Raw genomic sequence first — 60948 nt, forward strand, 5'->3', positions numbered from 1 at the left:
CTCAGGGGCAATATAAACCACGCAAAAATAAATTCTTTGAAAATTACTCGCTCTTTACGGAGGGCACCTAAGATGTCTCAAGCGGTGAGTGTGTAAATGAAAGGGTGTTTGTAGAGTGTGTAAAAGCCTGACAGTATCTGCGATGGTTTACAGGAGGCTTACTGTGCCTTTAATGTATTTTAATGGTACATTGCAATAAAGCACACATTCAGAGATTCTTTAGTTTGGCACATAAACACGCATGCAAATACGGCAACATAAGAATGCATTATTACACTAGCACTTTATTATGTAAGGACGGAGACACAGTAGTCAATAGTACAATAAAGATAAGAGATTGCATGTTGCATGAAAGTAAAATAAGTTATCTCACTAGAAATTGATGGCACACAAATCACAACTCGAAGCCCTACGATCCACACTGTTCTACAACACATTCCCCACTTGCAGTGTTCACAAACAATATGCACTGCCACGCAGAAATAAGACATACTGAAACAAACATGTAACCCGACAAGATGAATCAATAAAATGTACAGAAAGAAAATTGTAACCTGACAAGATGAATCAACAAAATGTATTATCTCAATATATTAATGTCATAACTGTTACCATTAACTGTGCTATTAAATCTATTAGTTTAATATCATCAACAAAAAAGTGGATTGTTAACTAACTGACAAAAGTAAATCAGGCTTATAGTGCACTGATAATATCTGCATATAAGTTGACCGGAGAGCTAAAAAAATCTCTCTACCCTTAACCCACCAGGCATGACTGGGATTCAAAACCCGGACCTTCCACATGAAAAAACAACGTCTTAACCACTAGGCTACTGCTTTCCCCGTATCATAAAACTGGCCTGCACAGTTAGAATGAACAGTACACTGCTCTGTAAACAGAAAGAATTAATCGCAAATTGCATGGAGTACAAATTCTAGAAGAGCTACTGATAATTTAGTTTCTACATTGAAGTGCCATTGACTTATGACATTCCATACAACTACTGAATACTGATGATTAACTAATTGTATCTTTGGGGTTTAAGCTGATGAAATTTCTTTCTTTCTTTCTTTATTTGGTGTTTAACGTCGTTTTCAACCATTCAAGGTTATATCGCGACGGGGGAAAGGGGGGAGATGGGATAGAGCCACTTGTTAATTGTTTCTTGTTCACAAAAGCACTAATCAAAAAATTGCTCCAGGGGCTTGCAACGTAGTACAATATATGACCTTACTGGGAGAATGCAAGTTTCCAGTACAAAGGACTTAACATTTCTTACATACTGCTTGACTAAAATCTTTACAAACATTGACTATATTCTATACAAGAAACATTTAACAAGGGTAAAAGGAGAAACAGAACCGTTAGTCGCCTCTTACGACATGCTGGGTAGCATCGGGTAAATTCTTTCTCGTCCCAACCAATATGGGGCTCCCCCTAACCCGCGGGCGGGGGGTTTAAGCTGATGAAATGACCATGCAACAGAACAAAGGGACATTCAAAACAATGACTATTCTGAAGATCACTGGTACTGAACTTACAAAATTTACAACTATACAATGAAAGGGAAAGCATAAACAATAAATCTGATTCAACAACATAAATTAAAAAAAGATAAATACAGCATCTCAATGACACATAAGTTGCAAAATAAAAATAAAAATTCAACCGAAGTCTAAAAGCAAGTGTTTCCAGTGGAAAGAAAGATCAGTTATTGTCACAACAGCATGCTCTTAAAGGCTAGATGTAAGCAATGAGAAGTGAACAAGTAATGAACTTTGGTTTTGACTGGTATACATGAAACTGTTTTTGGTCAATTGTGATCTCAAAAGCAATAATGCTGGTGTTTGCTACTGTAGGATCTCTGAGCATAAATTCGTTCCTTTCTTCTACACCTGTATGTAAGGAAAGAAAAGGCACAAAATCAAGACTCCTCAGTGATGGCAATTTTTCAACGGCATAGCGCTATCATGAGTCAGTTTCGCAAGGCTTGTGGCAGTGTAAGAACAAAAAAAACAAAATAAGTTTCACTTTCACGGGTAGACAATATCAGTTTAAAATCAATTGAACTGTAGAGGATCTGGGCATCATACTAAAATTCACCATGCCTTACAAACAGAACTAAAAGGATGCCAGACGAGCCATGCAGAGGTATTCTTATGTTGGTAAGCAACTGCACACTACATGTTTTAAGTTGAAATGTATGTACAAAACACAACAATGTGATTTTATGAAAATGTGTGTGAATGTGGGAGAGAGGGAGCTGGAGCATACATATCCAAGAAAATGCATACCTGGCACTGAAAGTGAGAGTAAAAAATGTTAATAGTAAACGCACATTTTCAAAAACAGAATCTTCCTTTGAGGGATCACAACTAAAATTCAAGCAAGAAAACTTAAATATTATAACAATTAAGTGTTTCCAATCATTGAAACAAAATAAAAAACAACAACAACAACATGAACATATTAAAATGTTTGTAAACATAAGGATATTTCTCAGATTGAATGAAACAACATTATACACTCTCAGATGGTACAATAAAAACACACATTAGAGATTCTTTCAGTCAGCAACATGTTATAGAAAATGACACAATCGTCATCAAAAGAAACATTTAACATTGAGAGCAACAAATACATATTCTTATGTGTCACTTGAGTACAGTTTCTATATTCACAAATCAAACTGTATTCATGTACCAAATGGATTATTATTGAACTGGAAATTTAACTCACTCGCTGCAGATTGACGATTTTTGTGCTTCAGTACAAATGGAAGACAAAAATGATGAAAACTAAAGGGCAACGTTTAAAAGAAGGATGCTCTTGTCAAAATTAGGCAGATGTCTCTCAGTCTGCTTGTGCAAATACATGTAAAAACATTTTTTTTTAAAAGCACTTGAAAAAATATGACCAAACCTTTTATACGAGCAGCAAATGACTCTTCAAATTTGGAATAATAGATCTCACAAGCTTCCAACAGCAAACATCACATACAAACAAAGGAGAGTTAGGATCTAAGAAAATCATTACTCCTAAAAGCAACATACAACCCATTACATTTTGCTTTAGCTTCCATACATCAAATAAGAATCATTCTCTCCTTTCTACATGTACACATTTTCCATTAACAGTCAAATCACTTAAATCAGATCTAGCATTTCCTACAATCAATTTGGCAAGATGTGTATATAAATGTGAAAACCAAAAAAATAGCACACATTTATATCCGTATTATTCCATGTAAGTTTCAGTACACACACACACACGTTCTCTCACAGCAACTACTGCCATCCTCTGTCTTGTGCAGGACTGTTACAGTGTTTACTGAAAGAGATGTTAAGCAATATATCTGCATGCTTTGATTAATTTTAGCATCAATTAACAATACTTCAAAATAATACAATCTGTCACAACTACCATTTTAAAATAAACTGGCAAACTGTCACACAGAAATTGGAATAGTCCCTGGCTTACAATCCAATATTAACAAAAACGTTTGTTAACACCACTAAGTAGTGTATGGAGCATATGGCTACAACAAAATCTCAACAACAAACAGTAGAGCATAGTAAGTTCTTCGCCTTGTCATTTGAATTAAAGGTATGAGAAAATGAGTCACTCACAGAAAAACATTGAGCTTATTGCTGCTTTAGCAGAAGCAGAATGCAGGAAGGCATTTTGCATAAAATCAGACTGACTATTTTTGAAAGATGCTTTCTTGACAGCTTTCATTTTCAAATCTCACCTCCGCTATCATCAGATCTAAAGACTTTTTCCCCTGAATCACAAACTACGTCATGTGACTGTGAACAAGGAATACTGAAATTGTGAAGAAAGAGCGGCCAGTTTTCTGACTAGAAATAAAACCCAGTGCTTGCTGGGGCAACACAAAACAGACGTATATTAATCTCAAGCACTAAAATGTAAAATCTTGTTTTCAACAAATGTGTAACCTTTTTATAATACACAGAACACACATTAAAAGAACAACATGTACACTACAACAGTAACCATATATACAACACCCATGCATCTATACACACAGAGAGAAAACCGAGCAAGAAATATAAAATATAAGTTTAAAATGTTACACAGATCTATATCAACTATCAAACAACCTTTCTCATGGTTTGTAAAAAATTCACATCTGCTGGCAGGTAATTTGCCTCTTTCAGATCTAGACAGGTCCATAAACGATCTTGATGTTCGTTCCATCAGATTCAACAATATCGGTCGCCATGGCAACAGCCTCCCCCTCCTGGGGAGACCCTGGGCTGACCTTTAGCGTGCGGTTAATGATGTCAGCATGGGTACGCATGTGAAGGTTGAGCTTGGCCTTGTTGATGGTCTCAAAGCCGCACTGACAGCACCTAAACCTGACCCAGCAGACAGGTTTCGAACCCCCTGCCCTGCTCATCTGACCTTCGATGATTTTGCGTTCCGCTGACAGCACTTTTTCCAGAAGCTCAGGCTCGTGCGGCTCCATTTTCACCACTTTCATGGGGGCCTGCTGCACTGGAGGGGGGTCGGTGTTGGTGTCGTAGTCAATGGCGGCATTGATGACATCATTGGTGAAATGGTAGCTATAGTTCTGGTCGCTGGCATGGCGCCACATGTGTGACTTGAGGGAAGGCAGGTGGTGACAGACGTAGCCGCACAGCGAACACTTGTACTGCTCCAGCGGCTGCTGAACATAGCGCTGGTCGTTGGCGTGACGCTTCATGTGCGACTTGAGGCTGCGTGACGAGACCGCTGTGAAGTCACACAGGGCGCAGCGCAGAGGTCCTTCCACCCCTATCCCCATCTCCACTCCTACCACAGCATGGCTGGCCTGGTGGTCTTCCATCCTTGAGGCATCTGTGGTGGTGAACTGGCACTGGGAACACATCAGCTTCTTGCTCTCTCGGCGGAAGCCAGTGAACCCTCTCTCTCCTTCAGCATGACCGCCTTTGCCGATGGAGGCCACTGGGCAGACGGCGGCTAGGTGGAGATGCAGGTCTCCGCGAGAAGCCAGCAGTGCCGGGCAGTGAGGACAGCGCAGTAAGCTACTGCCTGCGTGTTTCTGTTGACAGCAAAATCAGATACTTATGGTCGAGCCTTCATTCAAGCCTGATCGTTTGTGAGGACAGAACAAAACAGACAGCAACAAAAATGCCCTTAAGTTATAGTATGCTCCCCCAATTGCTTCTCAAATTCCAACACACTTAAATCTATAAAGCTACATACATTTCTAATTTAAAATTGGCCATTTATTTTGTGTTTTTTCATTTTGTAAATTACAAAACAAAAACAAATGAGTTCATAAAAAAAGAACTACTGTGAGCGGCACTTCATCTTGGCCTGTTCATCCTTCCCTTTCGTCACTTTCCATACAAAACTTGAAAATCATACAGGTCTTTGCCAACACCAATGATTAATTAACAATTACTTGTAATAGTGGGGCTCGTATGTTGCAGACGCACTCATAAATCATTCACATCTTGCAACAAACATCATACTTTGTGGTATTGTTCCTTATAATTATTTAAGGGATTTCAGATACAGAGCCACTTCAGAAATCGTTTTTTTTGTCTTTGATAGGGAATAAAAGGCTGCATTTACAGCAGACGAAATTCGTACCAAAAGCGCTCAGCAGTAAATATTCCCAACTCAGCAAATGTAAAATTCAATGGTTTACCATGCACCAGAAGTTGTCTGCTGATAACACATGCATGACATAAATACTCTTATGGGTATTTTTGTGTTCTGGTATTTAATTTGATCGTTTTTAGAATTTTATATATCCGCAGCATGAAAATTCAAGATGGCGGCCTCCGCAACATTGCGTGTTTTGATTTGAGGTAAGTTTTCAAGAATACGCATCCATTCACCAATGTCACATCATTTTAATGTTTAATTCTCCCCTGGGGTCTGTTATTCATCGGGTGAAGCGCTGAAATGCAGAGTAATCTTGCAATAGCTCATCAAGCTGGATTGTGATGCTGATAGATCTAGATCTATCTGTTGATTACAAGTAAGGAAATCATGATCGCCACGCTGGTGATTTAAAACAGATTAAACGAACTTTGAATAAAAGGCGAGGAGAAAGAGATTGTTCATGGTATGATAAATGATTAGTCCTGCCTACGTTAAGGACTTCCATAAGGTGGGGAGGGGTAGAGTCAAAAACTGAGTGAGGGTAGGCCAGATAGTAGGATGACCAGCTGGATATAAAAACACTCCACTCCCCATGTCTTTACAGTGTTGTGATCAAACTTTCAAAGACGGTAGGTAACAGACAAAAGCATACAGTGTATGCTAATCAAATGAGATAAGTGGTTTTGAAAAATGAAGAGGTACCGCTCTTTGAGTTTTACAATTTTGGTTTGTTGCTTGTTTCTCATCCTTTTGCTTATTTTAAGTTGACCGTGCATTGGTGTGAATTTTATTTTTACAGGATATATACAAGAGTTACACCACATGCCGGTTCCTGGGAACAAGCGTTCTGCATTTATTCCGATGCCACAGAAGGGAGCCGATTTCACTAGTACTACTGCATCAAGGTTTGTTACCTAATACATCTTAACAGTAAGATTTTTTTATTTGTATTAATTGGAACATGTTTGCACATCATTTGTAAGCGACCTCTGTGAATTTGATGGGTTTAACGTACGAACCCTCACTATGGTCAACATTCTGTTAGCGACTGTTTGAAGCGAATAAATGTAGCGGTCAGAAAGATTCCAGAATCAGTTGGGTCACTGGAAACTGTGTTTGTTTGTTTTTTAACCTGAAACAGTAAGAATTATACGAATTCATGAAATACAATTTTCTTTCATTTTGGTCTGTTGTGTGAAGACTTGCTAACCCGGCTTTGACCGACTCTCTGAGATAGTAAACATTATTCAAATACATTCAAATAAAAATGTCACTTTTCATCTTTTGTGTGAAGGGTACCACAGGCTGATTTCCTGCACCATGGATGTAGAGGAGGCCAGACAGTCTGCTTCTCATTCCAGCTGTGTTGCGTTTTTTTCTGCTCGTGAAGTGTATCGCCACATTGCCAAAGCCATTGGCCAAGAGAAGTCACCCTGTCTGCCCATTTTGCATAGCCTTACAGGCTGTGACACTATGTCGTTCTTCAATGGTATTGGGGAATCAGAAGGCTTGGGAAGTATGGCAAGCATTTGAAGACGTCACTCAAACTTTCTTCAGGTTGTCTGCTCCTCTTTGTAAGCTGAGTACCACTGACAGGACAGCACAAGAGCTTTTTGGTGTACATTTGTAGGACAAAACCAGCAACGTACTGGGTGTAAACAGTGCTAGACGGTACCTCTTCAGTAAAAAGAGCTGCCAAATTGACCATAATCCCCTTACAAGTGAGGTGCTGCTGCAGGACATGAGATTGCGAAGAGCCATCTACCTATTAGACTTCCAAACTCTGTGGGCTGGCAGTTCAAGGCTGGAAAGTGGGAGTCATTCTGGACGAACTTTCAAGAGGTATCCAGCGTGTGCCGAGAACTCATGAGGTGTGCCTGCAAGAAGAGCTGTACAACAAAACGCTGCAAATGCTGCTAAGAAGGACTGCAGAGCACAGCTCTCTGCAAATGTGCTTGCATGCCTGTGAAAACTGTCAGCATCTAAACTGTGCAAAAATATTATTGCACCCATTTTCATACCCCAACTCAAACTTTTATTCCTGTGTCATTTTATTCAAACTGTCTATGCCATTAAAGGCTCGCATCTTCGCTATCTGGCACATTTTTTTTTAACATCATCATTTACGCGTCAAAATAAGGATATCCTTGACGTGACAAAGAGATGTGACAAAAACTTCGGGTACCTTTTAAAAAGCCGACGACAATTCCTGAGGCACAACTGGGTCACTGTTGTATACGAAGAGAAAGTCAACTTGATTATCCATCCAGAACAGGTTGTTTTATTTCGCCATCTTGCATATTTCTAGTGTTGTGCCATTGTACCTACTGATGTATGTGTCGATCTCACGGATGAGATGTTTATGTGTCAAATTTGAGGGATACCCAAGTCAACTAAAATCCATGTATTTTAGCAATGACCAAGTGGGTTGCGTTGAAACTTTCAGGAATGTGTGTCTACGCACGAGGCGTAGTTCAACCGTTTGAGTACACTTTCAAATCTTCACGAAATAATATTTTAAAAACTGCCACAGGTTTGTTGACTTACATCCCACATATTTTTGACTTCGCATGTATGTATGACAGATGGTTGTTTCAAGTACTGCCAAAGTTTCTTTTGAGTATAGACACTTGCCGGAATGTGCTAGTTGTGTAAACACATGAGAACAAACAACGTTTTCGAAATACAGCGATTATGAATTTTAGTCGACTTTTGAGTTGATACATTACATTTTTATCAGTTTTATTTTGGGGGTACCCTTATTTGGGCGGCGGTCAAATAACCCATGTAAAGGCCACCTTTTATCTTAAAAGTGTTCCAGTTAGCCAAGTTGAGTGCCCTCAATAGCATACATTGAATATAACAGCACAGGAATGAATGTTTTCGTTTTGGTATGAAAATTGGTGCAATATATTTATTTTTGCACAGTTTAGGTAATCCACAAATTCTTCAACCCTGCCACCCACACCGTCCAATCATTCTCTGCACCAACAATACATGTACTGTTTTGTTTAAAAATGTGTTTGTGTTAGTTTCTATTGCAAGAGAATGTCTTGTAGCATCAAAAATGCCTAAATACCCTTTTATTGGCGGCCATTTTGAAAATTGTAAAAAAACTACTGATTTCTTAATTTTTTCACGGTGGCTCTGTATCAGGTTTTGTTAAGCAAAAGCAAATGTCCATTTACGCCAAATTTGCTGTTAATCACATGAAGTGAAATATGCCTAACATACCCAACCGTTTACACTGGCGGCCATTTTGAAAAATTGTTTAAAAACTACCCATTTTTTATTTTTCGCGATGGCTCTGTATCAGGTTTTGTTAAGCACATAAAACTCTTCATATTTGCTTAATTTGGTGTTTGTTGCATGATTTGAATGATTTTGCAACATAGGAGCCCCACTATAAGTTGTTTTAGTCACACCTTTTGAGATTTGTGCTCTTCCAAAACTTTTACTCTTTGAACCCCAAAGAATCATAAAATGTCATGCAGAATATGACACTGAGCATATTCAAAATCCCTCAAATTTCAAGCAAGTTTCTCTTCAAATGGGCAGAACATGTCCCACCTGCATGTGAGCACGGTACTCCAGTGGACTGGATGATTCAAATTCACACAGGTCACACAGGAATGGATCAGTGTCGTTGTGAGCACGCATGTGCGCTCGCAGCGTGGACTTGTGGTTAAAGGACTGGGGGCAGAACTTGCAGGCGTAGGTTCGAACCTTGCAGTGCTGTATCATGTGTTCTTGAAGCATCTCACTGGACTCTGCCTTCATGGGGCACAGCGAACACTCAAATGGATCCTGCACACACAAAACATAAATGATGCACTCAAAAGGAACCTGAGCCGAAAGAAGCAAAGATTATAAGATAACCTGGACAACAACAAAAAACACACAATACTCAAGGATCTTGCATCTAAAAAAAGAACCAAAACGGATCCCTACCAGCCTTACCTATTGATTTACCAGATGAGAGTGAGCATGACTCTCTCACGAGACTTTCGTATATTTTTGCAGTTTCAGGCCTTTCAATCTTAACACAAAAAAATTAAAAGGAAAAAAGCCATTAGTTATCAAAACAATGGCGACACTTCTGGCAGTACATCCCATTTGTCTGTTACTGATCTTATTGAAACTGAAAGGCTTTCATTATGCACAAACTGCTGACAAAAAAAAGTGCATCGCAGTGGCTACTTGTCAACTGTCTGCAAATGATTCACATCAATGCCACATTAGGAACACTTCTTCCACATAACCACAATGAGAACGGGCATCAGTCATACCTTCTGTCGATGCGTACGCATGTGAAGACGAATAAGAGGCACTCGAGAGCTGGTGTAGTGACACAGTTTGCAGCGGTAGCTGACGCCATCCCCTCCGTCCAATCGCTCGATGTTCTCACCATCACCTAGCTCAAGATCATCATCCTGAGATTCTTGTTGTCCTCGGCGACGACTGGCGCGTCTCTTTGCAGGTGGCTGTGACGACCTGTCTTCAGGATCACTCTCTGAGCGAGACCTGCAAAATGCACTCTTTGATAGAAATTTGAGTTTCTGCTCAGTAATTAACCTTATCAAATTACTGTCAGTGTCAGGTACATGTTTATGATAGGTGCTTGTGATAACCCATTTTGAAGGCAACTAAATAAGCCAGACTGCAAAATACTTGCTGTGATACTGACGGCCACCAGTGCCATTCAATCATCATTTCTGTGAATGAGACGGCAACATTTAAAGCAATTTGTGTATGAGATTGTGCTACATGTATTTAAAAAAAAAGCATTCGCTAAAACGAACTTAATACTACTAGAACAAAAACAACAACAACAAGAAACAAACCAGTCAACAATCTGAATCAGAGTATTTCTTCAAGCCAAGCGCTATGCCAGGAAAATTACCAAGATAATCTCACCTTTCTCGCAGCTGCTCAATGACTGCAAGCAAAGTGGAACAGATGCCACCACCTCCTCCCCCAGTTTTCCCAGATGATCCAGATTCCATCTCTGACGTCATCTCTTTGGACAAGGAGTCTACAGACGTTTCTTTGGTAACTGACTCGGTTTCTGAAGATGAAGTGGGTGACCTGTCAGGAGACTGATCAGCTGACCCCTGTTCCTGATCAGCATCAGTCACGTTGAAGTGACTAGGCTGAGGGGGGCAGGCAGGGTTAAAATTAGGACCTCTCTTCAACAGAGAAAGCAAGGTAATGGCCGAGTCACTGTCCTGTGAACTCTGAGTGGTTAAAGCGTTGATCTCCTTCATACTGTTGCAGGGGGACATTTTCTGTGGGGCTCTGCTTTCACCATCCGTGGAAACTTCATCATCCTCACTGCTTTCCTCCATTTTTTCCACTCTGGCTGTGCTTTTGATTTCTCTCCTGCCTCCGCTGCTTTCGGGTTGAGGGGACACAGCAATGTGATGGCTGTCGGATGGGGAAGGGCTGGAGGCCAAGCTTCTGGCAACCCGTGGGCTGTTCTGCTGACTGCGAAGCCCTGTCAGAGCGCTGTGAGTGCCTAAGGTGTCCACTGTCTCCACTAAAACATTGGGTTCTGTTGTTGTTATGGACTGCCTGCGGGTCTGAGTTCTCAAAGCCATACCATGCTGCTGAGCGCATTCAGTGGAACTTCTCCGTCTTCCTCCTTTGCCCCTATCTGTTACTTCAGCTTCGCTTGTGAAGTCATCTACAGTTTTGTTCCTAGGGCTTGCGACCAAGTCCTGACTTCTGCTAGATGTCTGACTATCAGACAGTTGTTCACCTCTGCCCTGAAGTAATCCTGTGTCTTCAGTAGAATCTGCAACAGCTGATGCAGGAGCACTGTTTCTTCTGGTACCAGAGTGTTGTGCTTGAACTTCCAATACGTTAGGCTCTGTTGTGTTATGTGATGACTGCACAGCCACTGCAATGCTTCTCTGGCATGCGTTAGCAGACGGTGCACAGGCAGGCAAGGTATGTTTGGCTGAGGCAATCTGTGGACCCAGCGGTGAGCAAACAGCTGAACTTACACTGGCTTCAGGAACGCTAACCCCACTGCTGTCTTTCTGAGCAGGTGATTTGCCAAGGGACAACTGACGGTGTGTAGATTCTGTCATGGCGCTGTCTGCATTGTTGCTCCTGTCCCCATCAACCCCGGCAAGGGCACTGGATTGTGATCTTAATGCTGTTTTCGTAACAGAGTCACCAGCAGACAAGGTGTCAGCATCTCCATCAGTTGTGGGATTCAGACTTCTCATGCCTTGTTTGTTCGTCTCCTGAGGCAGGCTCTTCATTGCCACAGGGGCATCATTCTCCTTCACAGAGGTCTGATGCCTGTCTTTTTCTTCAGGAAAGCTCTCAACTACTGCAGCCGGTTCATCCAGTTTCATGCTGAACTCACTTTTGCTGTGTTGCTCGTCTTCTCCCTGAGGCTTGTTTTTTGCTGGAGCAACAGGGCCGTCTTGTTTCCCCAACATCACAGTACCTCCAGTCTTTCCCCCTTGCCCCGACTCCGTGCACTGAGCATGCACAACCAGCGGTTTGCTGGCTGTGTCAGTTGATACTGCAACGTCCTCAGTTTCAGCGGGTTGCACAGGGACCAGTTTCAACTTGCCAGGAGGTAGGGGGCCCGACGAGTGCAGAACCTGTGACCCTGACACAGTGATGAACTTGACGCTGAGTGGAGCAGCCCCTGAAGACGACGCAGCCTGGGTGACAGGATGTACAGAGACTGGCGGCGGCTTTGTGGAGGAACTGCTCTCATGGCAAGGACGGCCAGGGTGAGAGGGCACAGTGACGACCACGTCGATGGTAGATGTCGCAGTACTGGACTGGTTGTACAAACCTCGTACCCCAGCTGGAATTGGATGGCTGGTTGGGTATGGGTCTTCGTACATACTAAGTGGACCATTCTGCACACACACACATCATAAAAATGCCATATCATTTTCAGAATAAGTATTCATATGGAAATTTCTCTCTCTGTTTCTCTGCCATGCACACAGGTACCTGTCAGTTTGTAAATGAATGCATCACTGCTGGAAAAATATTTTTATTTTTTTTTAAATTCTCTCTTTTGATTTCTTTATCCCTATTACCCACTTGCATTTAAAGACACATAACACAGACATGCACGACAATGACTTTGCTGTTTTATATTCAGCACGACCAGAGTGCCCTGTCAGCCACTGACCTGAAAGATCGGATAGTCGACGTGTCTGTTACCGGAGTGTTTCCAGATGTGGGCTTTGATGGTACGCTGGTACTCACAGGTGTAGCCACAAAGCGTGCAGCGAAACCGCCCTGTTGCCGCATCATGCACAAAGGGAGAGGACTCTGTGTTCTGACAGGTGTTCTCAGTAGTAACAGGTTTGACCCTGTATGAAGTGCCAGATCTGGCAGCTGGGGTGGCATTCCCAGGGTTGGAAGACACACTAGCACCGTCATCTGAAAGTCTCCTATCCTGTCCCTGTAACGTGGATTGTAACATTTTACACCCGAAGTCGAGCAAGCAAAAAACACTGGACTAGAGTTTAAAACAAGAAGAGCAAACGCTCGATCGAGTCACTTTCGCAGTTCTGAATATTATATGAGGCATCAGATGGACAGGAAGAAATTGCTATTCACAACACAATGAGTCACGTTCACATAAAATTTGAGCCCGGTCACTTTTATAGTTTCCGAGAAAAGCCCAACGTTAATTTAAGTTGTGTGTTGCCGAACAGAAAAGGCTAGTTATCTCCCTTGTTTTTCTGATAACGTTCGTAAAAGGCTACAGATGTAAATACTTTGATGTAAAGAATAATCCTACAAAGTTTCAATCACATCCGATGAACTTTGTCAAAGATATAAAATGTCTAATTTTTCCTTTGACGCTGACCTGTGACCTTGAAAAAGGTCAAAGGTCAACGAAACCATCGTTAAAGTGTAGAGGTCATTGGAGGTCACGACTAAACAAAATATGAGCCCGATCGCTTTGATAGTTTCCGAGAAAAGTCCAACGTTAAGGTGGTGTCTACGGACGGCCGGCCGGACAGACTAACACTGACCGATTACATAGAGTCACTTTTTCTCAAGTGACTCAAAAAAGAAAGTCGTACATGTTCCATGAAAAGCAAGCAGCCAGCTAAATTGACAAATACAGTGGAGTCCGGGTACAACGAATCTCAAGGAAGATACATTTTAGTTCGTTATATCAGTAATTCGCTGTAGAGTTTTCAACCCTAAATGGCCTCAAGACAAGTTTTCCCACTCACCTTCAAATGATCGTCCCATCGATCTTTCCTTGGAGAGTACAATCTCTGCATGCTTCATAATATAATCCATAGAGAGGCATAGTTCAAATGTTCACTTTACTGTAATTTTAGAAGTAAAATTTAAAAAGTCGTGTAAAAGCATGTACGGTATTTTCCGGGTCATAAGGCGGGACTTTTTTTCCTCGAGTGTATCAAAATAGAAAAAAATCAAAGAGACCGCCTGAGTACCAGTCAAACAACTTGTGATAATGCATGTTTCAGCTGAGACATCAAAGAGACCGCCCCATAGATTAAACTGTCACTGACCCCGGTGCAGGAAGTGTTTCCTCTCTCATATGACAGGGGAACCACCTCTCATAGCTAAAACTGGGTCATTGACCCCTGGGAAGAAGGTCAGTGTCTATAAAAAACGCTCGCGCTGGACCCGAGTTCTCTTCAGACATTCACACACACACACACACACACACACACACACACACACACACACACACACACACACACACACACATACTCTCTCTCTCTCCTCTCTCTCTCTTTCTTTCTTACACACACACAAACACACACACACACCACACACACACGAGTACAGACTCATGCACGCGCACACACACACACACACAAACACACACACACACAAACAGTAACACTAACACATGTGCACAAAATGAACACACACACACACACCGCGCGAGAGAAAAAGACTACAGGGAGGCATTGACATCAAAGACTTTCGACCGTGACGTAATTACGTCACTATTCTTGGTTTACGGTACCATTCCGCGGCTTTGCTACGAGTATGCCATAGTCTTGGTTGGCCGAGACCTTGCACCGTCCGTTGTAGCCTTGTGACTTTTAGAGACAAAACTGCTCTGGGGGGGATGAAAACGTGTTTGTTATAAGAGGGGTTCGTTATGCAAATGAGTTCAAAATGTTCGTTGTAGCCCGAAAGTAACAAGTAAGAAATAGAAGGCTGTCTGCCGGGAAATCAATGGCAGTTCGTTAAAAGCGGGATTTCGTTATACCCAGGTTTGTTATAGCTGGACTCCACTGTAAACATTTATGAACGCAGGCTGTTGTTACAAAACTTTAGCAGGGTGCTAGTTTGTAATTGTATAGTCAAACCTGTCTACAATGACTGTAATACACTTTTTTCTTACCAAAATACTAACCTAAATCTTGTCTTACCTGACATTTGGGCGCCTGGTTGTGCTGGGTTTTGTGGACCAGCATGTGCTTGACAAACTGTGAGGCGTCGCGACTGACGTAGCTGCACTCTGTGCACTTGAAAGCAGCATTCTCAGGCAATGGATTCAGCCCTGCTGTGGTTGCCTTACTTGTAGTTGTGATGGCTGCAGAGCTACCTGATGCTTTTTGCTGCACGGACTCTTGGCTGGGACCTTTGTCTTTTGGCTGCAAGCAAGTAAATACTATTTTAGCAAAAAGTCTTTACGTATAACGAACAGGGATGAAACCTGAGAGTCGTAAAGTTCAGCAAAAATGTGTCAGGTATTCAGATGTCCCAAATATGCTAAAATTTTTTCTCCCTGCCAATTCCCCTGCTTGGAGGCTTTGAAAATGTGTGAAGTTATATAAACCAGGAAATAAGTGTTCCAATGTGGAATTTCTGACAGAAAGTTTCATTCATGAACAAAAGAAATCACCAACAAAACAACACCTGCTGCTATTCACTATTTTCACACAGATTTAGTTCAGTACTTATTAAAAAATTGCCATATGTCAGCTTACACAACACACATTTTGCAACTACTGTCATGGAGACAGGAGTTTACATGAAGTAAATTGAAGTAACTTTACCTTCAAAATCAGTATTTGGGCAGTAGCTAGCCAAGCAGTCTGCACATATTATTTTCTTCATGATCTAATTTTTGTGACTGATATCTAAATCATTTTCATGAGATATGCTGTTGACAAATGTCAAAAAGACCAAATGAAACGATACCTCTGTTTCAGAACTACTGATGTGCGTCCACATATGAGACCGTATCAGTTCTGCGTTGTCTGCCACATGACCACACTCTGTGCAGATCACTTTGGATGTCTGGAAGGTAAAATGTAAAACTTACGTTAAACATTCAAATAAACAAAGATATAAAACCAGCTTTCGGAAACATATTCCATTAGGACCATGGTAATTGCACCAAATGCGTTTAAACAATAAATAACTCACCACTCAGTCAAAAAAATGCGCAGAATGTCCCAAGAACCAACTTTTTAACTTATCAGACGCAACTGAATATTTTTGTGCCTCCATCTATAGCACACCTAAACTTTTGATGGCCTTTACATGCAATGTAAAGATTCACCTAAACACACTGAGATTCAACTGGAATTCTTACTTCAATCGTTGCTCTGCCACAGCGACGTTATATTTACAGCAGCCAAGTGTCCCGTCAAAAAAGCTAGCGTACCATTACCAGCCCCTTACCTGTGCATGTTGCTGCAAGCCTTTGCTGGCCTGTGAAGATGCTTTCTCTTTGCTAGTTCCTTCGCTGGCTGTATGAGAAGCAGCATGGGCAACCAGCGTGGCCATGAGAGGGGTAGTGAAGCCACACTGCGTGCACCCATACAATGGAGTGGGGGCGTTAGCGGTGGAAGCAGAGGGGGTTGTGCCGGAACCCGATGGAAGTGGAACAAGCTGGGTGATTGGAGGGGTGGGGGCAGGAGCGATGTGGGTGGATAGGTGCAACATGATGGCTTCCTTCTTGGCCGTCACGTAGTCACAGCTCTCGCAGCCATACAGGCGATCTGTGCTGTGCACCGTCTTGAGATGTTCCTGAGACAAAGTGTGCATCAAATTTAAAATCTAACTTTAGCATCATTACTTTTGCTCCAACATGTTAATCCTTCTTCTTCTCTCAGGGGTCTCTGACACAAGAACATATTGTTTTCTTCCTTTAGTGTCTGTGCAATCTTCAGAATTTAGAAATTAGTGTGTAATTAATTTAATATAAATAAGCTATGAAAGATCTTTGTAAGTGAAAAGTATTTTGCAAGATCTTCACAAAATGATCCATTCTTTCTTTATTTGGTGTTTAACGTCGTTTTCAACCACGAAGGTTATATCGCGACGGGGAAAGGGGGGAGATGGGATAGAGCCACTTGTCAATTGTTTCTTGTTCACAAAAGCACTAATCAAAAATTTGCTCCAGGGCCTTGCAACGTAGTACAAAATGATCCATTAAAATTTAAATTAATTCAACAGAGAGTGAAGTTAACACAGAAGCTTACCTGAAAAGAAGCAGCAACCCCCATGTCCTTGCAACAAAGAGCACACCAAAACTGACCCATTTTGGGCAGGTTTGGGGCACTGCCGACTTGTCTCTTGAGAACAGGGCCAGTTGCCACGGTAGCCATGTTTCCTGTTCCAGTGGGAAGTCCCTTCACAGCAATAGTGGATGGGACCGCAGACCCACTCAGAGGGATTTTAATCAGCTGTGTGGCATTGCCGGGCAACACAGTGCTGGTCTCTGCAGCAAGCCCTTGCGGAAGCGGCACAGCAACCAAAGTGCCACTGCTGCTGCCAGAGGACGTGGCTGCATGGAGCTTGGTGTGGTTGGTCAGGTGTCCCTTCTTGCGAAACGTGGCGTTGCAGTGCGGGCAGCTGTAGGGGCGCTGGGCCGAGTGGACGACCAGGTGTTCGCGCAGAGCGTGTCCGCGCTTGCCGGCATAGTCGCAAAAAGGACACTTGAAGGGCCTGGCGGTGTTGTGGACGAGGTCCACGTGCTGCTTGTAGTAGTGCTTGTTGGAGCTGGCGTAGTCGCACTCAGTACACCTGTACACCATTCCAGAGCCTGCGTTCACCTTAACGTCTGCTACTTGAGTGTCCTTACCTAAAGGAATTGGCTCTTTGTTGCTTTCCTTCTCAGAACTGTCTGCACTATCATCATTTGAAACCAACTCCACGTTAGCCCCTGGTGAGCTGATTTTGATTGGTGAGAGTTCATTGTTGCCTCCAATAGATGAAACAGTATGATGAATGGACGTTGTAGGTGTTGCTTTGACTGAGAGAAGGTCTGTTGCCACGGTGACATGCTGATGTACAGGAACGTGCCTTTCTAGTTCTAACTTAGAGCTGGAGCCTCGAGTACTGACTTCTGCAGATGATAGTGTGGAAGAGGATGAAGAAGATGAGGCAAAAATAGTGATAACAGGAGAGTACTCTTTTCTGCCTCCTTGTGTGACCTTTGCTTCAGAGCACTCTTCCAAAGATGCACATCCCCTTGAAAAACTCCCAGCAACAACTAACTTTTTGCCTGATTCTGAATTTACAACTGCTTTTGTCCCCGTCTCACTCTGAACATGATCACACGAGACTCCCTGCTGTTCACCATAAACATCATTGTGCTGCTCAACGTGATCTGTGGACAATTTGATCTGCTTGGGTTGATCGGCTGAATCGATCTGCTTCCTCTTCTGAGTTCCAAGAATACATTTTGATTCTGTATGTGAATGCTTAACTCCCTCTGTTTCCATGACAATGACTCTTTGGTTTTCTGCTTCCATGCAGAGCGGCTGGTTATCCACAACAATGGAAGTCTGCTGAATCCATTCCATGGCATCTTCTCCTTCACCCACAATGACAAAAGACACAGGCTTTCCTTCTGCCAGAAGATCTGAAAATTCTGTCCCCAAAATGTTCTGGACATGAGCTGAAATCTGTGAGCTTTTGTTTCCATGCTGCACACAGTCTGCTCCTGCCCTCACTGACACATTTTGGATTTGTTCTGAACTCTGTGTGTTGCTGCCTCCTTGATCAACGCATTCTGGTTCTGTTTTCACCAAGGCATGGCTTTGCTCGGCACTTACAAGTATTCCATTCTGGTCTTCAGTGTTTCGTTTTACCAGCTCAGTGGATGTTGTTTGCTTTGCTTGTTCTCTGTCTTCAGAAATGTCTTGCTTTAAAGAAACTTCCATTGTATTTTCTCGGATCCCAACACTGGTAGAACTGTCTTTGAAAAAGTCTGTCAGGCCTAGATATACTAGGTGCACTGACTGAAATCTTACTTATCTTTTTTTTTTTAAACACGTTGGCCTCCCATGGTGCTATTTAGCTGTGTTCACCAGTAAAACAATAAAGTAAAAATGATTTTGAGATTCAAAGTTTAAAAAAACTGATTTTGATCAGATTCAAAACACGACTGGCTACCCTGCTGAAGTTGAAGTCCATTTTCGCATATACCCGAACAGCAAGATCCTGTTCTGTATCTGCAAGTGTGATATTGTAGCCATTGCCATATTCTCAAGGGCTCCTGAAACAGAAAACTTATAGATAACTAACTTGTTAAATTCGCTGCATTGTGTATTAGATATCACACCATAAATGTAATGATAAAGTTTTTGGAAAAAGAGTCTTAAATGCGAAATAGCACCAGAAAACTGAGCTAACTGACTTGGCAAAGAAGCATATAATTCACAGGCTGTTCCTGCCTTAAGGAGCCAAATGCCTGTGTCATGGCGGTGCAGCTCCCAAAACTACCCTATTTTCCATTCACCTTTACTGATCTTTTATTCTCTTTTTCCAACTTCAAGGGAGATAATCAACATTGTATTTAGGTAGCGGCAGTCAAAACTTGGTTTTGAAGTGAGAGTGAATGTTTTGTGATGTCTTGAAAGAAAAATAAAGTACAAGCAAAACACACAAAAAAGTAAGTGGATACCTTTATTAGTTCCTGAGATTTTGACATTTTAGTACATACACTGTCGCGACTCTGCTTAAAACTGTAAAATAGGGCAACTTCAGCAGCATGTGGGTACCACATAGTTATCCTCAGCCCTTTCAACTTTTCAGGATCTGTTATCAGCAACCAAGAATAGAAAAAACACATAGTTCTAGCCCTCTAATCTCATATGGCTTCTGTCAGCAAGCATGCAAACTTCACGAAAAACACAATTAAAACCGTCGCAAAATTGCACGGGAGGGCAACTTTGGGTCATCACAATTCACACAATATGTATAGCAGCTGTCTGAAACTTTCACATATTCCAAACAAATGTGTGTAGAACATGCCTATTTTTTTTCAGACAGCTTAGTTCAATGCTTTTGGAGTATAAGAGCCTCAAAAATGTCAAAAACCTCAATTTGTTAAGCGGAAAAACAGGAAAATTACAGTTTTTCGCACTTCAAGGCCAATAATTAAGAAACTATTTAAGATACAACGAAAAATGTTGGTGTGTAGATAGATTACAGTGTAATCTTTACAGACATCAGTAAAATTCAGTGTAATGTTGAAAATAATCCCCCAATAGTGGACAAACCCCCCCAGAGGGGGATAGCACATTTCAGATTGAAATATTTCAGAAACTACTGAAAATACAGCCATGATTTTTGGTGTGTAGATTGATTACAATGTTATCTTCACAAATATGTGTTCAATCAAGTACACTGCATTGGGGTGTGCACGTTAAAGATCCCACGATTGACAAAAGGGTCTTTCCTGGCAAAATTGTATAGGCATAGATAAAAATGTCACTGTTATCCCTGCGCCTTGAATATGTGCGCGATATAAATTGCATAAAAAAAAAATATATATAAATCGTTGCGCTTAGAACTGTACCCACGGAATATGCGCGATATAAGCCTCATATTGATTGATTGATTGAAGTAAGATATAGAGAATACTACATGGCTTGCTGTGTCGTACCAGATTTACACGAGTTGTTTTTTGACTCACATGCGAAGCAAAAGTGAGTCTATGTACTCACCCGAGTCGTCCGGCCGTCCGTCCCGGCGTCCGTCCGGAAAACTTTAACGTTGGATATTTCTTGGACACTATTAAGTCTATCAACACCTGATGTGGCCTGATGGTGTATGGTTACAAGATCTCAAAAAACATGTGCGGCAACTTGACCTCACTTCAAGTTCAAGGTCACAGGGGCCGTAATTGTTGTCTTAAAAACGACCATTTTTCACATTTTCTTATGAAGTTATCGAGAATGGCAACCTTAGCATGTATGCTATACAGGGCAATGTAAGCCCTATCTTTGGACACCAGTTTGGTTGACCTTGCTTCAAGGTCAAGGTCGCAAGGGTCCTTTAAAGTTGGATTGTATACATATTTTGAAGTGACCTTGACCCTGAACTATGGAAGATAACTGTTTCAAACTTAAAAATTATGTGGGGCACATGTTATGCTTTCATCATGAGACACATTTGGTCACATATGATCAAGGTCAAGGTCACTTTGACCCTTATGAAATGTGACCAAAATAAGGTAGTGAACCACTAAAAGTGACCATATCTCATGGTAGAAAGAGCCAATAAGCACCACTGTACTTCCTATGTCTTGAATTAACAGCTTTGTGTTGCATGACCTTGGATGACCTTGACCTTGGGTCAAGATCACATGTATTTTGGTAGGAAAAATGTGTAAAGCAGTTCTTAGTGTATGTCATTGCTAGGTTTAGTTATTTGACCTTGACCCTGAAGGTCAAGGTCATGTAAAGGTCAAGGATGTGAGTCGTATGGGCTTTGCCCTTCTTTTTTAAATAGTGAACTGCGAAAGCGAGCTGTTTACTATTTGAAAAAGCAACGAGTGTAAATCTGGTACGACACAGCAAGCCATGTAGTATTCTGTTTATCCTACATTATATACTTCTGTGCCAGATCTAACTAAAAGTCACCGACAGCGATATTGCCTTTGGATCAACCCGCTTTAGAACTTCAAACCACTTTACTCAATTTGACATTCATTCCTCCGCCATGACACACACTCTCAAACTAGGACAAAGTAGTTCGCCTTTGTTAACACTGTTAAGTTTAATATTCGAACAATCAAAACCGAGTACCTGCAAAACCGGTAAAATCCGTTGCATTGATCGCGAGTCATGGCGGAGTATTCAAGCGAAGCGATGGTGACGCACGCTTCGAGACAATTTGTGGAAGAAATCAAACCCATCACTTCAAAATATACCAGATAAAAAGAAAAGCAGTGGCCACAGGATAAAAGAAACCAAAAGGAACAACAACAGCAAAGCATATCCTTCCTCGATAGGATTAGCTTGACCTTCCGGTTGATCCCATGTACTACTAATTTACATAGCTTGACCTTCCGGTTGACCTCATTTACATGTTATACACACGTGTGATTTGAACGATTTTTATCTCACGGGTATCTCTCTCACGTATGTGGGATAAATTTACTAACATTGTTCACAGTTCTCTGGAGAAAACTAAATTCTTGCAAAGTGCACAGTCGGATGAGAAGTGACAGTCAAATGCATATATATACCCCTTCTTCAAAGTCAGTCAAACAAAGTTGTCAGTCAAGTACTGCTTGAAACAGGTGTACATGGCAGGCAGGTTTGCTGGAGATTCGACTGTGAATGTTCTGCCAGAAGAAGAAAATGGTGCAAGCACAATGTTGTGTCCAAAAACAACCGATGCAGGAATCTGGCAGAAGTCAGCGATAGGTTCTCCTTTTTGTGGAACGATATCAGATCGAGCACCATGCCATTCACAAGTTCTGATGGACGGTCAAGGTCTTCCAGAAGGTCCGGATTCAGCAGGTGGTTTCTTGTGATCCTATGTTTCAGCAAATGAACCCCAACATTCCGGCCCATGATGCAACGCCCTGCGTCGACATCCAAAAATGCTTATAGTTCTAATCCAGTCTTATTCCCCAGCTGTGTTGCTTCTTTCACTGTTCCCTCAATTTCTGCCTTGATTTCAAGTCCTTGCAGCAAGTTCACGTCGAACACTTTGGGGAGAAATGAAACTAGGTCACTCCAATCCCTCCCTGTTTCCAACCGAAGCAGATCCAGCTGCAACAATAGCTTGTTGGTCAGTGGTACCAGCTGAAGTTTGGGTGGTCGACCTCTTCCAGTTGCTGTGAGTGTGAAAGCAGACTTCATTTGCTGGAAGTGAGCATCATCTGTAATACACACAAACAAAACAAAAATGTAATACTATGTTCATAATAATTTTGTACTGAAACCATGAAGGCTACCAGTAAGTTCGTCACGCGCTAGATTCGTCACCCGTGACGAAATTACCGGCAGGGGTGGGCGGGTGTTATGCTTAGAGCTTATGCTTTCAGATGTTTGATTTGTGGCAGAGATTCAAGATTCACTGACATTTTTTAGAGAGAGAGGGAGAGAGAGAGTTGTTATTTTAAAACCCGAGATCTACTCATTGTGCAGTTCTCAACTGAGCAGTTTTCAGACGACACAGTCCGAGCGTTGTTATTTTAAAACCCGAGATCTACTCATTGAGCAGTTCTCAACCCGAGATCTACTCATTGAGCAGTTCTCAAAAGCATGTAGTCTGAGAGAGGGAGCGAGCGAGCGAGCGAGCGAGAGAGAGAGAGAGAGACGGACGTACATACACCCATATCCATGACACACACGCACACACACGCACGTACACACACACAAACACTCACCATCGCACACACACACACACACTGACTAACACACACACACGCGCGACCAAGAGAGAGAGAGAGAGAGGGAGTCCTATGACTTCAACCTCACTGTCAAGGAGGCAGAGAAACTCAATGTGAGGAGAGGGAGGGGTGGAAGGAGGTGAGAGAGAGAGAGAGAGAGAGAGAGAGAGAGAGAGAGCCGCGCTCGGACTACTGTGGCGAAGTTACCGGGACCGGTGACGAATCTACCGTGTGACGAACTTACTGGAAGCCACCATGAAGGCCTGTTTACTTTCAGTTTTACTTTTGTCCCAAAACAAAAGTTTGCTTTGTTTTTCTGTCATGTATTTGGTTATTTTTTAACTCGTTTCTAATTTATTATATCACCTTGCTTGTCATGAGAAACAAATTAGTAATCACACAAGTTTGATGGACCATAAACTCTGATTAACTGGGGGGGAAAGGAAGAAGGAATGGAGATGCGCAAGGGTCAGTGTAAGCTACGCTACTCGTTGCTAGGCCTAGTCTTGCACTTCCGGTTTCAGCAAAGGAACAATTATTCCTTTTAATCCTAATTTAATCCTCAAGAAAACAACAACTGAGAAACAAAAACCATCGGAGTAATAATTCAAGATTAGTTTGAAACAAATATATCACATGTGCGGCGAAAGGCAAAAAATAACTTAGGTCGTTTATCGAGTACCCCCATTTCAACACCCAATACAAAATGACCCAGCACAAACTACTATCATCAAAATGAAAACTACGCACTCAAAACGCTAAATTCAGCAGAATGGTTCGACAGATCAACTTCTAAACACTAAATGAACAGAAAAACATCAACACTTACCAAGGATGGGTTTGATTTCTTCCACAAATTGTCTCGAAGCGTGCGTCACCATCGCTTCGCTTGAATACTCCGCCATGACTCGCGATCAACGCAACGGATTTTACCGGTTTTGCAGGTCCTCGGTTTTGATTGGCTCGCGCTTCGCGCGCATGAATCTTAAACGGAAACTTCCATATTTGGAGGATTCACAAGAAATCGGACTTTCTAGCGCATCCTTTACGACTACGATCGTTTGAGTTGTTTTTAAGTTACGAAAGGTTAAAGTTGGGCAATTTTTTATTGTCCATGTCTAAAAGCCACCATCGATTTAATCTAAAAAATACCCCCCCAGGAAATAAAAGGGACTCTTTCTTTAGCAGTCGACACTGGTTTCCGATCGTTGAATGAAGCTATTTTTAGAAAATACAACGCCGAAAGGGAAACACCACAAAAAGTTGAAGAGCAAGTAGTAATGGCGGTCGCGTCACGGCTGTCCGAAAATCCGGAGAGAGTATTTGTGATTCACGCACACGCATTCAATCCAAGCACATTTTGCAAACAAATGGCATGGGGTAAAAGACAAAGAATCCAACTTCATTTCTGTAGTTTCCATTTTCAATAATATGCCATATACTGAAAGCTGTCGGAAATTGAAAACGTGTTATTTTCAGCACAGATCTCGCTTTCCCGCATGGGACTAGCGTTACTGCCGCTACCTATTGTATTTGGTACCTCCACTGTCTTTTTATTCTCTATTTCTATCACTTCAAGGGAGATAATCAACATTGTTGTTATCTCCACTGTATGTATGTAAACAACTAATAAACTTAATGAACAAATATAGGTAGAGTAAAATAATTGTCACCAGAGTGGCCAAGAGCAGCAACCTTAAACATTCACTGGTTTGTTTTTATGTGTCTGTATGTTTCTCTCCTCTTCCTCCGCACACTCTCTCTTCACTTTCTCTCTGCACTTGTATCAATTTAAAAACAAAGTGGAGAATGTGGACAGTGGAGTGGCTCAGGAACCAATAGTCACCAGTAGTCACAAGATAAACCCTTATTTTTTGCCTAATTTGATAGGTGGCTGAGCATAGCACAGTGGTCAACGTGCTGGACCATGGGTTGAGGGTTCAAACTCCAATCCCAGCCATCTCTGTATTATTGCATTGTATTGCAGCCCTCCCACAGATTTATCATTAAAGGCCCAGTATGCCTCAAAATGTTAATGGTTTACAGAACGATTTAAATCTTCTCACAAAAAAAGCAGTTCTAACCTTATGGAACACACAAGTTTGCATTAGGCCTAAAAAAAAAAAAGGTGTGGTTACGGTAACCCGACCTACCCTATTTTTAAGGGCCGACCCTATAACTTTTTATTACATTTGTCAAAAAAATAAATGAAAACAAGAAAACGAGTGCAGAAAACGCAATGAAAGCGAAAGCGCTCAAAAACTGTTCAAAAGATATATCCATAGCCGCACACTTATTTCCCTGTCAAGTAGGTTTAATTTGTATACATTAGAAAAAAAAGTTAAAAAAAAAAGAAAAGTGATTGCCTACATTCCTACCCTTTTTTTGTGTGGCTATGTTACCTTAATCACACCTATTTTTTTGTTTGGCCTTAGCATTTAACAGCATAAAATGACAGTGTTTATTTAAATGGCTATTTAGGTTGCGTAAACCACACACCAGATTTCGTGGTTTATTTTACCCATGAGCCATCGTGAACCCGTGTCACACACAGAAAGCAGCCAGGATGTTCCAGTTCGGTGAGCGTTCAAATGGAAGTATGTTTGTACTGTATGTAGAGGCTCGGGAAGCTCAGTGATCAGAAAGGATGGTTTGCGGGAGGCTTAATATCTGTCCATTAGGCAAAAAAAAAAAAATAGGTGTGGTTACGGTAACATAGCCAAAAAAAATAGGGTAGGTAGGTAGGCAATCACTTTTTTTTTTTAAACTTTTTTTTCTAATGTGTACAAATTAAACCTACTTGACAGGGAAATAAGTGTGCGACTCGGGCGCTTTCGCTTTCATTGCGTTTTTTGCACTCGTTTTTTTTTTTTTTTTTTTTACAAATGTAATAAAAAGTTATAGGATCGCCCCTAAAAATAGGGTAGGTCGGGTTACCGTAACCACACCTATTTTTTTTTTAGGCCTTACGGCAGAGGAAAAGATTTTGATGGGAAACAATTCTGTATGCCAGCTTCCAGTGAGCAGCTGCCACACAACCAGCTTCATTGCATGTGAATTGTGATTGTTGTAAAAAATGTAACTTCTTTCAACTACTTTACAACAACGCACAATGCCGGTTATTTCATCACTAATTAAAATCAAACTTAAAGCGGACAGAAAGTGCTATGCCTTTCTCTGTAACCAAGCGTGAATTTATGTCACCTTTAATGGATAGAAAACGATCTAACGAAAGAATATACTGCTCGAGTTACATGGCAACAAGCCAGATGGACTAGACAACGTGGTTTGTACAGAAACCGCGGGTTCTCTGGTTCCAGACACACACCATTCAACAGACTGATCGTCCAGCTTTAAATCAAGAACAAGAAATTATACCACTGAAGTATTATACTTCAGCTTCGTTTTGATCGTTTAATATACTCATCTTAAAGGACCAGAATCATCTTTGTCCACTTAACGGCATTTCAAAAAAGTGGTAAAATCTCTCACCTCTTTAGGTCAAGATGGCGATAAGAATGATCACGTGACTAGGTTTGTACGCTGGACAAAGTCACGTGGTCTAAATATGTTTTAAACCAAATATATTTTTCTACTGTTTGTTAAAAGCAAACATTCAACACAAAAGTAAAGCAAGCGTGTCTTACAATACAGTTATTATACTGTTATCCTCAAAATGTATTGAATCTCGTTTGACAGGCGAGACTCACATGTGAAGCACTGTGCGTCTGCCACGTTAGGAAAGGGAAGAACTGTCCAAACAACCGTCAAGATGCCAGAGACACTACGCTCTGTTGTCGCGAAGTTTTATGATGAATACATGCATTCGACACCAAAGAAACTGAAAGTCGTTGATGCATACCTGTTTTACGTGCTGCTCACAGGAGTAATCCAGTTTGCCTACTGCTGTCTCGTGGGCACTTTCCCTTTCAACTCCTTCCTTTCTGGGTTCATTTCCACCGTCGGGACATTTGTACTCGGGGGTAGGTGTTCAATAATTCAAACGTATACGTTTTTATTGAAGCAGTTTATCTTCTTCATCTGGCAGTCAGAATTTGTTTGCGTGGTTTTGTGTTTGTCGTATGCTTTTTTGAAGCCAGTGTTAGCTCATTATGTGTTGCCGAAACCGGGGGCACGTACACCGGCGTTTGTTCACAATCACAGCAACTTGATCAACTTATCAAGGGTCTTGATGCATTGTTTTTCTCTGTACGACATGTTGTGACTATGCTTAGTGTCGTGCCCAGTGCGAAACTGCCATAACATGTTGAACTTTAACATGTGGTGATACAGCATACTATACAGTGATACTGATAGTCACATATGCCATGGTGATCAGAGAACTAATTGCCTTGCTGAGTAACTCTTGTTCCGGGAGGAGAAAAAAATGATACCATACATTGATGGTCAAGTGGTTGTGTTATCAATTAACTGCAAACAGACCCCCACAGTCTCACAAGATAGATCAGCCCTGTGCTGTTTCAAGAAGGGCAGGTCAGAATAGCCAACTGTAGCTGATTATTTTTGTATACATGTATTTTATAAAGTATGTCAATTTTTTTCATACCTACTACTCTTGGATTTTGCTTCAAATCATGCTTAACTTATATTTCTAATGAGTTGTATGGTCCTTGATAGACTGCACAGCTACATCAATACATGTTTTTAAGTTAACACTAATGATTTCTTGATAACCTGATCAGCTACAGTACCATCCTGAACTCAGGTCAAAATGAGTTCGGCTCATTCTCTCCCTGACAGGATGTATTATTGATATAAGCAGATTCGCGATCGTTGATAATGATTTTTCATGGTGTTTTGTAATTTTTAAATTACAAAGGAATTGATATGTAAGACAGTTTCAAGCGAGCTATTTTTCACGGCTGTATTTACTGTGCAAACAACTCTAAATATGGCAAAAGTGTCACGTGATAATCAACCGTTTGGTTTCGGCGCTAACTGGAGCAGACGATTTTTCTGTAACCAGTTGACAGTGATGAAACCATATATTACGGTCTCCTTCCGGCAGCAGTCCCAAAATTTCGACTTGTTTTGACCTTAGAACGATGTCTTTATCATAACTGTGAAGAACAGAACGGAGATCACCGTCGAAGTCGGCCAATCTGCAATCATTTTCGTCTCGCGAACACTGATCTCAAATTTAGATCAGTGCTCGCGAAAACCATATATATATATGGGAGATAACTCTGTATTTTTGTTTTGATAGATTCGCGTAGGACTGTAGCGTCCGGTCAGGGAGAGAATGAGCCGAACTCATTTTGACCTGAGTTCAGGATGCTACAGTACATGTATCTTATGGTTTTGGCGGTTTTAACTCCAGTTAAATGATTTCAAAATTATTCTTTTTCAGTATGCCTCCGCTTGCAGTCCAATCCGCAAAACAAAATGGAATTTACTGGCATCAGTCCAGAGAGATCATTTGCTGACTTCATTTTTGCACACATCATACTGCATCTTGTCGTTATCAACTTCATTGGATGAATTACAAAGGTTGGTTATAAAATACACAAGAGGGAGCAACAGTTTATGTATTCTTTTTAATGTATTGCTATGCAATACTCTGCATTCAGAGTAAAAGTCACTAAAAACCTTTCTTTCTTTGCATTATATATATATATTTCAATGTTATTTCAAAACTTTCATGGACACGATTGCATGTGGTGTGCTCTATAATTGTAACAAACCAAGTTATTAACAAAGTAGTTGTGTAATAGACAATGTTAGGAAATAACTGTGTCAAGTTTCTGTGTGTTGTTGAAGAGTTGTTTTTCCCTGCTTTTTCATAAAACTTTAGTCACTTACACTGAGGCAAGCTACAGGTGACATTGTAGCTAACGTCGTGTTTGCACGCGGAGCGCAGAGATCTGTGCCAGTGAGGATTAGGTCTAATTTGTGCTATCCACTTGATATAACGCTCTTTTCATTAGAAAGTATGCATATATCATTGCTGATAAGGCACACAAAAAAAAATAGGTGTGGTTAACCCCTTGACTGCCTTATGACGGGTATACCCTATACCCGTCATGTGCCTGTGCAGCCGCAGTGCCTGAAAGACGGGTTAACCCGTCACCTCGGTTCAGGAATTTTCCAGAAATGCCACGTCACTGCTGACGCACAAATAGCAGCCAATGGCTTGGTAGGATACCTCATTCTCATGAGTAAACATAAATGGTGACGTGGTTTTGCGTCTGAAGGCTATTTTCGACCTTGGCGGCAGGAAAGGGGAGAGAAAGCTCGACTCGTCAAAATGGCTAACGGGGACAGTCGACCGGGCCCTAGTAGAGTAAAGCAAAGACGGACTGACGCTACAGGCGGTGCAAATGATTATGGATACTGACAGGGGAAGGGGGAGATCTTTTTTCAAACGATTCGTTGGAAACAGGTAGATGACAGTGATTATGATCCTTTCTTGAAGCAAGCAAAACAGCCACCTGTGTTTGATCCACAGGCACCGGAAGATGCGCCGGACTGATTTTTCAAAAGTTCATATTTAAACATCATTATAAGCCAAACTAATTATTATTTCCATGCTTAGACACTAAAAACAGATTCTTGGTTCAATTTCCTTTAAAAATAACATAGGTATTACCTACCTACTGCCAGTGTGGAGCTAGATTTTTGTGTGAATTATTACACCCCGAACTCCAAAATTCCCTGGCAATCAGGAATGCACATAAGTAAGTTTTGATTGGCAGCGAAAGGGTTAAGGTAACATAGCCACAAAAAAATAGGGTAGGAAGGTAGGCAATCACTTTTTTTTTTTAATCTTTTTTTTCTATTTACAAATTAAACCTACTTGACAGGAAAATAAGTGTGCGACTCAAGCGCTTTCGCTTTCATTGCGTTTTCTGCACTCGTTTTCTTTTTTTCTCTTTTTTTTTGACAAATGTAATGAAAAGTTATAGGGTCGGCCCCTAAGAATAGGGTAGGTCGGGTTACCGTAACCACACCTTTTTTTTTTTAGGCCTAATCGTAAATGCTTTTGTGTCCCAGATCGAGAGACCACATGTGGAGACAACTTGCTCGCTAATGATTGGCCTAAGCCCTAAGTCACATAAATGCTTGCCTTGATTTTTACAAGGAACAGCAACTCATCCACAACCCATAGAAACCAGATAGTTATTTTCAGAATTCGTCAATTGAGTGAGGATTTGGGCAGTAATGTCTATTCACACATTAAATTGTATTGCATGGTTGCTCTTCTCCCTGGCTGTCTTTTGCCCTTGGCATGACAGAATTATTGAGGATTCCTTTTTTCTTCCGTACCAAGTGCCTGTACAGTATGTTACAAATGTGAAAGGGTTGACTATTTATTCAGAAGTTTTAAAGGCACAGTGCAGCTCACAGCCTTCGTTTTGCGTTTTTGTTGCAGCTGAGTGCATTTACAGTTCAAAAATCCTCCTATGGGAGTAAAACTACCCTACGACGACATCTGTGAAGCTCGACAGTTTCTTGTTCACGCGAGTGCATAAATTAACCTAGTTATTACGTGTTGTTTGGTCGGAGTTCGATTCAACTGAGTGATTCGGGCCTCCATTTTGTTTTACACAAACTCATGATGACGTCTGACATAGTTTGCTAGTGACTGTCTTTTTGTGCATGATGTGGTGATCTACCTGATCTAAATTTAGATCCAAAAATAGGTCAAGACCAGCCGGGTCCGAGTACGAAATTAATTCGTAAACAAATCGCAGTTCTTGACTCTTTGGGTGCAAGTCAATGAAACTTGGTAGTTCTTCTAACGGATAGCTGCCTGAGGTATGACTAAAAGCCCCAGGGGCTCCGTGCACCTGGATTTGACAAGTTCAGTACCTTTAAATGTTAATTGTTATTGAGTTGACGGGATTGCGAATTGTAAGTCTTTGTCTGATTGTCTGTATACCTCCCAGTAACTGAGATGATTAGGCTAAGAAGAAAAAGGTCAACATTTCCGATTCCCTGACTGACCTTTTTTTCCACCTGACCCTAGAAAAAAATTTGAGCTTCCAAATAAAATAAAAAAATTTAAACTGATAAAACTCAACTTTGCAAGGAAAGTTAGTCTTCTCCAACATCCAGGGGACACAGCTTGCGTAATTTCCAGCCAATAAAAAAGCCACATGCGTCTATGTAAATGTAAAACTTTCCATCAAGCTAATTGTATTTTTAAAGTTCACCAACTTATCATGATTCCAACCTGAATTTTTGGGGTGATCGGAAACATTTTTTGGGCTTTATTTGTGTGGTCACACAGTTTGATTTCTTTTCAGGCATCCAGGTGAACAGCACTGCGCGTCTACGCTGGTGGATGACGAATGCGGGAGATTGAAGAAAAGGAGTTATGCTCTACAATTGTATGGATGATCTGTTCAAGTGGAAATAAATTATGTAAAATATGTTCGCTTCTCTCTTTGTGTACCCATGTGTGTATGCATGCACATGTGCCTAAATCGAGAAAGGACACTCATTCATAACATTCATAATTTCAAAGAATAGTGAAGCAAACTCTTGTCAAGACTTTGTGAGTTTATTTCATTGTCATCAAACAAGTTCATTCTGATCAAATATTTGGGGGGAGGGGGGGATAATAACAGATTCACAGTAGACAAAAGTTTAAAATATGCAACACCACGAACAAGAAGTGTAAATTTACAACAGTCTGTACGTAAAGCAGACTGATACAAATAAAATGAAAGTGGTAATGTCTAAAGCGGATTGTCCAATAAGTAAGAGTTAGTAAACATGACCTAAAAAAAAAATGTAAAAGCCACAAATCTGCAACATTCACACATTCTGTCTCTTGTCCTCTCAAATCACAACTCAGTCTCCAATTCAAAATAATTTGCAAATACAGAAAGATTTTTAAATGTACAGAAATAAAGTCCAAAGGTGGAGACAAATGACAAAGCAACACGTGGTAATAACAATTAGTAATAAAATCCAAGCAGACGAAAATTATAAAAATGGATCAGGAATGCTTGCGGTTAAACTCTTCTGGCAAGACAAATGCAGATCAGTAGTTCCAAAGTTTGATTTGAGAGGTGTAATTGCCAACAGAATTGCATGACATGTTGCTGAAAACAATTAGGGCCCTGATTTTTGCCCTTTCACGAAAAAAAGTATTTGCTTTGCTAATTTCCAGTGAGTGTGCACTGTCAGTTATGATGGTAATATGTTCAATTTCTATTGGTATACATTCCCGCAGTGGGGCACTGCGGTTATGAAATTAAAGGCCCCTCCTGTTTTTGGAACCGCAGGAGCTTTCTAGTTTGCTGTTAGGTAGATTTTTGGTTCCTCTTTCCTGTCATGCTCTCTTTTTCTTCATGAATTCTTTTCTTTTTTCTGCCTTCTTGCTCATTCACCTGTATTTTTTCCAAAAATCTCTTCTCTTGCCGCTTGTCTCGCGATTCATGTATAGTTTAATCTGTTAGTGTTCTGATGTAAGTCCAGCAGTAGATAGGTTAAGCCTATTTTAACATACTGGAAACTGGTAATCTTCCAGTAGGTATTAATTTAGTTTTACTAAAGCCTGCTGGGACACAAGTAATGGGTTAGTGCATTTGTAAACAGGAATCGCTTGACAAGTGGCCCCCTTCATCCCCCCCTTCCTCGTCCTGATATGGCTCTGCGTAGTCGGCTGGACGTTAAGCAACAAATAAACAAATATTGGTATACATGTATCTTGAAAAAACTGAGCATCCTTTCTTCAGAGATATGCTTAAACCATGTCACATTTCAAAAGTTGGACTGGGCATTATTGGCGACATTGAGTAGTGATATCCATGTCGGTTACATTTAATTACATCTGAACAGCATGTCTGCAACGGATGTTTGCTAACAAGCAACGTTGAGCTTCCAGACTACACCCTAGTACCAATGATGCGGATAATAGCAAACCTACAGGATATGAAGTATGAGTGAATGTATTCAAAGGCAGCAAATCTGCATTAACTATTGCACCTTTAGTATCACTTCTTCAAGTGATGTCAGTCATTTGTTTTGAACCGTTCTGTATAAAAAGGATAAGTTGGGGTGCAAATGATATGTCAATAGAGGTGGTTTTAATCTTCACAGGTGGTTTCTTTTTAAAAATCAAATAGCAGGGGAGACTATTAACTCCTACATCCCCGAAAGCAGGAATGAGAATGATATATGACTTACCCCTATCTTTCCTACTGCCTGTGTAAAAAAAGGGAAAAGGCTTCACTGAGCCAATACAATTATAACTGCATTAACATAGAGGTGGTTTCAATCTTCACAAAGTTTCTTTGTACAAATGTCCAATTACTTTAGCTAAAATATCACAGTGGTCAAGTTCTCCAGGACCAATTTACTGAAAAGATGAGTAACCAAGGGAAGGGCCAAAAAGTAGGAAACAAGAAGGGCAAAGCCCATACGACTCACATGCTTGACCTTGACCTTTACATGACCTTGACCTTCAGGGTCAAATAACTAAACCTAGCAATGACATACACTAAGAACTGCTTTACACATTTTTCCTACCAAAATACATGTGACCTTGACCCAAGGTCATGCAACACAAAGCTGTTAATTCAAGACATAGGAAGTACAATGGTGCTTATTGGCTCTTTCTACCATGAGATATGGTCACTTTTAGTGGTTCACTACCTTATTTTGGTCACATTTCATAAGGGTCAAAGTGACCTTGACCATATGTGACCAAATGTGTCTCATGATGAAAGCATAACATGTGCCCCACATAATTTTTAAGTTTGAAACAGTTATCTTCCATAGTTCAGGGTCAAGGTCACTTCAAAATATGTATACAATCCAACTTTGAAGAGCTCCTGTGACCTTGACCTTGAAGCAAGGTAAACCAAACTGGTATCAAAAGATGGGGCTTACTTTGCTCTATATATCATATATAGGTGAGGTATTCAATCTCAAAAACTTCAGAGAAAATGGGAAAAATAGCTGTTTTTTAGACAACATTTATGGCCCCTGCGACCTTGACCTTGAAGCAAGGTCAAGATGCTATGGATGTTTTGTGGGGCCTTGTCATCATACACCATCTTGCCAAATTTGGTACTGATAGACTGAATAGTGTCCAAGAAATATCCAACGTTAAAGTTTTCCGGACGGACGACTCGGGTGAGTACATAGACTCACTTTTGCTTCGCATGTGAGTCAAAAAGACAACCTATAGCTGATAAGCCCAAACGGATCCACCAAAAACGGACATCGCATAAACTGACATTTCGAACAGAGTGCGAGTCTTGCTAGACTTCCTGTAACCTGGCTACACAAAATGGCCGACAGTGTGTAATAAAGTCTATGTCAACATTCCTTTCCTTGAACTCAAAGCTCCCAATAACCATAGGTAGTGGAAAGGGAATAAAGCACAGCAAAGGAAACGGCAAGTCACAAGGTAAACATCACAGACCAAAAAACGTCACCACCAACATCTAACATGCTATAATCATTAGTAATAGTGTGTCGAGTGTAAGTCATAAGTGAACAGCTATTGCATCGATTACGTAAACACCAGAACCCAATATCATGGGTCTGGGCTAAAACCAAAGTTTTCTCAGTGGAGGTCATCACAACCATTTATCACTGAGACACAGAAAATATGTACAATCAAAAGAACAGTAGGGTAAAATCAAATAACATTAGCATGTCATTTCTGTGTCAGGTTTGTTATGAAATCCAATAATATCAATGAACTAAAACAAATTGATTAGTTATTGAATGGCAGATTTTATAAAGATGTGTATATGTTTGCCTGGGATACTTTCAAAAATAGTTGTTTTAAAATATTCAAGATATGCTGGAAATCTACCACAAAATAGAAAAATAATATATGTGTGCACAACAACACTCCATTCCACCTTCAATGTGATGAAGAATAGCTTCCACATGTGTACTGACTGAGGAACAGCAAACAACACTGACACAATATTTACAGCTTCCAAACTGTTCTTTCTCAGTATCAATATTATCACATACACTGGAACAACATTAGAACCACTGTTATATCAAATTATCAGCAATCAGGTACTCCTAACCATATACCAGCTAAACACTCTCTCTTCCTAAGACAATCTATCTTTCACACACACACACACACAGGGACCTGCATGCAGTCACACACCTGTAACTGAAACAAATGCTGACAAAGAGGCAACAAACAAACAGTGAAAATGACTATGACTATGAGTTATTAAGACGCCTCTGCGTAGCTTGCAAGACCACTTCGCGTCTGCGTACCCTGTCATCATCTGAACTCTGGTGGCCAGCTGCAGATGATGGACCATCTCCTCCAGCCTCTGAATGGCGAGCCAAGTATCTCCTGAAAACAGAGACGCAGCCTGTTAACGCATCCTTCAGAGCTGAGAGTGTACAATGGCCATATAGGAAGAAAGGTTTTACAAGTTGAAAAATCAAAAACAAATGTCATAGACTGTATATTTCTTACGCCTGGATAAAAAGAAGACAGGCAATGATTCACACATGACCCTGGTGTTTGCTGCGTCACAATGAATTAATTAAAGTTTTAACCTGCCCAACTGTTTACCAAACTGAGTACCAGAAGAATTTGTTCAAGAGGAGGAAGAATCTCATCTCTGATCCTTACAAGCCCACATGCTGGCAAAGTAAGCAAGCAAGATGAAAAGAAAGGGAGAACTCTTGGTTTCTTTGTCTTGCTTGCTCTTCTTCTTCTTCTTCTTCGTCGTTCGCTCAGACAGCAACTCCGGAGGCCCTGATGAAGGCTGCTGTACGCCGGAGGCTCTCCATGGATCCATAGAGTTTGTCCCTCATCGGTGTGTCAGCAGACCAGGTCTCTGCTCGCAAGTTTTGGTGTGTTGGACAGTCCTGCAGGAAGTGTTCCACTGTCATTGGAGATGTGCCACAGGGGCACGATGCAGAATCACCAATGTGGTATTTGGTATACAGGTGATGTTTGAGTCTGCAATGGCCTGTTCTCAGTCTCACAATGACCACTTGGTCATCTCTGGGTAGGAGGTAGTAGGCATCCTTTTTGTTGTAGTCTGGGTGTTGGTGGAGCCATCTTCTCTTCTGCTTCTCTTTGACTATAGTCTTGGCCTCTTCATAGGTGACTTGCTTGCTCAATACCCAATGTGGGTGTCTGTATTGTTTGCTGAATGCATATATCAGCTTCTGCTTTTTGGTGTGCTGCATACAAATATTACAGGACCCATGATTCTGTCAGCCAGGCAGTGGTATGGGGTAGTTAGGTGTAACCATTGTCAACCTCTGATAGTCAGGGTGCTGTAGTGTGGGACTAGCTTGTCACAGTGGCAGGTTTAAGCCAACAGTTTGATTATATTCACAACACAAATGTTTTCCGATCACCTGTGTATGCTTAAGTCTGGTTTCAACTGAAGCCACTGATGTAACCAACTTAAACTCACTCAATAAGAAAAATAACTCACCTGCGAGCCTGTTCCAACAAGGCGTTCTTCCTCTGTTCAAGCATGGACATGCGCTCTGACGCAGACTTGGAAAATCGCCCGCCTTGGGCCTGAATCTGGTGCTCTCCTCCCACTGCTCCGTCACTGCAACGTCAAAGCTTATGGTTAGCTACCTAGTTTCAGTTTTGTTTGCAACCCTTGTTACAAATGCAGGCTCTGGCTTTGTGGTTGTTATGTGCAAGCATGCATGTGTATGTCTCCACTCACAAGCATGAATACATGTATGGATGCGTGTCTGTTTCAAGTCCATGCAGATATCAGAAGTCTTTAATGTTTTTCTCAAGAAACCTGTCACAATTATAATAAACTGTCTCTGCTTCAGTTTTTGACACTTTCAAAACAAACTTGCTTCAGAATGTCTAACTTGACTTGAACTGACATGCGCCTCAAAATTCCTGGGGCAACATAGGGCCATTAAACACACTACGTACGATGTGTCTGGAAACACCTCTGCGCGGAGGGTTTTTGCCGCCAGCGCAGCACAGATAATGAGCATGAGGGAAAAGTCAAAAGTCCAATTTACAGTCGGTGTCAATGAGGAGATTGTTTTAATCCTGTCATTTAAAACTGCTATTCACAGACAGCTTTGTTGCTATACACACCGGCTTGGAGATGCTTCTTCCACAGGCACCAACTGTTGAGACTGGAACGGCTGTGAAGTTGTGGTAAAAGAAGAAACAGCATCTGAAAGTTGTGAGCCTTCTGTTGGCTCCCTGACCTCAAAGTTATTTGAGTCTGTAGCAGCTTGAGGAGCCATCTGGTCTGTACCGTGTGACGCTTCTGTGGGCAGCCGTGTCACTTCCTGCTGCTGGCACAAAAAAAGAAAGAGAAAAAGCCATGGTTAACAATTGTGACTCTATTTGCACCAAATCGCTAAAGGCTCAATCGCTAACTACACTCAATGGTAAGGCATGCCATCTTCCCTTTGAGCTTAAAAATACATTTAAATTTCCTCACATGTTCAATGTCAAGAAAACAGCAAATGTAAATAGTGATGGTCGCTTATGAGGCATGCTATGTCGATATCCACATTATTAAAACCATTGGGTTCAATTTTGTAGCATGCAAATGACAACTTTAACCGTACAGCACGTCCCCTGTACTTATATCTGTTGGGGCATCTAACTTTCTGAGGGACCCATAGGGCACTGCTTTATCTGCAAACATGCTGACACTTTTTTTTCTTCAGATTTTCTTTTAACAACCTCTGTAAATTTATCAAAAGTTTAAGACTCCTTCCTTTTTAAGACATGATTTTTTTCTCACATTTTGCGGTCTTGTAAAGGGTGTGTCACTGTATGCTGCAAGCACATTTCTGATTTCATGCTTAGAGTATGTTTAATCTCACTGGACAGGCCACATTATTGCTCTCAAAATCATAGAGCTGAACAAACTGATATACCAGAGTGAAAACTATCTTACCGACTGTGGTTCCTGTTGTTGCTGTGGATGAGGTGAGTTCGGATTGTTCTCCCAGTAGTCTTCCCTGTATGCTGCCAGGTCTATTGTCCTCGACTATGAGAAGAAGAACAAATGAATCACATCAAAAATAATTTTGAAATCTAATGCCCTGCACTTTCAGAATCAAAATCTAGTCTTTTTCCTGTCTAACAATTACTCTGCAATCTTCATTTCTTTGCAGCGGTAGTGAAACTAGTAGCACAAACAAAAGTCCTGCATTGACCACTGTTCTCTGACAGAAACTGAAATAATTTCAGCACTCTTTGACTGTGCACACTAATAACAGAACCGCAAACCACAAGCATCCAGTAAAAAAACACCTAATAAGATAAAAATGGAGGACTTAAGACACAAAGATTTACTGACCGGTTGCAGCCTGTTCTCCAGGATGTTGTCGATGGTGACCTCCACGGAGCGTGTCTGTCGCAGGTCATCCAGTATTACCTGGGATGGGAAGTTGGGGAACATCATCTGCACCTGACGCAGCTGGAGAACAGCACAAAATGCATGATAAAATAAACACACAGAGCTGGTGGTGGTTGTGGAAACATAGAGATAAAGTGTACAGCCACTGCAACAGAGATCAGGCAGCAATTCAGTACAAGTAACAGCTATCTACAAGACCTGGCGAACAGGTATGTGTAAAAAGCTTCTGTCTGAAGAGGCTAATTAAGAGATTCAGCAACTATAAGTTGTTCCCAACAGCGAAGAACACAGATGGACACAAGTCCACTTACATGGTGCTTCAGAAATCGGAGGTAGGTGTAATGCAGACAGTTCTTGCAAAACAGATCACAAGCAATGTGTGCAAACATACGTACATGTGTAAAGGCTAACAGAAACATTCATTTTATTTGCTAGAGTATAACTTTTGCAGTTGAAATGATATCCTTACGAGTATCCAACAAGGACGGGACAGAATCGAAAATTTCAAAAATAAATTTTCATTTGATTAATATACTTACTCAACTCACATAGTATAGCATTAACTTGCAACGACTCACATACTTAGATTAATGTTGGTCCATAAAAGCGCTTCCAAATAAATTCTAAAATGTGATTGACCAACGGTTCACAAGGAAACATTTGTTCTCAATAGAACTTTCCAATGGCCAAGTGTCCACTTTGCCCAGCATAAGAAAAGGCAGAGAAAATAGGTGAAGCATGTAGGCTTTCAATCAAGGTTCAACTGACCTGTCTCTTTTTGAGTGTGGGGACAAAACTGGGAAAGGAAACATTTCTCTACACAGACACTATCACGACTCCAAGAAGCACTGACCATGCTGTCCAACTGAGAGGTCTGGATACGGAGCTGTTGCCCTGGCATCAAGCTGGTATGTGTCACTTCCACTGAAAAACTTGGAAGCCAGCTGACGTAGCGTGACCCTGAAAGAGACAAGACTTGTGTACATCACTTGCCTTACAAAACTGGCAAACCATAGACATGACAAGGTTAGACTGTATGTTGCACGCTTACTGCCCAGTGAGGTAATCTCAAACAAATAACTTTGCACTCTCATCATCATTTACTGATGTTCCTTTAAATGTAATCTCTAAAAGTACAAGTCTTCACATTTAAATGAAGCAGGTAACTTCTTTGAACAAGTTTTATTATTGAGTCCAGTTCCTGGGAGAAAAAAAACCCAAGGCTTGGAAAAAACCCAGCAATCAACACCATAAAACAGCACTTACCATCAAAATGAAAGAAGTGGTTGGTCGTGCCCTGGTTAGCGGCAGCTGCGGCTTCTGCCAGGTTGACATTAGTGGCACCAGCAGCCTCAGTACGATCAGCGCGCGGGTTCTGGTCACCAGTGCGCTCGCTCAGGGTCATGCGACAGGTCGGGCAGGATGTGTCCTGTTCCAGCCATGACCTCAGGCAAGAGCTGCACAGCACAGAAAGCAGCACATCCATGATCACAGATTGCACCGATTTTAACTGATTTTAAATTTACATAAGTCAAGAACAATTTTGTGCTGCGTTGGGGCTAAAATGCGTATGACAGGCCAAAAATACAATATTTGCAATGAGCTTGACCCCTGAGTGATGTGATTAAACCAAGTGCAAAGATGCCTATTTTGACCATAGCTTATCAGCTGCATGATGTCAGCAAACCCTGTGTGGTAACCAACATACAATTTCAAAGAACAGTGTTACAGGAGACGCTATTCATGTCAGTTATTAAGCCAAGCTGGACATCTGCAAGTGTCCATGTCAATCAACCTGCTAAACATTCATCCGATCGTGTGGTCAAACAGAAAATCAGCAGGAAGTGTTGAACAGAATGTCAGTCACGATCAAATAAAGTGTTCAAAAGAATGTTAGCAAGAACTGTTCATGTCAATCCTACTGTTATACTGTGTGCATGCGTTGGTGAGGCAGTCAAATCATATACAGATATATACATCATCAAGAACTGTTCACGTCTGTTCAACAGAATGCCAGAAAGAACTGTTCATGTCAGCCCTTCAGCCATGCAGGCTGCCAGCAGAAACAATACATATTTACACCACACAAATCATCAGTCACTTACAGCCAACATGTGCTTGACACAGATACACAAACAAAAATCTCTTACTTGTGGAAGAGATGACCACAGGGCAGTTTGCGAGCAGCCTCCATGCTCTCCCAGCAAATGGCACATTCATCTGCATTCAGTTCCAGGTCTTCTTGTGTTGCCATTGGAAACCTAAAAATAAAGTTCATCCATAATTTTGAAAAGAGGTCACTCTAAATACACAAACATTTTTCTGTAGGTAAAATTCACTGTCGAGACGCATAAATCTGTTTAACATATTACTCATGAATTGCGACTATCTTGTTAAAAAAACACCTTCAAACCTTACAATTTAGGAATCTGTCCAAATGTATCCAGACAAATTGTCTAAACACACACTGACGCGACTAACAATAACAGAAAAATTATTCAACTCCACTGATAAAACTATCAATATTGAACATGGGTCTTTCTGAAGAAATCTTTACAACAGATGAATCCTGACAGCATGTGGTCTTTGTCTCATGGCAGCACATGAACTCAGTTGGCATCAGGTTTGATTCCAATAAGTCTCCATGGCAGCATAGTGACAGGGCTCTCATCTCATTATAATGATTACTGATGTAAGTTTCAATACTAGACTAGTAAGTAAAATACACACTGCAAATACACTTTTTTTTTTTAAAGTAGTGCTCACCTGGCCTGCATGTTCTTGACCACCTGGCGATAGTTCTTGTGGCGCTTGATGCGACGCTGGAACTCGTAGAACAGGTAACGCAGCTGCATGCAAATCACCAGGCTGGCCATGCTCAGGAAGATGTTGCCCCACAGCTGAAAGCACATTTGTCAACCTCCATGTTAATTTTGTAAATCACTTTGAATTGCAACAACGTACAATAGCATTAGCAATAAGGTTTACAGTTTCAAAGAAAGAAACAAAAGGTCATCATTTCAAAGGCAATGTTCTAACACACATAGAGAATTCCATAAACAAGGTACACATGGAAAACAAGGACGACACAAAATGTGCGAGATAGCTGAAAAGAACTGACCAGCATGTGGAGGTGGTGACCAAAGTCAACGGAGAGAGAGGACAACTCGAAGATCAGCTCGGAGTAGTAGACGTACACAGAGCGGTTTTCCCACACACTCTCCAGGCTCAGGTCCCACAGGTGGATAAGGTACCTGTACAAAAGACACAGAGCAAATGGAGGAATCAAGTTCTTGCCTCATCTACCTCTCAAAATCAAAATAGACTTTTACAGGAAATCTTTTCAACATGACAGCAGTTTCTACAAGAATAGAAAACAGTTGAACATATCAGACACAAGAATAACACTAACAAGTAACAAGGTATGGATAACTGTGGCTTGACTGCTCTTAACTTAGATATAATGTAAACAACCAAAACATCAAAACATAGGACATAAGCCACTCTGTTCACAATACCTTTTAAAACACACACACTCATGTATGCCCTCCTATACACACAAGCACGAACAATGCAGCCAGTGACTTACCTGACTATTACGTAGACCGTTTTTAGACCCAGCAAAACACACTGTACAGGAAGAAACAAGAACGCATTACTGTATAACACTATCTCAGATAAAGTGCAACACAAAACAATATCCTAGTCCCTAGAACCCAGTTAAAAAATCATAACAGGATGATTTAGGCAGTGAGCACACAGCAACATAACAGACAGGAGGCCTATTGTGAAAGCCTGGCTGTTTTCTACTAAATTAATTGTTACAAATGTTACCACTTGCAAACATGTCAGCCTCTAAATATTACGCACCTTTATTTCAGATAATCAGATTTTCATTTTACATCCAAAACCATGAATCACCATGGAAACATGCTCACGTAAGATAGTAAGAGAACTTACCCTGGTCCGATTATGAAATTTTCAAAATTAAAACAAGTCGCGTAAGGCGAAAATACAACATTTAGTCAAGCTCAGTCGAACTCACAGAATGAAACTGAACGCAAAGCATTTTTTTACCAAGACCGTACACTCGCAGCATCGTCTGTCCACCGCTCGTGGCAAAGGCAGTAAAATTAACAATACAGAAAAGCGCGGTAGCGGTTGCGCTGAGGAGGATAGCCCGCTTTTCTATATCTCTATTCTTTTTAACTCTCTGAACGTATTTATAATCCAAACATATCATATCTATATGTTTTTGGAATCAGGAACGGACAAAGAATAAGATGAATTGTTTTTAAATCGATTTTGGAAATTTAATTTAATCATAATTTTTATATTTTTAATTTTCAGAGCTTGTTTTTAATCCGAATATAACATAATTATATGTTTTTGAAATCAGAAAATGATGAAGAATACGATAAACGTAATTTTGGATCGTTTTATAAAAAAATAATTTTAATTACAATTTTCAGATTTTTAATGTCATTAATAGCTGAAATGCAATACCAAAGTCCGGCCTTCGTCGAACATTGCTTTGCCAAAATTTCAATCAATTTGATTGAAAAATGAGGGTGTGACAGTGCCGCCTCAACTTTTACAAAATGCCGGATATGACGTCATCAAAGGTATTTATTGAAAAAAATGAAGAAAAAAACGTCTGGGGATATCATACCCAGGAATTCTCATGAAAAATGTCATGCAGATCGGTCCAGTAGTTTACTCTGAATCGCTCTACACACACACACACACACACACACCATGACCCTCGTCTCGATTCCCCCCTCTATGTTAAAACATTTAGTCAAAACTTGACTAAATGTAAAAACACAGCCTCAAGACTGAACAACATCCCAAATGTCAAAACTATTACTCTATTAACAGGAACGTGACTCACCTCAGCAGCCATGAAGGCAAAGATGGTCAGTCCAAACTTGAATCCAGCAGCCACGCAGACCCCTAGCAGAGTGGCTGAACAACCCATCAACACCAGCAGCAGGCCCAACAGCTTGGCATGGGCGGAGCGTGGAGTTGTCGGGGAAAATGATAACTAGCAGAAATACAGTTATATCAAGCCATTGCTCGTGAAATGAAGCAGATTGTACAACAAAACTAGGTGAATGAAATGGTATTTCTTCCGAAAAGAGTGGTACATGTAGGTCGAACAGAGTGTGATGCGCTTGAAATGTCTAAAATCCCAACACTGACTTGAGTTACAACAAATATCCAGAAAGACAGGTACCATCTTATCACTTTTGAGTCTAGCGATACATGTAGTCACTCTTTAGTTTTGCTGCGGGTATAGCTTCATAAGCCCATAAGTGTGGTACAATGTATTTAGTCAACACACAGAACAGTTCAACGCAAAAGAAATAAAAATCTGGGAACAATTCAACCCTCTCTTTCAGTCGCACAAATACACACAGAGTATAAAAAAACTAAAACTAAAATCAGAGAAAAATCCCAAACCTCTTTGTCAAACACACACACACACACACACACACAGAGTCAAATCTTACAAAAATATATTAGAGGAAAATTAAAATAGGGAGACAGACAGCAGACAAGGAAGACACATATATATGAGCGCTATGTGTCAACTCACATATTCAAAGCGGTCCTTGCACAGCTGCACCAGGAGGTGCAAGAAACCGAGGCAGGTGAACCATGCCACCCACAGCACCACCTCCTCCATGGTCTGAACATTCATCACTCCAAAGATGAAGATGAACTTGTAGAACACAAAGTTCCAGAACTTGTCCTTCAGATGCTGTGCAAAAGATGAGCATTTCAAAATTATTTCTTCACTAGTTGTAACTTCATGCAACCTAGTATTTATCACACCCAACCAAACTACATTGTACTGCTATTTCTTTAAACTGCTTCCCCAGGCTCATATAGGACCTGATTATATTCTGTAGTATACAAATGTGATGCCTTTTTTCTGTGTATGAACAAAAGCCTAAAGCCAAGAAAACTAGCCCTAAAAATCACAGTTCATTAAAATTTAAATGCAGACCTCTACACTGTAGCCTTTTCCTTCATTGAGTTTCAAACTAAATTTAGATGAAACGAACAAGATAACAATAAAGTAAAAAGTCCCTTGTTTGATTTAAGTATTTCACAATACTAACCTATATTTAACTTTTAAGCAAATACAAAAACACACATTTTAGCAATGTTTGTTGCCTTTTCTTTAAAACAGGTTTGAGCAAACTTTTGACAGATATGTACATACAAAGCAAGCACCACCACTGCACCAGCCCTCAAATCAAACTGAAGATGCAAACTGAAAACATCAAGTCAACATTCCGTTGTCAAACTCCAAAAATGCTGAATACATAGATCTACACGAGACACTCACCTGTTGTTCACTAACTCTCAGTTCCCCAAAAATGAGAGCCTGGATCAGTTTGCCCAGCAAAATCAGCAGACAGTAAACAGTGTTGACTATGGTCTGTAAATAAAAACGGTAACATTGACACTCTAGTAGTAGTACCAAGTGTGGTATAAACCAAGATGAGACTGAAATGTTTGGGCCAGTCTGTAAGCGTCATATTAGTCATTACTAACAATCTGAGTCAGTACACATCACAAAGAGCAGATCTATCCACCTTACACTAAAATCAGACCGCCCTCCCCCAAACACACTAGTTAAACCTAAGGGCACTATTTTTTAAGCTACAAATGTCTTTTGCTTTTATCATAACCATCAAAATGTCATCATCAATTTCACACAACTTGGAAAAATCATCAGGATGCTTGTATAAATTCTGCAATAGTATCATTACTCATATTGGTGCTGAGATATCAACATCCACTGAGAATGACAGAAATTGGAAAAGCAAATGTTCTGCTTTATCTCAAATGATTCTGCTAAAAAGAAATAAAACGCAAAAAACCCGAGCACCCACAGAAAAATATACTTGACTTAAAGTTAAACAGTTTCACTACGACACAAAAATCAACAACAAACAAGTCGCGTAAGGCAAAAATACAATATTTACTTAATTTAGTCAAGTAGCTGTCGAACTCACAGAATGAAACTGAACGCAATGCCATTTTTCAGCAAGACCGTATACTCGTTGCATCGTCAGTCCACCGCTCATGGCAAAGGCAGTGAAATTGACAAGAAGAGCGGGGTAGTAGTTGCGCTAAGAAGGATAGCACGCTTTTCTGTACCTCTCTTTGTTTTAACTTTCTGAGCGTGTTTTTAATCCAAACATATCATATCTATATGTTTTTGGAATCAGGAACCGACAAGGAATAAGATGAAAGTGTTTTTAAATTGATTTGGACAATTTAATTTTGATAATAATTTTTATATATTTAATTTTCAGAGCTTGTTTTTAATCCGAATATAACATATTTATATGTTTTTGGAATCAGCAAATGATGGAGAATAAGATAAACGTAAATTTGGATTGTTTTATAAATTTTTATTTTTTTTTTACAATTTTCAGATTTTTAATGACCAAAGTCATTAATCAATTTTTAAGCCACCAAGCTGAAATGCAATACCGAAGTCCGGGCTTCGTCGAAGATTACTTGACCAAAATTTCAACCAATTTGGTTGAAAAATGAGGGCGTGACAGTGCCGCCTCAACTTTCACGAAAAGCCGGATATGACGTCATCAAAGACATTTATCAAAAAAATGAAAAAAACGTTCGGGGATTTCATACCCAGGAACTCTCATGTCAAATTTCATAAAGATCGGTCCTGTAGTTTAGTCTGAATCGCTCTACACACACACACAGACACACACACACACGCACGCACATACACCACGACCCTCGTTTCGATTCCCCCTCGATGTTAAAATATTTAGTCAAAACTTGACTAAATATAAAAAACAAAAATAATGTAAGTAGCTGACATACTCACCCAAACACACCAGGCTTCTGTAAAGAGAACCCAGAGGAAGTTCTCCTGGTAGTTGTCATAGGGAAGTGTCATGTTGATAGGTTCCTGAATACCCAGAGATTCATAGATATCCGCATCTTCTCCGGCAACTGGTTCCTTGATCTCCGGCTCTGGTATCCAGCCTCTTAAACTTGAGGACTGTTCTTCTATCTGTGTTGTGGTGACCACAGCATCTTGCAGGGTAACAGCTGTCTGACCAGTGATGACTGTGTGGTGTGTGTAAAGTAAGGAAGATGCCAGGAAAATGACAGAAAGAGTGACATAAGTTTGCAGGCTGGGCAGAGGCAGCCTTTCCAGCAAAACCGCCGGCATGGTCTTGGAATTTCTTGGGTTGTCTCAGTCGCTGGTATATTCAGTTGCACTCCTTTTAGTTGCTTAACACGACGAAAAATCCCCGGAAGCACTCCTGCAAACAAGCAATGGAAACCCTGTAAGTATAACTGAAGAACATTTACTGCATTATCAGCAATTTCTGCCAGCAGCAACCCATCAGTCACAAATCAAGTATCTTTTAAGACGAAATCAAAAAACAAGAAAGGTAAGTTGGAACGTTTGTTACTGACCAAAATACGTTAAATCTCTAAGACGGTTATGTTTAGACTTACCTTATCCTTCTATCACGAATTATAACAAAACTAAAGGTGCGGTGATAGCTTAAGGCAAACCAACTTATTAACTTAATCAGTCAATCTTGACCTGTGTCAATCAGTGTCACTGTCAGTTTCACTTTCAACCGAAAGGTACGGAGAGGCTCTGTTGAGCACATTCAGGATCTACTCTGTCCATGACTGTGTTATTGTATATATATGTTAATATGACAGATGGGAAAAGAAGAAATGGGTACTACACTAATCACCAAAATATCCATCAACGAGAATCAACAAACCACACGTCGTCTTCGCTGCCATTCAATAACAATCCGGCTGCTTCGCCTTCGGTGTTTTCCTCTTTATGGCCGTATTGACATTCTCATAATCTCAGAGTTAAGCTTCTGACGAACAGATTTCAATATGACATCTCTTAATAAGCAGATACTGCGCATTGTATTATTGCGATCAAAGACATCTAAAGGAATATTTACCTTCGAAGGGAGCAGCTTACTTACCCACTCGTAAAAAAACAGACACCCGGAGATGATGGAGGCTAACATGAATTGCGCATGCGCGTATGTTGTTCAATCATCTCCCCTGTTTCATCAGAAACAGTGACGTCATAGAAGAGTTGACTTGATTTAAAATCAAAAAGTAGAAAAAGCAAATACAATCAATTGCTGTGCATTCATTTACAATCAACACATATAAAACAATTTGGATAAGATATGATTGAAGGGATTGTTCCAGCTGATAGACCTCTACCAGCTTTACACAACATCATATCGTCATCAACTAATGTGTTCCCACTTACATCGACCTTGTGTTTGATGTCAAAGATTTCTGTGTATGTGACCTCACAGTCACAAGAGCCAAAACAATCTGGAGCTGCGAAGACAAAAGAGAAAGTTCGTGAGGGCAGAGGCGTCTTCTTTTATCTGTGGAAAAGGCCACTGACCGACGCCACAATGAAGTTCAAGTTTAAGGAGGAACGAACATTAGGTAAGTTACTGGGTGTATTAATTAAGGTTTTAAATTATGTCAGAGAGGTGAACAATGGACAAAAATTGAAGAAAGTATCACTATCAGATTCAGAGGGCCGAGACACCCAAAGCAAAGGATGACATGGTTCCGATCGGCACCAGTGCTTCAGAACAACGCTGTCTAACTTCTTAGGAAGTAATGTCACTTGTCAGAAGGAGTAACATTGTGTTATTTTATAAGTTTTATTTTCACTTCAGTGGTTTTCATCAAAAGATATAGGCTAGGGGATGTGATTTTGTAACAATTATTGATTAAATTATACATGAAGATAAGTTATTAGTTGAATTTAGTTGAACTTTGTGTAGAGAGAGAGAGAGGAGAGAGAGTCCGCAATTAACGTATACTCATAACAATTAACATAATATTATATATGTTTAATGACAAAAAAAGGAAGAACAGTACAGTATAGTGCAGAAAGTTCCAAAAGATTCATCAGTCCTATTTTTAGTATAGTATTGACAGTGACACATATCATACACACAGTGAATTATTTGATAAAATAGCCAGTTGCCCAGTGAAAAATGTAGCCGGAAATGTTAGCTCACCATTGCTGTTTTACTTTTACTATAAAAAGTATAAGACTTAAAGTAATAGGTTCAATTCTATTTTTTTTCTCTTCTGTTTTATTTTTTATTGTTGTTTTACTTTTAGAGCAATCGCCATTGTTTAAAAATTAAACACATATATATATATGTCAATGTATCACAGGGATTTTGTGGTGAGGTATTTTGTTATGAACTAAGGAAAGGCACACATCTATATATATACGACTTGTGTCTGTGTGTGTGTGTGTTCGCGATGCACGGCCAAAGTTCTCGATGGATCTGCTTCAAATTTGGTCGGCATGTTCAGGTAGACCCCGGACACAACCTGGTCGATGAGAATTTTCAACACGTGCTCTCAGCGCGCAGCGCTGAACCGATTTTGGTTTTTCTGTTCATCTTCCCAGATCCATTTCCACTAACTCTTCCTTATCTTCTCCAGTGTTTTGCGTTTATCTCCCTTCCTTCGTGTGGCGTCAATCCATATTCCCGTTACTATTTTTAGAAGGTCACTGCATGTTACTATTTTTAGAAGGTCACTGCACTGTCCAGAACGCTTTCCTTGCACCCGTAAGTTGTCCTCACTGTAAAAGTGCAAAGGTCGAATCAATTTATAGCCACGCGAAAAATACACTGTCATCTATCTCAGGGGTCGACACTAACTTATTTGGCCTGGGGCCACACTGGCCCCGGAGATGGAAATTGCTGGGGCGGAAAACAAAAATCTGGGGCCCACTGTTATTCATGCTAAGTATATATATGTCACGGTAGAGACGAAGATCTGGTAGAAACATCGTTTCTACCGGTAGAGACGAGGATCGTCGTTTCTACCGGTAGAAACGACGATCCTCGTTTCTACCGGTAGAAACGTCGACGTTTCTACCAGTAGAGACGACGATCGGAATAAAACGTTTGTGTGTGTGTGTGCAATGTAGGTGATTTTGTCAATTATGAACACAGTTCTATCTTACCGGAATGAACTCATTTTTAACGTTGTTTACAGAGCACGTGCATTTGTAGGAAATGTATTGAGAATGTCAGCAAATATTGTTCACCTACTACAACTGCCTTCACTGACCAGACGAAGACAGCAATCACAACTTTTTTTTTCCTTCAGAGTGAACACAATTCGTGAAATATCTCTGCTAGTTTGACTTCCGAAAACAGTATTCCACAGACCTTCAACATTCTTATAGCCGGCTATTTTAATTGTTGCTAAAGATTGTTGACAACGGAACAAAAAGAAGAGTTATACAATATTATGTTTGCTATATGAGTTGACTTTTACCAGCTGTTTTATTAAAGACTTGTGTATTAGTTGTGCTATGTGAGGTGACTTTTACCAGCTGTTTTAAAGACTCTTGTGTATTAGTTGTGCTATGTGAGGTGACTTTTACTTGTCTACATTTTTATACCGAAATCGCCATTTGACCATTAAAATGCAGAGTCTATTATCTACAACTATCAACAATACACCCCCTTTAAATCAGGAAAGACGAAGCCAGTGTAGCCGTTTGAAAATTCATTGTAGTATTCCAGCGTAGTACTCATAGTAGGATATCCTTATTTGGAAAATGCCAAGCGCAAAACTCCTCTCAAATCCCGTGCATTTCGTGCGTTTAAAAAAAAAGTGTGGACAGCGCTCCAGTGTCAAACTGTTGCTGCACTTGTTTGGGCGTGGCTATAAGCACAGTGACATGAATTTGATTGGTCAGTATTTGTAGGCAAAGCACATGTTCTCAGCAAACAGAAAACAAAATATTGGAAGAGTGAGTCACGCTACCCAAAAATAAAATCTTTTTGTACATACATTTTTTTCTATAACTTTTTCCCCCATGGTTCATTTATCATTTGACATAATTTTGTTTCGAAATCTAACCATAAGATTATTGAAAAAAAGCAAAAATGTAGACGACCACCTTTAATGACAAGATCAGAGTTTCTCTCGCTTTCAACTCGCAACCATCTGTTTTAAAAACTCGTGTGTATTATTTCTTCGTTTCTACCGGTAGAAACGACGATCCTCGTCTCTACCAGTAGAAACGACGTTTCTACCAGATCTTCGTCTCTACCGTGACATATATATACCTTCAGAATCACCACTTTTTCCAAGTGGTTCTCCGCTATTAACTATAAGATCTGCACAGGCGGCAATGCATTGTCTGTTTTTCTTCATCGTACTGAAGCCAGGGAAATTCTTTCAACCATTTGACATTGAAATTACGACAGCGCTTCGCGCTTTTGGCTGCATCGGTCTCCTTTTTTCATTTCTCTCCACGCTGTTCTTCATCTTCATTTCCATGTCTTTTTACATCAGGGATGTGTCGCCACATTTTGCGTTTGGCATTTGAAGGCGATACTTATCTCTCACGCTAAAGAGCGCAATCTGGGAGTTATTTCCCTTGCGGCATTGTCCTTCGACGATTTCAATGACAATGTTGTTGTTTTTCTTGACTGCGGCATTGATCGTTACGCAAATTTCAGTGACGACTTTGACTGGCGATTTTTAGTGATTGGCTCTGGCATTAGAATTTTCGGTTTGTCATTGTTGGAATTTATCCTGGGGCGGAGTGGGCCCCAAGCTTCGGCAATGTTTGGGGCGGAACACAAAACTCTGGGGCGTTCCGCCCCCCGCCCCCGCTAGTGTCGAACCCTGTATCTCTATATATTTATAGATATAGATATACATATATATATATATACGGCTTCTCTGTGTGTGTGTGTGTGTGTGTGGGCAACACCTGTGGATTGTAGAGTTCTGTTTGTGATGTGGTCTGGCGGCTTTGGTGTGTCTGTATGTTCGGGCCTTCCATTGAGAAGCCATAACAGTTATGATAGGGCTTAGAAATAAGCTCTAAAATTCTCAATCCCGTTTGAGTGGACTTCGCCTTCAAAGGTGATTGTGGTGTTTCGGCACTCGGTTACATTTGGCATCGTCGACAGGGATGGGACTCGACATGAAATGTTCAGGCCACTGAATCATTTTCGTGCTGTTCCCATTCCACCAACCTGGGAGGGACCTAAGCTTGGCGGGTCCATGGTTCGGAACTTTGGGGACAAAGTTCATTCAAAGGGGGTCGCGTGTGACAGGGAGACTACCGTCGCCCTTCACAGCAGACTCTGCAGAGTTGTTCGCCTTACAAGTTTTGAGCGATTTATAGCTAGCTCGCCAGGCAACACCTGTGGATTGTAGAGTTCTGTTTGTGATGGGGTCTGGCGGCTTTTGTCTCTCTGTATGTTCTTGCCTTCCTTTGAGTGGGCGCAAACTGGTGGATGAAAATGTTCAACACGTGCTCTAAGACGGCGAACCGCCACGCTGTCTGTCTCTGTCTCGCGATTCACCCGGCAAAGCCGGGTATTCGGCTCTACTTCTTCCCGGCAAAGCCGGGTATCATTCGGCTTTACTTCTTGCCGGTGAAGCCGGGTACCCGGCGAAGCGGGTATTCATTCTAGTCTATATATATATACGACTTGTGTCTGTGTGTTCGTGATGCACGGCCAAAGTTCTCGATGGATCTGCTTCAAATTTGGTGGGCATATTCAGGTAGACCCCGGACACAACCTGGTCGATGAGAATTTTCAACACGTGCTCTCAGCGCGCAGCACTGAACCGATTTTGTTTTTTCTGTTCATCTTCCCAGATCCATTCCCACTAACTCTTCCTTATCTTCTCCAGTGTTTTGCGTTTATCTCCCTTCCTTCGTGTGGGTCAATCCATATTCCCGTTACTATTTTTAGAAGGTCACTGCACTTTACTATTTTTAGAAGGTCACTGCACTGTCCAGAACGCTTTCCTTGCACCCGTAAGTTGTCCTCACTGTAAAAGTGCAAAGGTCGAATCAATCTATAGCCACGCGAAAAATACACTGTCATCTATCTCTATATATTTATAGATATAGATATATACATATATATAGATGGCTTCTCTGTGTGTGTGTGTGAGTGTGTGTGGGCAACACCTGTGGATTGTAGAGTTCTGTTTGTGATGTGGTCTGGCGGCTTTGGTGTGTCTGTATGTTCGGGCCTTCCTTTGAGAAGCCATAAACAGTTATTATAGAGCTTAGAAATAAGCTCTAAAATTCTCAATCCCGTTTGAGTGGACTTCGCCTTCAAAGGTGATTGTGGTGTTTCGGCACTCGATTACATTTGGCGTCGTCGACAGGGATGGGACTCGACATGAAATGTTCAGGCCACTGAATCATTTTCGTGCTGTTCCCATTCCACCAACCTGGGAGGGACCTAAGCTTGGCGGGTCCATGGTTCGGAACTTTGGGGACAAAGTTCATTCAAAGGGGGTCGCGTGTGACAGGGAGACTACCGTCGCCCTTCACAGCAGACTCTGCAGAGTTGTTCGCCTTAGAAGTTGTGAGCTATTTATAGCTAGCTCGCCAGGCAACACCTGTGGATTGTAGAGTTCTGTTTGTGATGGGGTCTGGCGGCTTTTGTCTCTCTGTATGTTCTTGCCTTCCTTTGAGTGGGCACAAACTGGTGGATGAAAATGTTCAACACGTGCTCTAAGACGGCGAACCGCCACGCTGTCTGTCTCTGTCTCGCGATTCACCCGGCGAAGCCGAGTATTCCTCTAGTATATTATATATGATGACACTCTATATTTAATGTTGTTAGCCTTTGTTTCTGTAAATGAAAAGTATAACAATTAACATGGTGCTCCGGAGAAAATGAGAAGTAACTGAAATTTATGATGCTGTTGTCTTTTGGTTTGTTTTTTCTGTCTACTAACTTTTGTTTTCCATAAATTGTATTACCTGTGCTTTTGGGTTTTTAGTTCTCTCCTCTCCTTTACAGCTGCATGAGCGTATTATGTGCATCCATGCACATTAACCTGATGACTATATACAGACCAATGAAAGACAGATGCATCTTACATTTTATGTTTTTGTTTGCAGAGCAAAGGAAGGGAGAAGCTTCCAAAATAAGAGAGAAATATCCTGAAAGAATTCCAGTAAGTTCTTGAGCTTGTCAGTAAATGTGTTCAAGTCAACATTTTTTTACAATTAATTGGGCCTTATACTGGTTAATCATAAGAAATAACAGTTTGTATCTCACAACACAGATTTTCAGATTTTCAGGAAAAATATAGAGTTGAAATTGGTGAATATGTGTAGAGTTTTTGTATTGTCTACTAGCTGTTCCCATTTTTTTCGTAAACCTTTAGTTATTTCCTGGAACGGTCTTTAATGAATGATTATTTCTTTCCCACATCATAAAAATATACGCTTATAACATGTGTTTTATTACACTTACACACACACAAACAAACACACACACACACACACAACACGCACAGACATATACACACAGACACACACACAGACAATCACTTGCAAAGAAAGTCTCTCGCACATACAAATACACACACAAACACACTCACAGACATACTAACAAACACATGCACTCCTGCAAACACGCAAGCACAAACATGCGCGTACGAATGCGTGCGCACACTCGCCTGCACACACGTAACCACGAAGACAAACACTCGCGCTCGCGCTTTAGCATTCCAGACAGACAGACATAAATAGAAAAAGAAGCAGCAGACACACAGATAAAGAACCATGCAAATACTCTTTCTCCTGTGCTCGTTCATACATAAAATCATTCGCATTGACTTGCACGCACGTGCACACACAAATACAAACACTGTCAAACACTGACACGAAAACGCTAAAAGAAGGTCATATTCTTGGCTAGCCTCGAGTGACCGAGACTTGTCTAGCTGAAGCTTAGCACTCGACAATGACGCCATAAAAATCATGACGCAGAGAAAGACAGTGATGTAATAAATTGACGACATAGTAAGGAGACGTGAGCCAAGTTTGGCCAGCCCAGACTCAGGTAGGATCCTCGATGGCTCATAGGCTTTCTACTTTTAATCGGCGTTTTTAACAACTCCTTTCAGGTTTGGTTTTCTAAAAGTACCCACGAGTATAACACGAGTCAAATGGGAAGAGAATTACATACCCTGAAATCCCCGCCTCAGTCGGTGCAGCCGTTTCGGGGCCTTAGTCATCAACACACAGACAGACACAGACAGACACAGACACACACAGACACACACACACATACACACACACACACACACACACACACACACACACACACACACAGAGACAGAAACGAGCTTTATAAGTTAGATGATGTAGTGGCTCCAAATTGTGTTAAAAATCATTACTTGCTCTTATTTTCTGGGATCTTCGCCCCTTGGACCTTGACAGGGGGGATGCCCCTTGCTACATATTGCTAAAATCGATCTTATGTATATAGGGGGGATGCCCCTTTGCTAAAAATCGATTTTATGTATACAAGCATATATGATTGTAAGTGGAGCTGAAATTATGTTGGTATTTATTCAGCCTATTCATAGTTATAGTTCAGTAAATCTCAAAGGTTAGTCCCATTGAAAAAGTGATTACAGTACAATTATAGCCCTTTAATATACATTGTATTTATACATACATGTATGACAGACAACCTCAATGTTAATTCATGATCTGTGTGTATACGATGTGGCTCATGAAAGAAACATCATACCAAGTGGTGATCATGTAAATGGCACAAGACACTGAGCAAGTATTTTGAGAAGGGGGGGGGGGGGGGGGGGGGGGGGGGGGGTAGCTTGATTCAGCTTGTACAGTTGATTTCAGTGTAAAGTACTTGTTGGACAACTGTCATCTGTGCATTTTGAGCTGTATTGTGAAACTGAAAGGAATGAAGATTGTGTAGTAGACTAGTACAGTTGAACCCCCAGTTTGGACCTTCAAATTCTGAGAAAATCAGGCCTTTAAACAAAAAGGAGGGAGTCTTAAAATGGAGGTAAATTTACAGATGGTATATACAGAAAATCTGAGAGAACAGGGTCCGAAAAAGGAGGGAGTCTTTAATCAGGGTGTCTTCAAAGGGGGTTCCACTGTAAAAGGAAATCTTTGCTATAAAGCCTTAACAAATCGTAGAAAATGTGTTCTTGCAAAGGAGAAAGTCTTAAAAAAGAGGTAAGTTTAATTAACACATTTTATGAAGAGAGCATCCTTTGAAATAAAGTCTTAAGACAGAGGGGGTCTTAAAACAGCCTTAAGACAGAGGGGATCTTAAAAACAGCTAGAAAGGCCTTGAAATGGAGGTTTCCTAAAAATGGTGAACCAAACCATCATTTGTCAGTTTTTCTTTTCAGGTTATTGTTGAAAAGGAGCCACGCTCACAGATCCAGCCACTGGGCAAACGCAAGTTCCTGGTGCCATCCGAAATTTCTGTTGCACAGTTTATGTGGATTGTACGCAAGCGAATCCAGCTGACGCAAGTCCAGGCCCTCTACCTTTTCGTTGGAAAAAGTCTTCCTCAGTCAAGGTACAGATGAACATGTGTCTGCCATTTTGTGTGTATGATATATCACTGTCAGTTAAACTTTGACTTCCTTTTTTTCCTCTGAAAAACAAAATAACTGTTGGTGAGACAAATCTTAAAAAGTAAAAAAGATCGTTACTCACCAAGACAAGGACAGCACAAATATTTTCGTCTATAAAGGTTCTTTAGGACCATATTGAAAAAGTAAACCAAAAAAACGAAAGAATAACTTAATACAGCAAAAAGCACAGAACCAACAAAATGAAAAGGGAAAGAATCGACCCAAACAAAGAGGGTCTATGTTTTGATTGATTCTTTCACACTCCTTTCATTTTTTGTTTGTCTGCATTTTTATTTTCAGTTTGCTTTTTGTTTTTCTTTTTGTATGTGGTTCTGAGAAGCCTTTAAAGGCAAAAAGTTTGACGAATTTGTGCTGTCCTTGTCTTTGCGAGTCAAGGTTTCTGTTGTTTTAACATTATTTTTTGTCTGGCTACATTAGAACCCTACCTTTAAGACATTCCAATTTAAAACTTCCCCTCTTTTAAGACCTTGCTGTTACAGATTAAAGAAAAATTAATGTCTGTTAAGTTACCTGCATTTAGAGACCCCCCCCCCCCCCCCCCATCCCCATCTTCTTCAAGTCCTAACTTTCTAAGATTTTTAAGGTCTTAAAATCAGGGTTCCACAGTGCTGAAGTAGTGTATGTACTAGAGAATATCAACCAATGTGTACTTTTTTTTTATTACAACACCAGAGTGCTAGGAATTAGTTGCAGAAATAGTACATTTGTATGTGAAACATGCATACGTTTGCAGTAACTTTTAGTTGAGAAGTACATGTACTATGTGTATGTCAGTGAATGTGTGGGCGTGGGTGTGTGTGTGTCAGTGTGTGTGTGGGTGTGTGTGTGTGCGTGATTTTACCAACACTACGCTAAATTCCTTGTGCTTTAAATGTTTTTTTAATGTCACTTGGCTCAATAAATACTGTATTCTGTATTCTATGCTTCAGTACAGTCCTTCCTCAGATCTGGCCAGGCTTTTATTAACAACTATTGTGTTTTCAGCGTAGCAATAGGGTCCGATATTTAGACGAGACAAGTATAATGCCGACGAGTCGAAGACGAGTCGCATTACACTTGTTCGAGTCTAAATATCGGACCCTATTGCTACGCTGAAAACACAATAGCGATTATATAGCTGTTCTGACCTTGATTTGTTGTTCCAAACTTACAAAATGACAGTTTTTGCGTTGATGCGTTGATCTCAGGTTTTGATAGCAGACGCCGTTTCTTATGCGCATTAGTTTAGCGCGACGAGTCGCATTATACTTGTTCGAGTCTAAATATCGGACCCTATTGCTACGGTGAAAACACAATAGCGATTATATAGCTGTTCTGACCTTGATTTGTTGTTCCAAACTTACAAAATGACAGTTTTTGCGTTGATGCGTTGATCTCAGGTTTTGATACCAGACGCCGTTTCTTATGCGCATTAGTTTAGCGCAGGCGCCACACTGACTTTGGAAAAAAAACTCGATTTGACAACACATAATATTAGTTCATTCGTATACAACAAAAAGAAGTTTGAGGTTTTTTAATTTTGAACAAGACTACTTATGAAGAAGACCAAAACACAACATCAACGGAAAACTAGAAACAACTGAAGAACTAGGATGCAACAAGGGGAGGAGAAGAGAACAGCTGCTAATCCGTACAACGCGAGCAGACGACAGCGAAGTTTTCAGTTTGGGTGAATGGTATTCATACTTGTCTCGTCATGAAGCGAATTTTTCAACCTCAGTTATGAACGACTACATGAATGTTAGTGCCATGGGTTGTACATCAATACTTCAGAGGGGAAGTGGGGTATTTAGTGTGGAGTTACGAGATAAAAAAGTCGGCCATTTTTGCCAATATGCTTTTGGATATTGGCAAAAATGGCCGACTTCCGTAGCATTATGCTTTGATGATCGGAAGAGACCATCCAATCACAGCCCCCGAATTCCCCCACGTGTCCATCAGAATAGCTATATATATATATATATATATATATAAGATAAGACCATCCCTGCACTTGAACATAATACCCAAACAAAATATGCTGACTGCTTCCTGTGCAGATTAAGATTTTATGAATTAACTTCACATATTGACACTACTCATCAGTGTCCGTTAGGAAATTAATTCATACAAATTAGTTGTCACAGTTCTATAACGTGTCACTGTAAGATAAAAACAACAGCAAGAATAATCTGTGTGCAGGTTGTATGTGTTAAAGAGGTTTTATGTGTTAAGGAGATTGAGTATAATATTAACCTTTCCAATGAGCTTTTTTTTGCCAGTAGGTACTGATTTGAGGAGCTACTTTGCCATATTCACTCTTTCGTTGAGGTTTCATGAACCGATTGCTGACGTTTATGTGATGCATGGTAATAACAGTAATTTTAGTGACTGTTTGTTGCAGTGCCACTATGTACGAGGTGTATGAAAGACACAAAGACGAAGATGGCTTTCTGTACATTGCCTACAGCGGAGAAAACACCTTTGGTTCATGTGATAATGAGTGATAATTTGTGACCAAGTCCATCTGATCTAGTCAGTGTCCCTCAAAACTTTTGGCAGGGGAATTTCTTTGAGAATGTGTAACAGATACCAGTGTTAAACGAGTGTGAAAATAACTCACACGGACATCAGGAGAGAAATCATTTTAAACTGCAGGATGAGAAGAACTGTAGTCTGTAGCATGTATTTGGTGCGTATAGAGGAAGGCTAGCATTATACAACTAAGGCAGAGAAATGGTATTAATAATAATATGTACTATTGCTCATGATTTTGTAATAATTTTTTGATGCAATGTATCTTTACATCTATGTGCATTCCTGTCTTGCATGCTACCATGCAGATATATACCAAAAGTGTCTGGGGCTTAAAGTTGCATGTAAACATGTGTTCATTTTGTTGCTGTTGTCAATGTTGCATAATTATGTTATTGACAATTCACTTCAAAGCTGGAGTAACCTAATTTAGTCAAACGGACACTTAAAATTAGCTGCATTTAGCTTTGGGGGGTCTTTCTTTTTTCTGATTGTTTTTTGTTACTAGTTCAGTTGAAGGATTTGAGTTTTGGTCTACTTTATCATTGAGTATTACTACTAGCATTATTTGTGTTCAGCATGTTCTTACATTATTCAGTGTGCTCCTTCCAACTTTCTCTAATCTTCATAGAAAAATAGTTTGCGCCAGATGCTTTATATTGATATGAGTTAAAAGATGTCTTCCTGCTTTAGGATTGGAAATTATGGAAATCTAAGGCATTCCCCATGTGCAATCCACATCAGATTACATAGAGCTTCAGGAGACTGTTGGGGCTATGAGATAGAGCTGAACACATTACAGATTACCCCCCGCGGGTTAGGTGGAAGAATTTACCCCATGCTCCCCAGCATGTCGTAAGAGGCGACTAACGGATTCTGTTTTTCCTTTTACCCTTAAGTGTTTCTTGTATAGAATATAGTCAATTTTTGTAAAGATTTTAGTCAAGCAGTATGTAAGAAATGTTAAGTCCTTTGTACTGGAAACTTGCATTCTCCCAGTAAGGTAATATATTGTACTACGTTGCAAGCCCCTGGAGCAATGTTTTTATTGGTGCTTTTGTGAACAAGAAACAATTGACAAGTGGCTCTATCCCATACCCCCCCCCCCCCCCCCCCCCCCCCTTCCCCCGTCGTGATATAACCTTCTTGGTTGAAAACGACGTAAAACACCAAATAAAGAAAGAAAGAAAGAAAGCAGTTTGCCTAGCCTTAGGCATAAACTTGGGAGCAAAGCATTCAATAGTCAAGCATTTTACATGCATGTGACTTACATTTATTCTTGCATACACTACAGCGAGTGAGTCATATTCCGTGATTCTGGCAGCAGCTATGTCGCTTGTTATTACATCAGCCACTGACTGTAGAGTTGCACATTTTTATGAGCAGTTAATACCAAGATTGAACTGTTATTCCTGAACAACTTTAAACCTGTACACCTTCTCTGAAAGGTGATTATAGTACATGTACTTTGATTTGTATCTTTGAAGAACGTTTACATGCCAAAAAGATGTCTGTTTTGGCAGTGATTGGCATTGATCATGCACCAACATGATTGTACAAAATCTACTTCTTACCAGAAAATGCACCAAAATAATAGAATTCCCATTGCGAATCAATGCTTGCATGCTCTTCTAGTCAAGTCATGATAAGACCCATAGAGTAGTCAGGACGTCTGTGGACATTTTTTGTTGATTAGCTTCTGTTTTATCACAGCATGTAGTTTACACAGTGTAATTGTTTTCACCAGTCCAAGCTTAGTAGAGTAGATGATGATAAGTAAATTCAACATAGCAATGTCAATACATCTGTAGTAAAGGAAACATTCAGATAGGATCACTTTGCGTTATTTTAATTTTACAGTTAAAAAGGGACCATATGAATGCATTCAGATAAGACATATCACTGAAAATGAAATAACTGAAATCCAAGCCTGATGAGATCTGTCATGGTTAACGCTGGACAGGTATCTTTACTTCACCATTTAGAATGTCCATTCATGAAAAGGGACCATTTAGGTGGGAGCAGTCTTTGTATACATGTATTATGGTATTACCCATGTCAGACAGATTAAGGTTGTTTATTTCTTTTCATGGGATCTTTTTGTGTGATATGTATACATTTGTACACAAAGTACATGTAATTCCAGGGTGCGTATGGAACAGCAGGTGGTTACAAATTAAACAAAATTCTTTACACACACATAAAAAATAGCATTACATGTCTACTTTTAGGTATTACCATGTCTCTTCTTCAGGAAGTTTGTTTTAT

At 40.6% G+C, this 60948-nt stretch overlaps 3 protein-coding genes and 1 long non-coding RNA gene across 6 annotated transcripts; 1 reads left to right on the forward strand and 3 right to left on the reverse strand.

The window, feature by feature from the left end:
* Positions 1-268: 268 nt before the first annotated feature.
* On the reverse strand, positions 269-19441 carry LOC138974764 (zinc finger protein 142-like). Its single transcript, XM_070347493.1, has 9 exons — positions 17130-19441; positions 16327-16674; positions 15841-15939; positions 15066-15290; positions 12818-13093; positions 10564-12536; positions 9936-10170; positions 9217-9453; positions 269-5071 (listed from the first exon to the last, which is right to left on the reverse strand). The coding sequence occupies exons 1-9, from the start codon at positions 18813-18815 to the stop codon at positions 4187-4189; spliced, it is 5964 nt and encodes a 1987-aa protein (XP_070203594.1). The 5' UTR covers positions 18816-19441; the 3' UTR covers positions 269-4186.
* Positions 19442-19547: 106 nt separating this feature from the next.
* LOC138974819 (uncharacterized) lies at positions 19548-24815 on the reverse strand. Its single transcript, XR_011458419.1, has 2 exons — positions 24114-24815; positions 19548-22771 (listed from the first exon to the last, which is right to left on the reverse strand). It is a non-coding gene; the product is annotated as an uncharacterized lncRNA (long non-coding RNA).
* Positions 24816-31838: 7023 nt separating this feature from the next.
* LOC138974774 (E3 ubiquitin-protein ligase AMFR-like) lies at positions 31839-47774 on the reverse strand. 3 transcript variants are annotated; one of them, XM_070347511.1, is made up of 16 exons: positions 47655-47774; positions 46511-46955; positions 44990-45082; positions 44231-44395; positions 43523-43675; positions 42218-42258; positions 41750-41882; positions 41395-41528; positions 40779-40889; positions 39895-40085; positions 39482-39588; positions 38569-38688; positions 38164-38256; positions 37344-37549; positions 36703-36825; positions 31839-35597 (listed from the first exon to the last, which is right to left on the reverse strand). In XM_070347511.1, the coding sequence occupies exons 2-16, from the start codon at positions 46859-46861 to the stop codon at positions 35459-35461; spliced, it is 2160 nt and encodes a 719-aa protein (XP_070203612.1). In that variant the 5' UTR covers positions 46862-46955; positions 47655-47774; the 3' UTR covers positions 31839-35458. The 3 variants fall into 3 exon arrangements, with proteins under 3 accessions (XP_070203612.1, XP_070203620.1, XP_070203605.1); XM_070347519.1 differs by having other exon boundaries at positions 37344-37546; positions 47631-47723; XM_070347504.1 differs by having other exon boundaries at positions 47631-47723.
* Positions 47775-47981: 207 nt separating this feature from the next.
* LOC138974812 (gamma-aminobutyric acid receptor-associated protein-like 2) lies at positions 47982-59793 on the forward strand. Its single transcript, XM_070347540.1, has 4 exons — positions 47982-48141; positions 53633-53688; positions 55915-56087; positions 58550-59793. Exons 1-4 carry the CDS (start codon positions 48108-48110, stop codon positions 58650-58652), a joined length of 366 nt encoding a protein of 121 aa, XP_070203641.1. The 5' UTR covers positions 47982-48107; the 3' UTR covers positions 58653-59793.
* Positions 59794-60948: the final 1155 nt, after the last annotated feature.

The sequence above is a fragment of the Littorina saxatilis genome, linkage group LG1 (assembly GCF_037325665.1).
Source record: "Littorina saxatilis isolate snail1 linkage group LG1, US_GU_Lsax_2.0, whole genome shotgun sequence".
NCBI lineage: Eukaryota > Metazoa > Mollusca > Gastropoda > Littorinimorpha > Littorinidae > Littorina > Littorina saxatilis.

Excerpts from the sequence above, each read along its gene's own strand:
- LOC138974774 (XM_070347511.1), bottom strand. The coding sequence starts at position 46,861 with ATGCCGGCGGTTTTGCTGGAAAGGCTGCCTCTGCCCAGCCTGCAAACT. Across the intron at positions 44,396-44,989 it reads TGAGAGTTAGTGAACAACAG|CATCTGAAGGACAAGTTCTG; the intron begins GTGAGTGTCTCG and ends TCTTTTGCACAG. Across the intron at positions 41,883-42,217 it reads ACGGTCTACGTAATAGTCAG|GTACCTTATCCACCTGTGGG; the intron begins GTAAGTCACTGG and ends TCTTTTGTACAG.
- LOC138974812 (XM_070347540.1), top strand. The coding sequence starts at position 48,108 with ATGAAGTTCAAGTTTAAGGAGGAACGAACATTAG. Across the intron at positions 48,142-53,632 it reads TAAGGAGGAACGAACATTAG|AGCAAAGGAAGGGAGAAGCT; the intron begins GTAAGTTACTGG and ends TTTTGTTTGCAG. Across the intron at positions 53,689-55,914 it reads AATATCCTGAAAGAATTCCA|GTTATTGTTGAAAAGGAGCC; the intron begins GTAAGTTCTTGA and ends TTTTCTTTTCAG.
- LOC138974764 (XM_070347493.1), bottom strand. The coding sequence starts at position 18,815 with ATGGAAGTTTCTTTAAAGCAAGACATTTCTGAAGACAGAGAACAAGCA. Across the intron at positions 15,940-16,326 it reads GCTTGCAGCAACATGCACAG|ACATCCAAAGTGATCTGCAC; the intron begins GTAAGGGGCTGG and ends TTTACCTTCCAG. Across the intron at positions 12,537-12,817 it reads TCGACTATCCGATCTTTCAG|AATGGTCCACTTAGTATGTA; the intron begins GTCAGTGGCTGA and ends GTGTGTGTGCAG.